The sequence below is a fragment of the Myodes glareolus genome, chromosome 23, assembly GCF_982192425.1.
Source record: "Myodes glareolus chromosome 23, mMyoGla1.1, whole genome shotgun sequence".
NCBI lineage: Eukaryota > Metazoa > Chordata > Mammalia > Rodentia > Cricetidae > Myodes > Myodes glareolus.
The window spans coordinates 27886170-27951024 of record NC_142048.1 but is presented as its reverse complement, the minus strand read 5'-3'; the positions used below and the strand labels follow the sequence as shown (position 1 = coordinate 27951024).

General features: G+C 44.5%; 1 protein-coding gene and 1 long non-coding RNA gene across 3 annotated transcripts; one reads left to right on the top strand and one right to left on the bottom strand.

Moving 5' to 3' along the window:
- Positions 1–4647: 4647 nt before the first annotated feature.
- LOC146890606 (uncharacterized) lies at positions 4648–12706 on the top strand. Of its 2 annotated transcripts, XR_014998505.2 has the most exons (4): positions 4648–5260; positions 11134–11185; positions 11882–12046; positions 12394–12706. It is a non-coding gene; the product is annotated as an uncharacterized LOC146890606 (long non-coding RNA). The 2 variants fall into 2 exon arrangements; XR_015736185.1 differs by lacking the exons at positions 4648–5260; positions 11134–11185 and having other exon boundaries at positions 11541–12046.
- Positions 12707–39596: 26890 nt separating this feature from the next.
- Helt (helt bHLH transcription factor) lies at positions 39597–41019 on the bottom strand. Its single transcript, XM_048455701.3, has 3 exons — positions 40898–41019; positions 40586–40682; positions 39597–40257 (listed from the first exon to the last, which is right to left on the bottom strand). The coding sequence occupies exons 1-3, from the start codon at positions 40913–40915 to the stop codon at positions 39764–39766; spliced, it is 609 nt and encodes a 202-aa protein (XP_048311658.3). The 5' UTR covers positions 40916–41019; the 3' UTR covers positions 39597–39763.
- Positions 41020–64855: the final 23836 nt, after the last annotated feature.

Genomic DNA, 64855 nt, shown 5'->3' with positions numbered 1-64855 from the left:
GCTAGTATGGAAATATAAGGCCCTGTCTCAAAAAAAAGAAAGAATGCTCAATAGTCTTAAAAATGACATAAGCAATAAACCCTTTAAAGGCGGTAATTATGGTTATAAATGTGTGGTTATACATATGTTATATTTTATTAGGTGCAAACCCACAATAACACAATTTATCAGTTGACACAGTAATGGTGATTTCTCTATGAATAACTGGTATTAATCCCTTCACCTCTTCGCTATATATTGTAAGCCACACAAAGAAAGTCTAATTGCTTTTAATTTAAAAATAGTTGTTCCCATGAGAACATCACAACACATTAAGAGGAAAGGGGTTACGGTGGAGAAAAAGCTAAACAGCTAAACGGCACTGGCTGCTCTTCCAGAGGACCAGGGTTTGACTCCCAGAATTCTCTGGTTTACAACTTACGGTATCCCTGCACGTCTGGCCTCCTCCGCTGGCTCCAGAGGGCATGAAGCACACACAGACCCATGCAGACAAAACACCCATACACAGGAAATAAATTAAAAATCCTTAAAAGAGGAAAGAGAACAGGACATTTATACATAGAAAAACATTAACAGAGTGTTTTGAATCATATCTTTAAGAAATAACCTATGGAAGCTAAGGTGACTCCATAGGTAGGTCCTTCTAGATGGAGTAAATTTTTCTGTAGACTGAAACAATGAATGTAGCATAACATCTAGCCCAATTTTAAGTCTATTTTGTTAAAAACAAGATAATAATTTCCCCTAGGAGTTTGGATAATTTTCCACATATGACTTAGGAGAGCATCCCCTGTAAAATAAGGCTGCGAATATGTCTGGGGCGTTATAAAATCTTAGTTACAGCCATATGCAAAAGAAGTTCAATACTCCATTGTGTGCAAAACGACATTGCAACTGTCCGATTAACGTGCTTGTTGCCCTCAGATAAGATTTAATAGGATTTCATAAATAATCCACGCACACAGAGCCAGGCCTTGCCCTAAATTAACGCAAGCCTAAAATGAATTGCCTAAGATGGGAAAATGCACACTGGGGCTTCAACTCTGATCATGAAAACTTCTGAAGGCCCATATTATCCATTTCAGGTTGAACAAAAGTGAATCTTCTGAGATATTTCTCCCCATAGGGTTGTAAAGAAAATTAGAGGCCAAGCAGAGAGCTAAAATACTCAGGAGTAGAAGTCAGTATTTGGGGCGGTAAGATGAGAAACTGGAAATGGTCCCCTCTGAAACAGACCCTGCCTTGATCCTACCAGTAACCGTTAACCTTGTCAATGCCATCGCTCCAGAATCAACTTAGAGAACCGCCTCTGGGAAGGCATTTCCTGGGGGGACTGACTGAGAGAGAAGATCCTCCCTCAAGGCGAGAGGCACTTTCCTGCGCTGGCTTAGCGCTGAAAAGGTCTCAGGGAAAAACAGGGTCGTTTTGAAAGCCCTCCTTTGCTTCTTGCTGACGAATGTGTCTACTCTGCTTTGACTACCACAGCGGCCAGTCTCTCCTCATATCGGTAAACATCTTCACAGGGTTCCAGTGTGGACAATGACCAGCTCTCCAGGAACCTTCCAGGCCTTTGTTGGTTATGACTGCTGAGGCATCAAGGCCTCTATACTGTACTGTTTCTAGAGTCTCAGCCTCTCCAGCATACAGGCAGTCATTGATGAGCGACTATATAAGCCAGTTTATAAATCCCCTTTGTGATATATTTATTCTCTTTGTTCTTCTCCTCTGGAAAACCCCAATACACTGCCATGGTCAACACTGGGCAATATTTATTTTGCACATTTTTTGAAGGTATGTGGCTTTGACTCTCTTCCTCCTTCCTGATTTCTCCCTTTTTCCCTTCATTGTTCCTAAGTTTCTTAAAGGGATGCTTATGGCGTTGTCTGACTTTGCTGATTCAGTTTCTGCTCCTCAACCGACTACACTGCGCCTTTGGACCCCTTCGTTCTGCTATGCTTGTCCCTCTCGCTGGAACTGGCTTGCAGAAATGTAGACACGAATCCTGACAATAGAAGCTTCGGTCCATAGCAGGCTCTCTTCACCCTAGCCTGCCTCTGTTTTTAAGACCCTTCCAGGGACTGTATCAGGGCAGACGTTTCCGTAAAGTCAGTGACTCTGAACTTTAATCACGTGTACAGAATCCATCCAAAGCAACACCTAGATTAGGATTTGGTTGACAAATTGGAATTTGTTAGCCAAACCAAGTAGATGTGTTTTTTTAAAAAATCACATAGTTTCTAAGCTTTTCAAATAAATTCCATGTTTAAAAAAAATAGCTGCAGGTAAAGGCTCTATGGGCCCGTTCCTGTGTGTTCATTCTCCCCACATAGACTGCAGACCTTGGTGAGACAGTGGTCTGGGGAAGGCCGATTCTCTCCTTAAAATATTCTTCCTTGATTCCCCATCTAGTTATCAGCTTCCTCCGGAGCCTTTCTTCACTTTCGCCTGAGTTAGATCCTGGTGTTCAAAGCTCCCACCACCCTGTTTCTTCATTACATTTCATTGATGTTTTTGTCAATTGTCTTCCCTGTTATAAAGCAAGGTATGTTTGTGTGTGTGCATGTGTGTGTGTGTGCGTGCACACACATGTGCACACACATGTGCACACACATGTGTACACGCATGCACACATGTGTACAGAGGTCAGAAGTCAATGCCAGATACCTTACTCTATGTCTCTCTTCTTTATCTTTAGAGACAGCCCCTCACTGAACCTGACCTTACTGATTGGCTGGCTAGACCGGCTGACCAGCAAGCTCAGGGAGTCTTCCCGGAATCCTCCCAGAGCTGGGATTACAGGTAGATGCCAAGTTTTTACATAAGTGCTGGGTATCTGGATTCAAGTCCTCGTGCCTGCACGGCCCGCATTATACCATCTCCCTAGCCCCTCTCTTGTTTGGTTTTTATTGTGGGGGTGTTGTCCACACTGGCCTCCCGCTTGCTATGACGCTGACTTTGAAGCCCCAATCTTCTGTCCTCACTTCCCAAGGGCTACGATTACAGGTGTGAGCACCATAGCAGCAAAGCTGTGTCCCCTGTCATCATAGTTCATACAGTCCTCGAACTCACATTTTCCCATCTCAGCCTCCCTGGTCTCTGTGATCACATGTCTGTCCCACCAGGTCCAGTTCATGCTTTAATTTAACAAATGAAAATCACATGTATGCGTCATGGTTCTTCTTGCTTCGAGTGTTTATTGCCATTTTCCCACTGTCTCGTGGCTATCAAGTAAAACAAAGAGGCCTGAGGCTTTCCAGACCATTTGAGAGTTCAGACAATGGAAATAATGAAGTCTAAGTCACCTCTTCTTAGTTATACATCTATGGTGGAGGAGGGTTATCTGTCTATTGTGTTATTTTCATTGGTCAATAAAGAGACTGCCTTGGCCCCTTGATAGGACAGAAAATTAGGTAGGCGGAGTAAACAGAACAAAATGCTGGGAAGAGGGCTATGAGGCAGATGCCATGGAGCCAGCCACCAGGTCAGACATGCTGAATCTTTTCCGGTAAGCCACTACCTCGTGGTGCTACCACGAGATTATTAGAAATGGGTTAATATCAAGATATGAGAGTTAGTCAGTAACTAACTCTCTAGAGATAATGGGCCAGGCAGTGTTTAAATGAATATAACTTGTGTGTTATTATTTCTGGGGCTAAGCTAGCCGTGCGGGAGCTGGGCAGGATGAAAAGCAGGCCTGCCTGAAGCCCCTCACTACACATCTACTTGCAGTTAGTGGTCGGGAACTACGTAGGGATCTTTTGAAGTTTAATGTACCCTCCTTTTTGGCCACTATCTCTATTAAAACACCAACAATAAAACTGTTTCTTCTTAAATATCTTGCTGTTTCAATCCAAATAAAACCCGAGAACTGATCGTTATTTCTTGGGCGAAATGACAACTATTATCCATTGATAGTGGTGACCTCTCTGCTGAGAAAGGGATTAAGGAAGAGGAATGACAGAGAGTACAGTAAAAACCGCTCTAAGTGTGAGACCGAATACTTGATTTTATTCTTTTTACTAAAGAACATCCAACCGCAGAGTCCCTCAGATGTTCTTCTTAGACACAAATACGTAATAATCAAATTCCTTGCAGCCCATGGAGGAAAAAGCCATTTTTATTCGTTACATTGTTGATGTTGCTATGTATATATACATATATATGTATGTATATATATTGTTTTACAATTCTCAAGGAAGTAATCCTGAAGATAAAAATAAAAAGGTTTTGATCCTACTCTTTCTTTACATCACCAAAGAAAATTCATTCTCCTCTTTCCCCAAAGTCAGCTGTGTTTCTCCAGCTCTGCTAGGCGATGAAAGAACGCCTTGTTCGTTATTATTGCCAGTCATTCTTATTTATGCCTGTGATTCGAGGATTATGTTTTGATTGTTCTTGAGAAATGAAAACACTTTCTTCCCAATGAATAAACACTGCCACTTTTAAAATATTTATATGCAGAATGCCCTTAGAGCCATTATGAAACGCAGGCGCTTTAGGAAGCTGGTTTTCAAACCAGCTCTTTCCCCCCACCTCCACGTTTTCTTTCATGCTAAGCGGTCCAATTGAGAGGCTTTCAGATTTAACTTGTTTAAGCAATACCAGTGTTTTAGTGTAATGAATAACTTTTTATAGAGGACAATCGCACGCAATTCAACATGCTGGTATTTCTATCTCTGTGCTCCACCAGCGCAGGGACTCTGTGATGGGATCTCTTTCTCTGAGAAAGCCGAGCCAACCAAAGCCCTGATTAACCTCTGATATTCACGTGGGGCTCTTGATCGTGAGGACCGCAGCAGCAACAATGCATTAATGGCAGCCATATGCTGAGGGCTTTGTGGGTACGGGTGACCCAAACGTGAACTTGGGGGGTGACTAACTGCCGTTTGTTTCAGGTTTGGTGTGGAGATTACGAAGGAGGAATTGGAGTTGCCACTTGACAGAATCCCCCTTGATGAAGACGGAAATGCCGGAGACACCCAGCTCCTGCTGGTGTTTTCCCGCCCCCACCCCCTTGTAAATTTTTGGTCTTCCTTTCGATACAGAGAATGTGGCCCTAAAAGCCATTTTCAACGTCACTTCCTTGCGTTGTAGCTCACGTTTTAATATCTTATGTGACAAAAGATTTTCAGAACAGCAAGGCTATTTATTTTTCTAGCGTAGAGTCTTTTCAGGTTGAGCCCAGACCCGGAAGAAGATGACAATGCAAAAGAAAGCATAACGTATTTGCCAAGCGGGGAAGGAAACCACACGTGTGGGGGTGAGTTTTTCCCAGGATACACTGTGTTCCCCATGACCTTTCCCCTCATTGTCTTCTCAAGTCTCACCTCCCCAGACAATGCCTTCCCGTGTCCCCTCAGAGGCTATCTACCTGGATGCTAAGATGAAGCAGAAGCACACTTAGAAATGTCCCCATGCAGTATGTCTCTATTTTGGATGCCAATGTTTTTTTTTTTTCTAACACTTTCTAAATCTATGTATGAATGAATTTTATAGTTTGATATAAGGCTTAACTTTTTAAAACTCTGGTCAGTATTGACCATTTTTTTCTCCAAGCCTTCTGAAAGTTTTGATTGAGACTACTCGGCAAGGGAACTAAAGATACTTTTTGTTTTGTTTTTTTTTTTCACCTGTAGCAGTTTTTCCCCCCTGAATTTCCTCCCTGTCTCATTACTGTACTCTTTACCATGAAATTTAGTCAACTCTTGATAGCAAAAGGGACAATGAATAACTTGATTTGATTTGTTACTCCCCATCACACATCCCGTAGAGCCTGGAGACATCACCGAGGGATCCACTTCTTTCATCCCACAAGGCTTTGTTTCCTACTGCAGAAGCTGGTACAATGATATGTTTATTTTCTGAAGGATTTCTAATCTTTAATATCTCTGTTGTATGTGAGGAATCTCCAGGAAGACCCTGAGGCAAGTGATTTATTTCAAATAGAATCCAGAAAGTGATGACTGGTGATTTGGGGTGGTGGGAGGGGGAGACAGGAAGGGGGAGAACTTTAGGGGAGGAAGCATGGGTGAGCAAGTTACCGATGATGGGTGGTTGGAGTTCTCTCTTGCTTGGGTGTCTGGGAACCTGCATACCATCACCCTCGGAGCTAGCCCGCTGCAGACAAGGAGGTGGATACATCCACCAGCTCCCACCTGCCGTTGGTTGGGACTATTGTATATAGGACAGGTACTCCTGTCCCTGTGCAGAGGCTGCCAGGGTGTGCTACAGGTTGAGGAAGAGCATCAGGTTGAGTGACAGGTACTGGAAAAAGAAATGCTAAGTGTGAGAGAGTCTGAGGGTCGGGTTCCAAATTGGCCTTATTGGCCATAGAATTTAGTCTATGTTTCCCAATGTTCTTTGACCTTTCATGGGGGCTCTTATTCTACAGTCACTACTTGGGAATGCCAAGTTGGTTAGATGTGTTTATATTACCTAAGTAGACAGTCTTTACCTTAGAAAGTCAGCGTGAAGTACTTAAGAGAATGGAGAGAGGGGGCAGGACAAAGGGGGAGTTATAAGGAAGGGGAGATAACAAGTTTTAATCCCTTTGAACAAGTAAAGACCGTTATCCAAATTCTTTGGTCAAATTAAGCAAGCTTTATTCTCTGTCAGACAGGACCATCTCTCTAAATAAGACTTTGAGAATATAGTACTGAGCATAGGAAAAAGTGAGGCTTATAAAGCCAAAAACCCTGCACGGCTAGAGGGTTTCCCAGGGCTTTTTGTTAGGTAGGAACTTGGCAGAACATTTCAAAATTGTTTGTCAGAATGTCTTATCAGGACAGCAGTTAGGGAATAGGGTGGGGAACATGTCAAATTCCAGTGAATGGTCAAATCCAAGTTTTATAGGAAACAGTAATGAACTTATTTTGACTGTGCTAACAGGATGGCTTTTAATCTTAAAATGAAGTGTGGTTGGTCCATCACAAGCAAATTTCTGTAAAGGGAGTTTTATCAATCAATACCCAGAAGACAGAGGGTAGGAGCCTCAGGATAGACAATAGATATAATATGGCATACTGAGATAGATTTGAGTGAGCCTACTGGTCTACCTTATCTGGAGGAGTATTAACGCTAGGAGGAAGGTCTTTATGATAGGAAACAACAGACTAGTTGTTGTTCATGTTAACAAGCAACCCAACTCATGTGATAGTTAACACATCATATCTCATTTTGGTTTCCACTTTACCTGTGTGTGTGTGTGGGGGGGGGGACTAGCAATAGAGACGGAATGAGTTACCAGGGTAACAGAAGCCAGCACGGGGAACATCCCATTCCAGGCATTTGCACCTGATTTGAAAACTCACTCTGCTTTGCACTGATCCGCACTGCACCTCTGAATTCAGCAGCAGCAGCAGAAGCAATGCAGTTCATTTGCCAGGTGTTTATTATGCATCCCACGTCATGCTAGGAGCCCTTTGTGTCCTGCACAATTCAACAGTCAAGCCCATTTCTTCAGGCTCTGTTGTCTGTCATCACCAACTGTCTCCTTTCTCTACTGGACAGATGATTATATGGCTGGGCTCCTAGTTGGGTTTCAGGTGACCTGGATGAGAGGAGTTATAACCTAGACCCTCACTTAATTACTGCGGGTCTTGGATCATATCTCTAATATGTCCTTGCTCTGGCTTTCTCATCTGCAAAATCAAAGTGTAGGTCAGAAGATCCCCATTGTCATTCCTAAGTCTAAAGTTCTCCTTGAATAATTCAGACTTCTAGAAACAGTACAGGATACGTGAAGCGGTCATTTCATATGCTTATACAATGTGCTCATAGAAGCAAATATTTCCCTTGGAATAAAAAGAGTAGTCTTCCCATGAAACTAAAATAATAAGTACATTTTAGAATCTTCAGATTACAAGTCAGTATTTTTGCTGAGTATTTTTTCTGTTGGTAAACACATGGTAGGGCTGGAGAGATGGCTCAGAGGAAAAGTGATCGCCATTCAAGCCTTAGGATGTGAGTTCGATTCCCAGAATCCATACAAAAGTAGAAGGAGAGCATTGACTCCATGTTCTCTTCCAGACTCCACACATGCGCTGTGGAACAATGCACATGCCTCCCTAAAATACGATTTTAGAAATATAAGCACATGGTAAGGTTTGTGGCATGCTCACAACTGTCAAACCTCTGAGGAAACAATGTGAACGGTGTCTCGGAGTTCACGACTTAGTTCATTCATTTTTATACGGAATTGCCTCAAAAGAATGTCACAGCCAAGGGCAACTTCTCCTGTCGAAGGCTACCTGTGGAGTCGAGGGAGCCCTTTGGGAGATAGGACTGCCCAACCTTTATCAGAACCTTCTCAAATTCCTCGAGAGGAAATTGGCAGCTTGCCAGGCATCTAGAGGCTTGGCTGCTTTCAAAACAAAGTGTCTCCCTTTGTGTAAGAAGTTGTGTGTCTCCTGATGCTGTAAGGCAGTGGTTCTCAACCCCTTGAGACTTGCGGCCTTGCGGCCCCTTTGAGGGTTGAATGACCCTTTCACAGGGTTCGCATATCCAATAGCCTTCATGTCATGTCAGATATTTATGCTGTGGTTGTAATAGTAGCAGCATTACAGTAATGAGGGAGCAATGAAGTAATTTTGACATTGGGGGTCACCACAGCCGCCTGAGCCATCAGGAGAATGAAAGCTACAACTAGGTTGAGATTCATCTCACCCCAGTCAGAATAGTGATATAATAATAATAATAATAATAATAAAATGGTAACCAGGACTGGTGAGGATGTGAGGAACAAGGAAGCCTTACACCATGCTGGTGGGAACATAAACCTGTGCTATTCTGGCAGTCAGTATACAGATTCCTCAAAAAACTGAACTAGAACTCCCGAATGGCCCAGCTGGGCCACTCCTGAGCACATGCCCCCGCCTTCTAAATGAATACACCGCAGAACACCTGCAAATGCAGGGTTATTGTCGCACCGTTCACAGTAGCTAAGAGACTGAACCAGCCTAGATCTTCATCAATTGATTGATAAAAGATTTGTGTGTGTGTGTGTGTGTGTGTGCATGCGCACGTATATGTGCAAGCATACTCACAATGGGGTTTCATTCAGCGATGAAGAAATAAGGTGGATAAATGTTGTTTTCCCTCGAAGGTAGAATCTTGGTTCATGAATGGAGAGCAGAGTGGAGAACGGAGGGATCTAAAGGGAAGATAATACTGGGGGATTCTCCCCTCATAGATGGAATGTGTGTGTGTGTGTGTGTGTGTGTGTGTACACATATGCATGACATAAATATATACATATGCACATATGCATGACATTATATATAAACACACACATATGCATGACATGAAAACAGAAGGGCAACTGTGGTGTGGAAAGGTTAGATAAGGGTAAGGGTATTGTAAGAATACAGTGAGATACACATAAAGTACATCCCATCCCATCCCACCCCACCCCATCCCATCCCATCCCAACCCACCCCATCCCATCCCACCCCATCCCATCCCATCCCATCCCATCTCAATCCATCCCAACCCACCCATCCCATCCCACCCCATTCCACCACATCCCACCCCATCCCATCCCATCCCACCCCACCCCATCCCACCCCATCCCATCCCATCCCATCCACCTCATCCCACCCCATCCCACCCCATCACATCCCATCCCACCCCATCCCATCCCATCCCATCCCATCCCACCCCATCCCAACCCATTCCATCTCATCTCAATCCATCCCACCCCATCACATCCCATCCCACCCCATCCCACCCCATCCCACCCCATCCCACCCCATCACATCCCATCCCATCCCATCCCATCCCACCCCATCCCACCCCATCCCAACCCATCCCAACCCATCCCAACCCATCCCATCCCATCCCATCCCACCCCATCCCAACCCATCCCATCTCATCTCAATCCATCCCACCCCATCCCACCCCATCCCACCCCATCCCACCCCATCCCATCCCATTCATAGCACTACCAGCTGGGAACAAACACTCTAAACCTGAGGCTGTGGGGTGGGGGTGGGGAATATTTCAAACTCAAGCCATAAGAAGAGTTCATTGTCATTTTATACTAGTGATTCTCAACCTTTCTAGTGCTGTGACCCTTTAATAGAGTTCCTCATGTGGTAATGACCACAACCATAAAGCACTGCTACTTCATAACTTTTAGTTATTTTAGTAGTTATATTTAGTTATTTAGTAATTTTGCTACTGTTATTAATTTTAATGTAAACATCCGTGTTTTCCCGCAGTCTTAGGCCACCCCAGTGAAAGGGTTATTCAGTCCCTGAGAGGTCCCGACCCACAGTTTGAGAACCACTGCCCTTTATTTTTATTTTTAGCAACGGCAGTCTAATACCAATCTCTGAGGTGGCAGGGGCAAGCATTGTTGTCTACACCTTGCAGATTCACAAGCATACCCAGAGAGCTTCCTAATGCTGACAGCTTGGCTCCAGAGCTAGTATTTTATAACACATTGTATCTTTAAGGGTAGTGAGAGCTATGATTTGCAGCGTTGAAGTGTGGTGGTGATCGGGTGTGCTTTCCTGCTAGAAGATGTGCACACATAGATGAAATGGGTACATGCTTTAATTAATATCATTAAACGATCATTTGACGTAAACCAGAACGCTACCATACTTGGCTGTAGTTGACAAGTAACTACAGTGCCACTTTGGTATGAATGTCTTTACAGAACTTAACCCCCGAAAGAGAAGTGGCTCAGATATTCTGAGCATTTTTTTTTCCACCATTTTGCTGTTAAATCAGGGAACTGGTACAGTTACTGTCAGCTCCAAGTATCAGAGATGGGAGATGAAGGGGGAAAGACAATTTGTTTTCACTTCCTTCCCTCAAGTCTGGAATAGAATGCACCCTGAAAATATTGTAGGTATGTAACACGTAGGTCGTTTGTCTGTTAAAGTCATATGTTGACCAATATGTACCTTTCTCATATTCATTATAGATGTTAGTACTGCTTAGTACTGCTTATAGAAATTATACATAATATCAACAATATATTTGATTATATGTATGATCTAATATATATAATGTTAATATAATAATATATATAATGTTCCAAAGAAACAATATTTGCAAAGGCTAATGAGAAGGTGACTTGATATGACTTTTTGGCTCACCATCTCTCAAAATGCCCCTTTTCAGAGACCCTTACTAGGAAAAAAAAGTTTACTTCACGTTGCTGTTTCATTGTGAGGTAAGCATGGCTTATTAAAGGGTTAAAAACTATTATCTATTTGTGCTCTAGAAGAATACTCTTAAAGAGTACTATAAAATTATATTAGCTGCAGTTTTTCATCTAGGTTTGTCTGGTACGAGAAGGAAATGGTGTTTTATTAAAATATCTAAGTGATGGAAAGAGAATAATTAACTCAGAGTGGTAGTTAGGGTGTGTGTGTGTGTTTGGTGTGTGTGGTGTGTGTGTGTGTGGTGTGTGTGGTGTGTGTGTGTGTGTGGTGTGTTTGTGTCTGGTGTGTGTGGTGTGTGTGTGTTTGGTGTGTGTGTGTGTGGTGTGTGTGTGTGGTGTGTGTGGTGTGTGTGTGTGTGTGTGTTTGGTGTGTGTGTGTGTGGTGTGTTTGTGTGGTATGTGTGTGTGTTAAGACTCATTAGTGTACTCATACGAAGTCATCTGAAATGTGAATGTGGATGTGTTGATCCCCCAGACATAATTACATAAATCATAAAGCCGTTTCTTCCTGTGGGAATCACTTGCTTGTAGTATATGGCCGGAGTAAAGTCGATTTGTCTGCTAGAGCAGTTTAGTCACGTAGTGAATCAAACATTCTCCACTAGCGTCTGGATCGTATCAAACGGGAAACCATATTCTCTCGGCTTCGCAAGGAGTTTGGGGGAGATTTATTGACAAATTGTCTAATTCTGAACCTGCTATCAGGGAGCAGAAGGGCAGGATTTGCAAGTACAATGCAGAAGATCTATTGTGAGACAATTAAAACATCTTCACTGGGACCCACCGAGCCAACCTTTGTGTGGTCCCCTTCTCAGATGGAAATGGCGCCTGGAGACAGTTGACAGCGTGGATTCTGAGACGACATCAAATGTGTGTGGGAACTTGCAAAAAAAAAAAAAAATCTAAAAAAAAAAAAAAAGATTTAAGAGTAGGGGTTTCTTTGCCAGGTTTTTTTTTTTTTTTTCAACCATGATGGGTTGGGAGAATGAATTGGGGCCCTTGGGGATTGGGGAGGAGGCTCCCGAGAGAAAGGTGACGGTAGAGGATGCCGGTAAAAAGTTAGTTGTGGTCAAGCCCGAGGTGAACAATGGCACAGTGTTGTTGTGGGCTGCCTCCACGACTTAGATATTCTTCCCATGTCAGTATAATCACTACTGGGAGGCAGGTCGATTAAGGATTATCATATCATTAATAGTATCCATGACTTTTGTTCAAAGGCTACTGGTGCAATGTTGCCTTGTGGATGAAGCCCGGTAATCCTCTGAGCCGCAGCTGTAGAGAGGGAGGCTCCCGAGAGCCGCCCACACTGACTTCCCTGTCCTCGCGGATCAGTTCTGAAAAACAGACAGAAACAACAGTCAACTCAAAGCCAGAAAAGGGGGAAAAAAAGAAACATCCATTCTACATTTCCACATTCATCCCCCAGCTTCAGACCCTGCCAACGTCGCCCATTCATCTCCCCTCTAACATACAGATCACCACTCGGATGGTGGCCAGATTAAAGGCGAACAATGCAGTTTTAAATGTAAAGTTTGCATCTAATTTTTTTTCCTTTGCATGAGAAAAAGCACATTAATTCTATCTATGTGTCTGTCTAAGAGCCAGCCTGTCGATTGTCAGGTCCGTATTATTTTCTCTGGCAACGTGGGGTATGTGTGTATCTTCCAACTGCCCAGAGTTCCTCTATTTGGTGAAGACACTTAACTTTGAAATTTGGATGCTCTCCATATTTAATGACCAGTGGCTTTGTTGATACCCTGGTGCTAACAAACTTCTGATTCCAACGGGTCTGAGCACTAAGAAAAACTTAAAGGTTTAGGCGTACATAGTTTGAAACCGAAGTAAGCTTGCCCAGATTCTGGGGTTTAGCAGAAGAAAATGACCAAGGGAATCTCATTTGGTAAATGACAGGAAAGGACTGGTGTACCCTGAAAACATTTTATTCTGTAAGGATCACCTTTTCAAAAAAAAAAAGGGGGGGGGAACACTAATAAAACCCAAATGATACCAGAAGTTCAATTTCTGACTCTAGACTTCAATAACCACCCTTTCATTCCAAACTGAAGTGAAGTTTTGCCCCGGCTTTACCGACAGGGTTATGGGTGAAATCATCTTAGAGATCTGGTCTTTAAGAAGAATCTATCTCATTGTTTTGTTTAAAATCACAGTAGCTATCTTTATGAAAGGGTTCTGGATTCTGACAGCTCTTGTCTGTCCTGTTGTTTCTTAGAGAAATCTTTTTTTTTTCTTTTTTAATTGCATGGGCTGGGCTTTCAGTTCAGTTAGTAGAGAACTTGCCTAACATGCACCAAGCCGCACGCCCAGTTCTCAGCAACACGTACATGCAGGCATGGTGCTTTGAACCTGTAATCTCCGAACTCAGGAGTTGGAGGCAAGATCAAAGTTCAAGGGCATCAGCTGCTACCATAGTGTGCTTGAGTGTGCTTGTTAAAAAAACAAAAACAAAAACATGACTACCTCTTCTGCGTCCAGTGTCTAATTCCTTCTGGCTTCTGAGAGAATCAGTGCCCTAGGTTTGTGGAGAAGCTCTCTCCTTTGTACCCTCTCAATGATAAAACCTTTTTCTGTTCTCTCCATTTCTTAACGGCACTGACCACAAATTACAAGCCACAGGATACTGTGTCTCTCAAGTCACAAGGTTTTCTCCTTTTTGAGGCATTTGTCGAGACAGACACTAAGAAAGCTTTTGCAATCTGAAACAGTGTAAGGCGGGGGAAACTTTACTTACGAACAGAAAGGAAAACACAGGAATGTTTAGTGGGAATAACTGGAGGCTTTTCTCAATGACGGTGTCATTCAATAAAAATGTTTGTAATTTTCCGCAAATTCATGGCTCAGCTCACAACGCTTTAATTTCAATCTTATATTGTGAACCCATAGACTCAAGGAATGTTGTTCACATATAATGCTGTTTTATTTTTTTAAGCTTATTTTGTGCGTATGAGTGTGTACCATGGGCATGTCTGGTGCCCACAGAGGCCAGAGGGTGGTTTCAAATTCCCTGAAACTGGCCTCACAGACAGTTGTAAGAGCTACCATGAGGGTGCTGGGAACTGAACCCAGGTCCTCTAGAAGAGCAGTAGGTACCCTTACCTTACCTTCTGAGCCATGTCTCCAGCCTCGGTTGTCACTTTCATAATACAGAACCCCATTTTCTGTTGGGGGGTATCCTCCTTCCTGATATATATATATATATATATATATATATATATATATATATATGATATATATCTATATCTATATATATATATATAGAGAGAGAGAGAGAGAGAGAGGGAAGGAGGGAGGAAAGGAGAGAGAAGCTTAATAGCTTAATCACAGGGTTTGGGGAGAAGGCAATGTGTAGTTCCTGTTCATTTGTACAAAATGTTTGCTGGAGACTACATAAAAATTCTAAAATTGGGTAGGAGTGACATTGTATTATATCATAATATACATAATGCATATTTACATTATCAAATTGCCAAAATCATACACTTAAAATGCTTTACAATTGTATGTTATATAAATATGGTACCATAGTTTAGAACATCCCCAAATTATCATGCTATATAAAACAGAAGGACAAGTCTCACATTGTCTTCCTTATATGTTGAACATATATATATATATATATATGTGTGTGTGTGTGTGTGTGTGTGTGTTGATTTCAGGGGCGGGAGAGAAGACTCAGTGGTTAGGAGCACTTACTCTCTTGCAGAGGACCTGGGTTCAATTCCCAACACCCACATGGCAGCTCACAACTACCTATAACTCCAGTTTCAAGGGATATGATATTCTGACAGAGACATATATACAAGCAAAACATCAATGCACATAAAATAAAAATAAGCAAGTCGTTAAAGATTTTTTAAAAAGTTTATTTCACTCAACTTTAGAGAGGAATGATGGCTACTGAAAGCTGGGGAAAGTAAGTGGAGGAGGACTGGGGTAACGTTAGTCAGCAGGCACTGAGTTACGAAAAGGCAGGACTAAGAAGTTCCGACACGCTGTTTTATAGTAGATAACTATATATCACAATCATCTACCACGCATTTTAGCACTAGAAGAAAGTATCTTGAACATTTTTCCCATAAAGAGTTGATAGTGAGAAGAGAGATATGTGTCTGGCTAGTGTTCTGTCAACTTCACACAAGAGAGAGTCATTCGGAAAGAGGGACTTACAGTTGACAAAATGCCCCCACCAGACTGGCCTGTCAGCAATCCTGTGGGTATTTTCTTGATTAATGATTGGTGTGGGAGGGCCCAGGCTACTGTGGGTGAGGCCAGCCCTGGGCTAGTGGTCTTAGATGGTGTAAGAAAGCAGACTGAGGGAACCAGAAGAAGCAAACAAGCTGCACTCTTCCATGGCCTTTGCTTCGGTTTCTGCCTCCATTTCCTGCCTTGAGTTCCTTCCCCGACTTCCCTAGATGGATCACAAGCTCTAAGATAAAGTAAACCCTTTCCTCCCCAAGTTGCTTTTGGTCATAATATTTCATCACGACAAAGGAAATTTTTAACTAAGGCACTATATTTACCTTGATTTAAACATTATTTGAAGTGTTGTATTGAATCATCCCAATGTGCATAAATACATGTTAACGTATATGTTAATTTATGTATCAGTCAAAAACACAAGTTTCATATAAAATTTAAAAAACAGTATATGCCGGGTGTGGTGGCACATGCCTTTAGTCCCAGCACTTGGGAGGCACAGGCAGGTGGATCTTTGAATTCCAAGCAGCCTGGTATACAGAGCAAGTTCTAGGGTAGCCAGGGACACACAGGGCCACCCTATCTGGAAAAACCAAAAATTAAAAACTAAAAAAGACAGTATAGTTGTGAAAATGCAGAGAGAGAACTGAGAAGGGAAGTGCTGTACAGATTTCGGTCCCAGCAACAAAGCTTGCACAAAAAGGGCAGAGTTAACTAAGTGGCCCTAGGGACAAGCCTAGAGAGTTAGATCCCTGTTTCTTCCTAGTTCCTTTACCCTTTGCTTCACACCTACCAAATTTTTTCTTCTTTTCCTTCTTCACTCCTTTCTTTCAGGTGCTAGTTTGGAAGCAAGGGGAGGCGCATGGTGGAAAACAGATAGAATGCGATTACCCAGGGAGGCAGAAGGTGAAGAGGAGATGGCGGTTCCATGTTGAGATATTTACAGGGCAGTCAGGAGCAGGGAAGATCAGAGCAGACTTACTGCGTGTGCTCCCAGTGACTCTGGGAAGAGGATTACTATTTTTGTTAATTTGTGGAATAGTCCTTTACACTGTATGAATATATGAACCTGTGATTGGTTTAATAAAGAACTAGCTGGTCAATAACTGAACGGAATAAAGTTAGGCAGGAGAGCCAAACTGAGAATGACGACAGGAGGAAGGGTGGAGTCTGAGGAGTCGTCAGTCAGATGCAGAAGGGTTTGGACACACAAAATGGAATAGAGGTAAATGCCAAGTGGCAGAATGTAGACGAATAGAAATGGGTTAATTTAAACTGCAAGAGCTAGTTAGTCATGAGCCCGAGCCATCGGCCAAGCATACATAATTAGTATTAAGTCTGTTTGTCAGTTATTTGGGAAGAGGCTCGAAGAACAAAGCTGATCACGGTCTGCTGAAAAACTTCGCCTACATTAATTACTTAATTAACTTTAAATTTTCTGGCGCTGGTGATTAAATCCAGAATTTTAAATGTGCTAGGAAAGTGCTCTAACACTGAACCACACCCTGGCCTGAGTAATAGCATTTCAACACACAGTAGGGCTTTTGCAGTGTTAGAGATGGGCGTGACTCGGGGAGACTGTAGCATCCACAACACAGAACCCATTGCTTCCCTAACATGGGGCAGCCCATTCCAAACCTTTTTAAAAGTTTATGCTCTGTTTTGCTGAGGAAATATCTGTGCTTAAACTGTCTTTGTATCTTTCAAGTGATGTCTTCCCTTCCCTTGAAGATAAGAACAGCCCCTTCTTCTGTTTGCTGTTATTTGGCTGGGTACAATTTACTTAGCTTTGCTGGTGGCTTCTCTGCGTTGAGAAATGGAAATAATCACTCCTATCTCACATATTAAAAGTATCATCTGAGAGATATACACTTGAAGTGAGATGCTCTATAACCGTGGTTCTCAACCTGTAGGTCGCAACCCCTTGGGGTCGATGACCTTTTCACAGGGGTCACATATTAGATATCCTGCATATTATGTGTTTATATTATAATTCATAACTAGCAAAATTACAGTTACAGAGTTACAGTGAAATAGTCTTATAATTGGGGATCGCTACCACGTGAGGAACTGTATTAAAGGGTCACAGCATTAGGAAGTTCAAAACCACAGTCTGTAGCGCCTGCTCAGCACAACACTACAACAATCTAAGGCTTTCCTATTTCTTGCTGATGCTGCTTGCTGCTCTTATTATAGAGGGTTAACGCTGTGCATGTCTGGACCCGCTGAACGCGATGGTGTTGATAGGTTTCCTGCCCTAGGTGCTCTGCTGTGTCAGGGTTCACAAGGGACAACTTTTGGATTTTGTTATTGTCCTCAAGTCATTTGATGAAGCGTCACAAAGTCAGGGTACCTGCCCATGTTCTGCATGAACAGTTTACACAGACATCCTGATACTTGATGCAAACGCAAAATATCTTGATGATATCATTTGGTGCTTGAGTTGTGTGTGTTTTTGAAAGGTTTTATTAACACATTCCAAACAGCACCACCAAAATGGCTTTTTGTTGGTGAAATGGGCACTTGAAATTTTCTAATTTCTTCTTGGCTAACCCTTTCCTGAGAATACTTTATTCTCTGAAGGGTCCTGTGAGGCTGATTAAAAAAGTCTAGTTTAGGGTTTGGAGAGATGGCCCAGCATTCAAAATCATGTAGTACTCTTGTAGAGGAGCTGAGTTCAGTTGCTGGCACCAATTTCAGAAGGCTCACAACTGTCTGTCATTTCAGTTCTGGGGGATCTGACCCCTCTGACATCCGTGGGCACCAGCACAAACCTATACATGGACAGCATACATACATACCTAATTAAAAATTAAAATGTTAAAAGGGGCCAGTGAAAGAGCATGCTTTGTCCCTGAAACCAGATTCAAAGAAACATACTCTACCCTTGATCAGCTGATCACAAAACCCACTAATCCCTGCACTCAAAATCAACCAATCCCAGAGCACAGAATCCAGCCAGTCTCTGCACTTTTTCAAGCTGGTCTCTGATAAAATGTTATAAATCCGCTGGGCTGCCCTGTCACCTGGATACCCTGTCCCTTTAAGAGACAAGCCCTGCCCACTCCCAATCCCCCTGAGGCAAGCTGATCTCTACCTCCTTTCTTCCTCATTCTCTCTGTCTGTCCTTCTTCTGCCTCTCCCTTCCCCCTTCCTCTTTTCTCTTTCTCTGTCCTTTTATCTCTCTCTCTCTCTCCCTTTCTTTCTCCTCCATAGCCCCCTTACCATTACACCTTATACCCTCTCAAAATGCTCACTAAATAAACTCTATTCCCAAGCTCTTTCTGCCTGGTGTATCTGTCTGTCTCCTACCTTCTGTGGTCCTCCACACCAGCAGGGGAGCCTGCAGGGTCGTGCCACAATAAATCATAAATCATAACAATGGGGGTTGGAGAGATGGATGACTCAGCAGTTAAGAGCATTGGTTGCTCTTCCAGAAAACCTGGGTTCAATTCCCAGCACCTACATGGTGGCTCACAACTGTCTGCAACTCCATTTCTAGGACATCCAACACCTCACACAGACATACACGCAGGTAAAACACTTTTGCACATAAAATAAAAATAAATGAATTACTTTTCTTTCTTTTTCTTTTTTTTTCCCCCCAAGACAGGGTTTCTCTGTAGCTTTGGAGCCAGTCCTGCAACTAGCTCTTGTAGACCAGGCTGGCCTCGAACTCACAGAGATCCACCTGCCTCTGCCTCCCGAGTGCTGGGATTAAAGACATGAGCTACCACCGCCTGGCATGCATTACTTTTAAAAAAGCATATGTTGATGATATTTGATAATTTCTAGCCTGGTTATTTCTAACAAACTACACTTTAGTGATGGGAGGCAAGTGAGAAAATGTTGAACAGGTCTTTTTCCTCTTTTCTAGAAAACTATTTGTTCAAAAATTGCTCACAGAACACAAATTAACGTATGAATATTGAAGTTTTGTTTTTGATAAACCAAGTTATCAGGAGTAGTAAATTGCTGTGCCCCTGGGCATAGCATAGATCTTTATATTTACTCCTCTATCTTTCTAATTTAATATTAATCATTCTCTTATTTTAATGATTGCCAATTTGGAATAGTTGGGAGAAGGACTTGTCCCTTCATTATTGGGAAAAGTTACTAGGTGCCTTTATTACATCAAGCACTACCCATACTGCAGCTGGTAAAGCGCTGGCTTTATACCACACAGTGTGTCTGCAACAAAACAGAGTTTTGGGATATGAACAATGATTATAAAATTCAGAAGTCAAACACATTCCTAAAGAATTCAGAGTACTCATATGTTTGGGTTAGTGGCTACTCACTTCAGACTGCCTGCGTCTGTCTTGGGTCAGTCCCAAGAATCATGAGGACAGGAGTTACTTTGGAGATTTCATTCATTCTTTTTTTTAAATCGGCATGGGAACAATGGGTTCCGTTACATTTTCATACATGTATGTCATTATCCTTGGTCCTTGTTTATCCCCCTTTCCCAGTGTCCCGACCTTGTGAGATTTTTTATTCTTTCAGCAGTTGGTACTTAATATCAAAGTACCTACAGCTATCAAACTAGTGGACAATGAGCTAAGAATGAAACATACCTTCTCCTTTGGAATTTGTTGATTTACTTGCGTGCTAATATATACTATTTCAAGGATCACACACCATCAGATACACAAAAGAAAATCCTGCTATTGGGTTTAAAATTCCCTTTTCTTTTTTATTTTATTTTATCTTATTTGTCTTTTTCTGGGTAAGCTCACCTCTTTGTAACTCAAGAGAAGTGTCAATCACCTGGATACTCAGCCCAATGCTGTGAAAGACAGTACGTCCGAAAGTCAAGACACTTACAAGGCATCTTTACCAATTCACACAGGGTCTCCTCCAGGGAATTTGCCGCCACACATCTCTTTTAAAGAGTGCCTGAGTCTTGCCCTTTTAAAGAGCCCTTCACGAGGCTGATGTCCCTTGCGGTTTCTTCTCTGAAGCCCCCATGCTGAGTTCTTGTGTTTTCTCTCCCCAGAGGTCACATCCTGCACAGCGTCCCCACTGTGCTGGGTCAGCCAACACATAGGATGACCATTATTTGCCTAAACCTAGAGAAAATAAGAGCATTATTTGATGTCACCTCTAGGTTTCCCTTACAAGCCACGCTGGTATTAGACGTACGGGGGTCATTATTTGTTTTGACTCCTTGGGCGTGTCTAGGCGGTGAGGATGGAGCCTCTGCTTTTCAATTTGGTCAGGCCACTATTGAATAGTGAACATGACCAGAGAATGGCTGAATCAACCCTCTGATTTCTGCCAGTAGTCCCACTGAGACAGTTTCAATCCATGTACAAGATCAAGGACCCATTAGCCTCCCCACCCCCACCTTTTCTTTCTTTCTTTCTTTCTTTCTTTCTTTCTTTCTTTCTTTCTTTCTTTCTTTTTTCTTTTTTCTTTTTTTTGTATGTGTACAGGTTTTCATGGAAGTTCAGACACACTGGGGCCTCTTTTAAAAATTAAATTAAATTAACCAAAAGGCCAAGAAAAAAGAGCTTGCATTTTTCTCTCGAGTTCTCTGGAGGCTTTTTATCTGTTTAAACTAACCAGGGGTTTCTCACATATTGACATAAGCATTCATTTGCTAATTCGTTGGACATTAAACTGCATGGAGCCTTCCACCCCCACCCCCCCAGAGGCTTGAATGAATCTGAAACGTGTGGGTCCTTAGTGTTGCTCAAGTCCTGCGTCATCCCCGGAACACATATGGCTTCCCTTCTCTCTCGCCTTAAATTAAAGTCAGTTCTGATCGTCTTAAGGGAAGAATGAGTTAAATGGACCAATATTCTAGGCCTGGACATAAAAACCCGGCCTTTTCAGCAGCCCCCCGAGCACCTGCAGCAGCAAAGTCATTTGCACATACATACATAAATAAATTAACAATGAATAAATAATTTAATCCCAGCCGCACAATGCCACCTTGCAGATTGGATCCTCGGCAGGCAGTACCCAGTGAGTTGGTCCCTTTCTAATTCTTTTTGATAAAGTCTTCAGATACTTGCTGACTGTCGGCTCATTTTCTTATTGTTTTCACCTGATTAGTTCTGTGTGCCCTAAGGTCATCCTAAAATCCACATCCCTCATGAAGACTTGGAAAGCCCGGCTCCCTTTTTATTTTAGCACCCCCAAGAATGGATAGAAAGGACTTGCGTTGCTCCATACAATGGCAAGAAGGGTTTTCAGTCACCAGACTCCTGGGGCGGCCTTTGGTTTAACCAAGCGCAAAAATAGCTCATTAAGGGGAGCCCTGTTTTTGTAGCCTCTTGATCCAGTGCGCTTGGGTGTGCCTGCAGCACACGTCTCTTGGGCTATCTTTCCTTTAACCCTGCTCAGCAGCCTTATGGGGAGAGCACCAGGCCCTGGCACCTGGCCACCCACTGGAGTGCGGCTATTCCATGGTCTCCAAGGAAGAAGATACTGGTTTCTGCGGGGAGGAAGGCTGATTTCTATTTTAGTTTAGAAAACTGTCTAGGCAGCTTTGCTTTCTTGCTTTTTTTTTTTTTCCCATCAAGCACGTCCAGCTCAGGCAATGGGCCCATGGGCAGGAATCTTAATTCTCAAGTCTCTGTGATCCCTATATCTAGATTGGGCCCTTATTTTATAGCCAACCTGCCCCCCACCTGTGTAAATATTCTCACTCGTTGAGCACTGTCCATCCCTAACCAAATGTCAGTAGTTTGAGTAAAAAAAAAAAAAAAAAAAAAAAAAAAAAAAAAAAAAAAAAAAAACCAAGTGAGTGAGACCTTGAGTTGGTTGAATAAAATAGTCCAAATTAATGGGAACTAAATCCTTCAGTTCTGTTTTATTACAAACTCATGGTTATTTAAAGCAGTTGTTCAGCATTCTCCGATGGTTCTTTTTTGTTATATTCTTACTCATGTTGGTGGGGAGGCAAGAGTGTGGGAGCATGGTATGCTATAGCATGTACGGAGATCAAAAGTTCTCTCCTTCCACCATGTAGGGTCCAGGGATCTAACTTTGGCAGTGGGGCTTGGTGGAGCCCCTGCACCTGCTGAGCTGTGTCCCCAGCCAAAGCATTCGTGGCTCTGACTGCCAAGTACTTGGTTATGAGGTGACTGCTGCTGCAGGTGTCTGTTACCTGACTTCTCACAGGGATGGACTGTAACCGAGAATCACCAGCTAAATAAGCTCCTGCTCCCTAAGTTACTTTAATTGGAGTCTTTTATCTTGGTAATAGAAAATGGAACTAAAACATGTAAATGATAGGTATATGGTAGATAAATTATACATGATAAATGATATATAAATGATAGATGATAGATGGATGGATAGATAGAGGATGGATGGATAGATAGATAGATAGATAGATAGATAGATAGATAGATAGACAGACAGACAAAGATAGATGATTGCTGGATGAATCACTAGAACATAGGCTATAGGTTATGGGTATGACATCACATTTTTAAAAAATCACATTTTTCCATCTATGTCCTAGGACTAGTGTAACCATGGTCTTGAAATGGTTAAAATTCCCACAGGACCTCAACACGAGGGTAGAAACAACTCAAAGGGCCTTGGTACCATGTCTACAAAAACAAGATGGCCACTCCTGAGGAACAGCACCTGAGAGTGACCTCTACATGCACACATGTGCAACCCCACACATCTGTACACACTTATCCACATGCACATGACTATACGTACTCATCTACACATAAATGCCTGTACACACTCATCCACACATACGCCTGTACACACTCATCTATACACACATATTTGTATATGCTCATCTACATACATGACTTAGACACTCATCGATACACACATCACCCACATATCTACATGCCTGTATTCACTCATTTATATACACACCTGTACACACTCATCTATACACATGCCTGACACATGCCTGGACTCACTCATCTATGAACACACACCTGTACACACTCATCTACACACATGCCCTGCATACTCATCTATACACACATGCCTGTACACATTCATCTATGTACACACACATGTACACACTCACCTCTGTACATACACCTGTACACATTCATCTATGTACACACACCTGTACACACTCATCTACACATACACACACATGGAATAGCTTCCTCATCTGCTCTGATTCTCTTCAATCTCCACAAACTCATCCGGAGACTCGAGGGTCCTACCTAACTTACAGGAGCTCGTCTTTAGCAGTCAGGGTTGGGTTCCGTGCTTCTTTATTTGCTGTGTGTGTCCCTGTCTTCATCCCTCAGAATTTCCTGGAAAAGTGAACTGAAGGTGTAGGGTATTCTCATTTCTCATGCTGTTTCTTAGCTGTACCCTAAACACCTGAAAATCTGTCAGTCAATATCCAGTTAGATTTAATTTACTTTTCATTTTAATTACTCTTTAAAGAATAGTTTTTAGAGGCTGTGGAGAAACTCAGCAACTAGGAGAATGTCCTGCTCTTGCAGAGGAACTGAGTTTGACTCCAGGACCCAAACTGCATGGATCACACAGTCTATAAACCCCGATCCAGGGAAACTGATCAACTCTATGCTCTGTGGGCACCCTGCACTCATGTGCACAATAGTCACATAATTAAAAACAAAACTAAATATTGCAAATAATATTTATTCTTTTACCATCTCATACATGTATACAATCTATCTTGATCATACCCATGTCCCAACCCTAACCTCCCATTCTTCACCCCCTAGAACCTTAACTTATTTTTTATTAATTTTTTCATACAATACCTTTTCATATTTGACCTTTTGATCATATTCTTTCCCCTCCCCTAACTCCTTCCCACCCCCTACCCATCCAACTTCATGTTCTTCCTCTCTCTCCCTCAAAAACAAAATGTAAAATGTAAAAATCAAAACAAATAAAAAACCCACAATAATTAAAAAAAACCAAAGCCACCAACAAAAGAACACACACAAAAATAACATGTATTATGTTTTGTGTTGGCCAGCTACCTCTGGGCATGGGGCCTGTGCTGGAGTGTGGTTGATATACCCAGTATCACAATCTATTGGAGAAAATTGATTTTCCCAGAAGTTATTAACTGCAAATGGCTTTTGGGTTGGGTGTGACACTTTGTGTCTGTTTTCACGCTGGAATTTTGTCTGGGTTTGGACCTATGCAGGCCTTATGCATGCTGTCACGGCTCTGTGAGTTAATATATGCTTCAGCTCTTTTGTGTCTGGAAGATGCTGTTTCCTTGAAGTCATCCATTTCCTCTTTCACATTGATCCCTGAGTCTTGAGGGAAGGGTTTAATAAAAACATCACATTTAGGGCTTAGTTAGCCAAAGTCTTTTACTTTCTTCATACTTTCTTCACAATGTCCAGTTGTGAATATTTGTTTTAATTTCCATCTACTTAAAGGGGAAACTTCTCTGATGAAGGCTGAATGATGTATTGAACTATGTGTATAGCAATATGTCATCAGGGGCCATTTTATTCCTATGTTCATAATAATGGACTTTCCCCTAGGCTTATGACCTTTCTAGTTTCAGGTTCTTGGCCACTTACATTGTATCAGGTAACAGGTTCCATCTTAAGTGGGTCTTATATTCAATGTTTAAAAGTGGTTGGTTATTCCCACAACATTTGTACCACTACTGCACTGGCGTGTCTTGCAGGAAGATTGCTGCTGTATGCATCAGGGTTTGTAGCTGGGTGATGTTGATCACTACCTTTCTCCTCTGGTAGAATGCCTCACAGCACCATGAACACTAGTCAGCATGGGAGAAGCTTCTGGCTGGGCACCAACTCCATTTCTTCATGTTCAATAACACAAGCAAGTGGTGTCTTCAACATAAGGATCTTACTGTCAGGTAATGGAGGATAAGCAACCCCTTTAGCAATGGCTTGTGATGTTTGGGAGTTTCCATGAGGTGCTTTGAGCCAATGACTAGACAAGATATAACTCATTTCTGGCACTGGAGGCTTACTTGGTGACAGAAGATGTTTAGTTGGTTTACTAGGTGACTTTACTTGAATTCTTTGTATGTATATATGTATGTATATATGTATGTTTTAAGAAGCTTCTACAGCAGTAGGTTTCCATATGGATTTTCAAAAGGTCTTTAGTATTTTAACTTTTTAACTCAACAGAAAGAAATATCTCATCTGCTTTGAAAGTAAATGATAAGGGTCCTTGTCCTTGGGAGGTGGAGTGCAAGACAAGGCCCTCATCCATCCCTTCTTGGTTGTCAACTTGACTACATCTAGAATGAACTACAATTCAGGGGGGCACACCTGAGAGAGATCTTTTGCTTGGTTTGAAGCACTTCTAGTCTGAACCTTTGAGGCAGGGAGACACACATCTTTGATCTGGTCTTGAAGACACACCTTAAATCTGGGCCATACCTTCTGCTGGAAGCCTCCATAAGGACATGGAAGAAGGATGCTTTTACTCTTTGCCTTGCTAACATATCCCTCTTTCACTGGCATTAGAGTCTTCTTTGGAATTCTGATATTTACAGAAGACCCACTGAGACACCCAGCTTTGTGGTACTGAACAACCACTGCATTCTTGGGCTTTCTGCTCACAGTCAGTCACTGTTGGATTAGTTGGACTGCCGCATGTATATATAGAGAGATTCATTCTGTAAGTTCAGTTACTCTAGACAACCCTGAGTAATAGATACTTTCCAAAGAGGATGAATGAGAAAATATCTGAGCTTACAGGCAACAGTGTTATCTGTATTTTGGAGCCCGTGGTGACAAGGGAACAGTGTGCATAGTTACACTATGCTGTAGTTTGGAAACTGGATGCCCAAAGGTCTCTATTCTGAGACTGGGCACTATTGGGGTGTGTGTGTGAAACCTTCAGGAGGCAAGATCTAGTGAGAGAAAATTAGGTGATGGAAGGCATGCCCTGGGGGATAACAGAATTCTAGCCCCTCTTCCCATCTCTGTTTACCTCCCAACCCCCAAGACATGAGCACCTTACTCTGCCCTGAGTTCCTACCATGATGGGCTTCTCACCATGGGCTCAAAAAACATGGAGGCTAACCAACCATGGGCTAAAATCCCATAAGTCTAAACTAAGACAAACCTTTTCTCCTTTCTAAACTGATTGATTATCTCAGCTATTTGTCACTGTAATGGGAAGGTGAGAAACACAGACCAGTGTGGAGGCCCAAAAAATGTGAGCCTGTTTCTACCTTGTCTGAAGGTTAGAGAGTTAGAACTTCTCTTCCTTCAAGGTTATTGTCTGCTCCTACCTCAAACAAAGGTCCCACCTAGATTTAGAACAGAGAGTTCTGTTCTCTCAAGGTTATTGTCAGCAGGTGTGGCTAATATCCAGACCTTGTATTTCAAGAATAGAGAGGTAGATGCATTTCTACCCCAAACAAAAGTCTAAGCATCCAGCTAAGTTCCTGCCCCTTTAAGGAGATGACAATGGATTCCACCCAGGGAATGGTTTGCCTACAGAATGTTTTGGTCGAGGGTGTGAGCATTACTTGTCTTGTTCTAGCAATAGAATGATTAACTAAGAATGTAGGCCGCAACTTTCAACTGGAAGGTTCATTTCCCTGTATCAAATTAATGCAGCTTTTTATCTTACTCCTACCTTTTAGGGTCGGGGTATTTTAGGCAACTGGAAATTAAATGTGTGTGATTTCAGTATTCACTGGAACTCCCTCCCGGGACTATCCTGTTTCTATTTTATTATTTTCACTTGTATCTACGTACCCTTTACTCATTTTTTCTAATTCCCATTCCCCTACCCTGGTAAGTGGTATTTTGTCAAAGCAGGTCTCTAACAGGCCAAAATCCTGCCTGACCAGGGAACGGTCACACTGCATAGACTTCTTCCTTGTGCCAGGAGTTGTCAACAATGAAAGCAGTTGTGCCTGTTGCTCCACTGACGGCAGCTTGGTTGGCGGTTGATGCAGCCAATGGTAAAGAGTTTCTTCCATGGCTGGGAAATGGTGGTACTCTCCTTTAATCCCAGCACTCAGGAGACAGTTGGATCTCTGTGAGTTCGAGACCAGCCTGGTCTACAGAGTGAGTTCCAGGACAGGCTTCAAAGCTACACAGAGAAACCCTGTCTCGGAGGAAGAGAAAAGGTTCCTCCCACGAAAGAGCCAAATAGGGGCCACTTTTATCAAAGATAATATTATTTCTTTATGGCAGTAGGAGATTACTCTTGAGTCATAAGTGTCAAATATTTATGGTAAGTGGTGTTTTTTTAAAGCATGTGCACATATGACCTGTTTTTTATTATCTTCTGATTATTCTGCTTGTCTGTCGCCAAGGAATATTCGAATTCTGTCAGCTCTCCCATCAGTACCACAGTTTCTTTAAAAGATCTAGCCCAGTTAGCATAATATATTTAGTTCTAAATTTGGGTAGCAGCAATAAACATGGTGGTGAACGCTCTCAATCCTAATGCTTGGCAGGTAGAGGCCGAGGACCATGTGTCTGGGGCCATTTCCCCTCATAGCGAGATCATGTCTCCAACATAAAGAGATAACACACAAATGTAAAGTAAGCATCAGCTTAGATGTTTTAGACTAATCCATTGTTTGTGTTTCATGTGGTCTAATAGAGCTTCCAGGGTGGACAGCTGTCCTGGCAGAGTCCCAGGGTATTAAATTTAGAAGATACCTAAGAGTCATCCAACTTAAGTCCCTTGTTTTACTGAAGAAGAAAAAAATCAAGTCCTAGAGAGCTGGAACGACACGCAGTCCTAACCTCATTTTAATACTTAGTTGAATAAATAACTTAGAACGGCAGTTCTCAACCTGTGGGTCCTGACCCCTTTGGGGTCCTACAACCCTTTCTTAGGTGTTACATCTAAGATGTCCTGCTTATCAGATATTTACGTTACAATTTATAACTAGCAAAATTACAGTTATGAAGTAGCAAAAAATAGTTTTATGGTTGGGGGTGATCACAACATGAGAAACTGTATTAAAGGGTCTCAGCATTAGGAAGGGCTGAGAGCCACTGCTCTAGAGGAACTCTCTCTCTCTCTCTCTCTCTCTCTCTCTCTCACTCTCTCTCTCTCTCTCTGATTTTCTGCTTAGTACTTTGATAAAAGCTTCACCCTGCAGCAATGCTGTTCTACCATGCTGTTCCACGATCCCTCTAGAACGATCTCATCGGTTCAAACAATTTGGAGTTCCCAGGCAAATCTAGTACCTTATGAAACCTGAACAAACATTCATATCTACTTCGGAGACACCTCATGTTATAACCGAGGTGCTTAGGGAATAAGTAAACGCTCCTTTTGTTCCTTCCTAAAATAACCTAATGGAATTTTTAAAATTCGTCTTTCAAATGCTGGCAGTAGAAGAAGAATTTGAAGGTTTCCAGAAGATGAACTTGATACCTTGCACGGAGAGATAACTGCTTTTAAAGAGGCAAGAGACCTCAATTTGTTTAAAGTCTTCTTATAAGATCATGCTGACTGACTTTTCTTTGAGTTTCATGACCTGTCTAAATGTATTCTTTAATAAAAGAATAAATCATGACCTCGTTTGAGAGATGTAGTGATATTTTGTCTGTAATCTAACAAGTAAAGCTTGCCTCAAGGTCAAAATGCAGAGCTAAGCCACTTATTAGTCATAGAAACCAGGCAGTGGAGGCGCACACCTTTAATCCTAGGACTTGGGAGACAGAGGCAGAGGGTTCTCTGTGAATTCAAGGCCACCCTGGGCTACACAAGGTCGAATCCGTCTGAAAGAGAAACAGAGCTCACACAAAGATGATCCCCGCAGTTGGGATCACAGGCCTTTAAACCCAGCACTAGGGAGGTGGAGACAAGAGTGATAGGGCTGGGCAGAGAGAGGAATATAAGGCAGGAGGAAACAGATCAGATGAGACGGAGGATTCAGTCTGAGGATGCAGTCTGAGGTTTTGTAGAAAGAGCATTCAATCTGAGGATTCATAGAGAAAGGATCGCCCCTTTGGTCTGAGAATTGGCAGAGGTCAGAACTCTCTAATGGCTGATGGCTTTGCTTCTCTGATCTGTCAGCTTTGGCCCCTGATAGCTGACTATGGGTTTTTATTATTCAGAACAAGTAGAATTCATGCTACAGAGAGAACAAATAAAAAATCTTTTTTAAAAATCAAATGCCACAATTGATATTCATACACAATTGATGTATGAGTTCATTTGACAGCATTTTTTTGAAACCCCGACTTTGCTTAGCGACAATTCACTCATCTGTAAAGCGACTGGACATAGAAAACCCAAAGGTGTAAATCGGAGCTATTTCTTTGTGCTCATATGTCTGTTCTCATTCTGTTCAGCATGCCAATTTATGGTGTCGCAGCGCAATGACATCACGCAGTCTAACCAGAGGTGCCATGTCCACTCTGAACTAACAAGTGGAGAAGAGGTCCGTGGCCTAGAGGAAACACTGACCCCCAAACCAAGACAAGACCCTGATCTTCCTGGAATTCATAGACATTTTGTCCACTCTCCCCAATGTGCCCCCTTTCCAGATGCTACATCAGCTCTCTGGGAGAGGTGACAGCTGCTTCAAGAGATGGGCTCTAGGCCTCTCAGCTGGAATTCGGGGATTTTTGTGGGCAGCACAGGCGCACAAGACCCACCAAGCCCGGAGCACTCTGCGACACCCCCCTAGAGTGATCAGGGCTCCGGAGATCAGTCTTTAGGCCTCTGAAGGAAGGTGTTGATGACTAGACCTAGTTCCTGGGTCACTTGTGATCTCTCTTTGTCTCTGTTACAGCACCCATCCCTACAAGGAGGGACTTCTCATGTCTCATTGTACTTCCTAAACTGACTGTCGCGCCTGGCTCCTCTCACTCTCGCCGTGAATGCGGGTTGCATTTTGTGTGTTCTTTCTTCTGTGGCTTGCAGTTTAGCTTTCTTATATACTAACATATGTTTACATGCTCTCCCCGCCCCCAAAGACTTTCGCTTGTTGTTTTCAAACACGTTTACAAAGTGTAGGTGTTTGAATGGGACCTGGGACCAAAGGGTAAATTATGTGTGGGAGGTGAGACAGGCTTAAAAAATAAATAGAGCAACATCTCCTCCTCTTATCAAACTTTTCTTAATTTGCTTTTCCCACTTCCCTTTGGTTTTCCCTGTTAATTTTTTATACTTCATGCAATGTTCTGAAGTGGCGTGGGGGTGGGCGTGGGGGATGGGCATAGAAATGGTGACTGATAGTAACAGCGACTCAAAACCTCCCGAGCGCCCCCTGCTGCTTCTCGGCTGACTACACAGGTCCCTGCGATTGGCCTTCGCAGCAGCATATATTCCAAAGGGTGCCCCAGAACCCCGGTGGGTTTGCTTGTTCCAAAGGGCAGATTCTTTCACTGCTGAAGGTTTTTAGACTCAGACGGGAGCGGAGAAGTCTCAGCATTTTATCCGAGCTATTGCTTAAATAAATTTCTGGTAAAGAATGAAACCACACAATTTCACTGGATCTGAAGTGGAATGACTACCATATCTATCTATTCATCCATCCATCCATCCATCCATCCATCCATCCATCCATCCATCCATCCATCTATCTATCTATCTATCTATCTATCTATCTATCTATCTATCTATCTATCTGTATCTAGGAAAGGGTAATACATATATTCAAACATGCCACGAATACCAAGAATTTATGTTATGTTTGTTTTATTTTTTTCAAACATCTTAAAACTACATGTGGATTAATTTAAATGCATGTTCCTTAATTTAGTGTGAATGTTCAGGGAAGTGACTAAATGTCACATAAAAAAATCATCTTTACCAAGCTGCATTTTTTAAGCCATTAGAAGACATGCATTAATCAGATCATAGATGTGTGTACTGAAGTACTTATCCCTCACCAGCCCCGATGACCATCCTGGGGATACAACGGCGGTCAAAGCAGAGGTTTGGGGCAACAAGATGGTTCAACGGTTGAAAGAAGCTTACCACAAAGCCTGTCTGATAGGCAAGTTCAACCCCTGGGACCCACATGGTGGAAAGAGAAGCACTCTCTCGAGCTGTCCTCTTAACACATAAAACACAAAACCAAACAATAATAAGTAAAATAAACTACATAAAAAACACAGATTTCTCCCTTTGTGTGTCTTACAAGCTATTAAGGAAGACATTTATGGAATAAAGTCTATATATATAGACTATATATATATAATTAGGAAGTATTCTTGAATACGATACCAAAATTTCAAATAATGAAATAAAAAGGCAAAATGAATTTGCATCAAAATTAAAACTTTTATGTATCAAATGGCACTAGCAATAGGGTGAATATGAGTGATAGAAAAGAGAAATATTTGCAAGTCATGTATCTGACTGAGAATTAATATTTGGAGTACTAATAGACCTTTCTCCAATGATACACAAATGATGGCTAAGGACATGCCATTCATTGAACACCGAGTATGAGGGACATGCAAGCCCAAACAGCATGAAGTGTGACTCCACACATTAGAATCAATTTTTTAAAATAACAACAAAAGCATAACTGTTGGTGAGGATAGAAAGAAAATGGAACCCTGTCAGTTGCTGGTGAGAATATATACACTGCAGCGCCTATGGAAAAATGGAATGATGAATCCTCAAAACAGAATTACAGTATGATCCAGCAACTTCACTTGAGAATACACACTCAAAATCCATGAGAGCAGGGACTGGAAGAGAACACAACCATGTTCACAGCAGGATTACTAACATAAACAGAAGGCATTTCACTCATTCTCACACTCAGTAGATGACTAAACACACACAATGTGTACATACGCACAATAGGATACACAGACAATGGAATTGTTGGCGGAGGTTTCTATCCTGCCTGGTGCCGCAGCCGTTCAGTCCCAACAAAACACACAGAGGCCTCCGTTAATTATAGACTGGTTGGCCTATTAGCTCAGGCTTTCTTATTAACTAACTCTTACATCTTACATTAGCCCATTATTCTTGTCTGTTAGTCACATGGCTTGGTACCTTTATCAGTGAGGCATTCTCATCTTGCTTCCTCTGAGTCTGGGTGGCAACTGCAGACTGAGTCTTTCCTCTTCCCAGAATTCTCCTGTTCTGGTTGCCCTGCGTCTACTTCCTGCCTTGTCACCCCATCTATACTTTCTGCCTGGCTCCTGGCCAATCAAAGTTTTATTCAAGCAATACAAGTGACAAATCTTTACAGGGTAGAAGACTATTTTCCCACAGCATGGGATAGTATTCAGGCTTAGGAGGAAGTAAATTCTGACACAGAAGCACATAGCGGAGGCCTGAAGACGCCATGCCAGCCCTCAAACAGTCAGTGTTGACAGGGCCATGTCGATGGAACACCTAGAACTAGAGCAAAGTTCTTAGAACTGGGAAGTGAAATGGTGCTTACTGACATCTAGTGGGAGGAAGAACACATGCTAGGCTTCTAGAAACTGCTTCAGAAGTGCATATCTGTCTATTTAATGCTTAATGTCGAATAGTACACTCTTTCTTAACATTATACAATTGCATCCATTTTTCTCACACCAAAATCCTTCATTCATAAGACTTTAACAAATTTATTCATTTGCTTTAGCTCACAATATACATAAAATTGCTATTGAATTATGATACAAACACTAACAATAAGATGATAGGGTTTTTTTTTTATGCATGCAAGCATTTCATGGCTACGAAGTTTCACTCTGGAAAGTAAGAAGGTAAAGACATAAAATGTTTTTAAATGAGCAAGTCAAAAACTAAACTATATGCTAAAGATTCATTTGGGTATTAAAATAATCTTCCAGCTCAAGGAAATGATTCCTATAAATAAAGATAAGGGGTATTTATTTAAGGGCGGGGTGTGTGGTTCAGACGAGGCTCTACGGAAATGGTAACATTCTGCTTTATTTGCTGTGGGTGATTTCCTAGGTCTTCATTGTGTATGAATAATAAAAGATGACTTCTTTAAGCCTCTATGCCTCTGTGCAACATGGTCTCACATAGCCCAGGATGACCTTGGGCTTCTGAACTTCTTGCCACTGTCCTCTGAGTGCTGGGATTATAGAAGTTTGCCACCATGGTTGGCTTTTATTCACTGATGGAGATTGACTCCCTGACTTTGCACAAGCACTCTGACAACTGAACTACGTCCCCAGCCCTTCAAGTATTGACTTCTTCTTAGGCATTTTGTTATCTTGATTCTCTTGTTGACCACGCACAGTTCAGCTGTGTGATTTCCTTAATGGCTGGTCTTTATTCTCAGGTATGCACAATTTACACTCCGAAAATTGTTGTTACTCATTTCCATGCCCAATGTGAGTTTCATAAAGACTGATTTTAGTGACCACTCAAAGGCTTTTCATCTACGGCCAGACCTCTGGGCTATGCTCACTCCTCTAGATGATACCCGCCATTTCTCTCCAAGTCTAGGAATTGATATTTGTCTAAAAAAGATTCTGCCATTTTAGTTCCATAGTATGTTTAAATGCAAAAATCAAGAGGTTGCATTCTATATTATATATCCAAAGAGACAGTCAGCCGTCCAATGGTGAGCCACAGTTTTACACAAGGTGAAGAAGACTCCTGTACTAAAAGTAATCTAAGGAAGTGTGAGAACTCCACTGGTTGTGGTAGACGCTGTGCAAAAGAAAGGGCGGAGAGCTGACAAGCAACACAGCTCAAATTAAAACTAAAACTCTTCCATGAAATACCCATCGTCTTTGGATCGCCAAAGTTAGCCATCATCAGCAAAGTATAAGGAATAATATCTACAGCAGGGGCTATTGTGGAGATACATAAAATGATCATGTATGATAGCCCAAACACTAGGCCGGACTGGGGGAGGCACCAAGAGAGCTTTGGATCCTGACACTTAGCTCTACCAAGGCCTCTCCAGAAAGCATTTGTGCCGTGCAGATCTCTAAGGTATGGTTGTCACCTAAATGTCTGTTCTTGTGATCTCCTCTATGTCCCTAGAGCCTACCTCAGCACTTGTCTTCAGTGGGTAATTGCTTACTCTGGCTCCAGTGTTTCTGCCTACGTACATGAAATCCTTTCCAAGCGTGCGTGCGCGCACACACACACCTGCAGCCTATACTGCTCAGTGTACACAGGCTTATAGGTGGGATCTCCAGTCATAGCTGCAAAGATACAAACACACCCAGACTCTGGTTCACACTGACCCAATAAATAAAACTCATTTCTGCCTTTGTGCTTTTTAGATCTAGATACAGGTATCAAGTCAAGACAAAAAAAATGTCCATTTCTGTGATTCAATAAGGGATACAATTCAACATGCAGGGACGGTGGGCTTGAAGCAACTCATTTCAGCATCAAATTTACTCATTAAAAGCACAGGAGAGGCCACAGTATTATAACCTCCCTAACAAAGAACACTTGCTCGACCATAGGCAGATGGGTACCTAGTGAGAGCAGGTGGAAGAAGCCAATGAAGTCCTGTGAGAAAGGCTTGCTTGACATGGGCATGGCTTTGTCAAAGATCACAGTTCCTCAAACACAAGAAAGTGGCAAAGCCATCCTCTGGTGAGGTTCAAGGGCTAGCAAGGCCCTCCTGTGGTCCGTATGTGGATGGTGACTGTGTGTAGAAAATGTCCACCATAGCTCCTCCCCTACTCCATCTCCTGTCTTTACTGCCTGACGACAACTCCCCTACACAGACCACGCCTATCGAGAGCCGCTGAACCTGCCTCTTTATTGTGATGAATGCAGTTACCCAGGCTTCCTGGGTCCAAGTGGATATAGTAAACACTCTGAGCCTTCGGGGGCTGTGACTTCTCCCTCTGAGAGCCCAGACCTGTCAATCCCAGCTTTTTTGTGTCTGTGATCTCTTCATCTCCTTGTCACCCCTCGTCAGGGTTATTTATTAAAGACACAGTGTCAGGACTAAAGACTTTCTTCACTATTTGACTGGACAGTTTGTTACTTAGTTTGAGGCCACCCCAAAGTTTTGATTCTTTGGGAGGGAGAGAAAGAAAATAGACTAACATGTGGCTGACATTTATCATAAACCTGCTATAGCCTCTGCTCTGTTGACAGCATTTTGGAAGTATTAACCCTCTCGATCTTCGTAGCAAGGGTGCCAGTCGCTTTTGTGCCTCGGTGACCACAGTACTGGGCAGAAGCAACTTAAGGAGGTAAGATTTATTTCAGCTCACAGTTAAAGAGGGCTCAGTTCATTGTGGCATGGGGGCGGGGCGGGGGCAGGCATGTGGTGCGGTCGAATCACGACCATGGGAATGTGTGGCTGTTCACATGTAGCAAGGAAAGAGATAGCATGATAAATAAGGGCAGAAGTTAACATACCCCAAAGACCTGCCCCAGTAACCTACCTCCTTCAGATAGCCTCATCTCTGAAAGGTTCCACAGCCTCCCAAAATAAACCAGTAACATTAGCTGAGGATTGGGTAGGTATATAAAATATGAGACTTGGAGGACATCTCGGAGTCAAATTAGAACAGCAACCTGACGAGATATGTATGTTCAATATTCCTCTGCTCCAGATCATGTCGTGACAGATATGTGTCCGAAGCATCATTTGGGCCCTGTGCAAATTTAGAGACTGGCTCCAGACGCCATAGTTTGAGAATCTAATGGAGCAGAAATAGGACCAAGTCTGGGTTGATTCAGCCTTGTAGGTATTCCACACAAAAGGACATGATCTCAAGAGGTAAGTTATGAACCTGACTCTTGGATTTGTTGTCCGTGTGGTTACCGGCGAAAAGAGCTAACCACCTTAACCAAGCCAGGCAGGCATTGGCGCCTTCTGTCAGAACGGCAGGTGGGAAAAACAGAGCAAGTAATTGTCCTCTCTAATTATCCTCAGGGTGTGTGTAGAGTATATCGCAGATGCCCAGATGAGTGTCAATTGCTTTCTGGTTGCCCAGGATGGGACTAATGGCAGAGGTGAGAAATTCGAGAGTCTCTGATTCAGAATTCTAAGAGGCTCGGCTCTGCCTGGCAGTTCATTCAGGGAGCCAGTCATTCCACAAATACTGATTAAACTCCCAATGCATAAACAACCCCCCACAATCTTCTTGGAGTGTGAGTCTGTACAGACATCCATTACTGGTTCCTAAGAATTTGCTATTCATTTCTCCAGTTGGTTCCTGCTGCACATTGTGAGTACCTGAGTTGACGGTGTTATGCCAGCTGTCTATCTATCTGTCTGTTATCTATCTGTCTTTCTATCATCTATCTATCTTTCTGTCTATCTATAGGTCTATCTATCATCTATCTATCTATGTGTCTATCATCTATCTATCTATATATCTATCCATCTACCTACCTATCATCTCTATCTGCCTATCTATCTATCTATGTATCTATGTATCTATCTATCTATCTACCTATCTATCTATATATCTATATATCTATGTGTCTATCATCTATCTATTATAGCTTTCTATCATGCATCTATATATCTGTTATCTATCTGTCTATCAACTGACTAATTATTGATTCTTTTATTTTGACTGGCTATGCACTTCACAATCTGACTCCTTCAAAACCAAAACCAGAGAAGTCCCTATCTTTCCGGGCAATTCCTTCACCTTCTTTTCTTGGCATCTAGCAGCCCAGACTAGAGGGGCCCCCACTCTACATGGGGCTGTCTTTGTTCAACAACGCTTGGAAGCACAAGTGAGCTCTGCATTACCACCCTTTCTGCAATGTAACTAGGGCTCCTGGAAGCCACTCCTGCAGCCTTGCACAGTCACAGGACCGCCCAAAGCACCAGCCATGAGCTTTGTTCCTCGAGCGTCTCGAGAAAAACCTTTGATTTCATGGGGATGATTATTTTTATTCTTGCCCACTCAAGGATGAAGCCCAAGGAACAAGAGGTCCCCCTTTCAGAAGCATCACAATGGCTTACCTCCAGCCAAACCCATGGGTTTTTGTTTTTTGTTATTTCTGGGCTTGGTTGGGCCTCTCTTGGAAACCATTACTATACAACTTACTTAAAGAAAGAGTAGAAGGATTGAGCCTAAGAAACTCAGACAGAGGGGGGTGGGGAGGGAGGAGGTGGGTGTACAGCACAGCAGCGGGGCGGGGGAGTGTGTCATCAGAAAAAGTGGAATAAGAGCACATTAATGTCACCGTGCAATCTGAATTGATTCCATTTTGTAGTGATGTTTTCAATTCATTGCAAAGATGAAATATTTCAAGATTGACTTTTGGAGAAGCCTAAAGAATTGGGACTTTGCATGAAATTTTCAGGAAAAAAAAAGACAACACACACACACACACACTCACACTCACACACACAGGGAAAGAAAGGGAAGGGTGACTTTTATTCTAAAGTCATTGTAAATCCAAAGCAGGCTTTTATCCTCCACAGTTAAATAAGAAGGAAAGAAAAAAAATCACGAATACCAACATTTGAGGTACAAAGACTGTCATGGACCAGTGGAAGTTTGCAAAATTATATGTAAATGACTCCCCCCCCCACTTTTTTTTCTGTGGTGGCCCTGTGCTCTCCCAAAGCTAATCCTAAAGAGAAAATCTACTTAGCAAAAGAAAGTTTTGTCTAATTTGGTTAACAGTTGAGAAGTGATAGAAATGTTGAATATATTAATAATTTATATTTCCAGGGTAACACTATATCTTTAATGCTTCGCTGCCGGGGGAATTCAGATCGGCTTACGGCCGGAGGTGGTTGGAGGCATTTGAAAGGCCTTCTTCATATTCTGTATCCAGCACTGTTGAAAATGGGTGTAAGACATGTGTTGCAATAATGGGAACCATCCATTCTCTCATTTGTGCATAATTCATTTTTATCCCATATTGCCCCTGGTGCACTTGTGACCCAGGAAGGCCTGCTGCTTCCTCACAAGTGTCCACACTCAGGCTCACACCAGTTCATAAGGAGGAAAATGATTCCCATTTCATAGATGCATCATTTCAAGAATCTCTTCCATGCAAGATCCTTACTAAAATGTACACATTCCCCCACCCCCATTGTATATATATTGTAATGTAATGAAAGATTTTATTTATTTGTGTGCCTCTGTGTAATAAAGTTTAATGGCTTACAAATTGCAGGTCAACCCATTTTATGACCTTGGTAAATAGAATAAATAGGTCCGGCCTCTGGCAGACCTCTCTTACACCCTGTCTGAGAAAGGGAATAAGTCAATTTACTATTCTCACCAGCTAATCAGGGAGAAAAGTCACCTCACCCTCCTTTGCCACACCATATTAAATTGTTTATTCAAAGGGTACCAATGTTCACAGGACCAATATTCAAAGGGGGAAAAAATCAACGATGGAAAAAAATAATCTCCACTATTTTACCTAGCAGAAGCTTTATTTGGCCTGTTGCTACAAAACAACATGGAAGTCAGTTTTGCTGTTTGGATCTGGGGAAAATGGCAGTGTGATCTGCTCTTTTAAATGTATCACTGTTTTGTGGACAAAGTCCATAGCCTTTGGAAGTGAAAACCGCACGATTCCTTGAAGAATCAAAGTCTTTTGCAAAAACCACAATGCCTGAAAAATTACAGCTCACCACCCTCTGTGCGGAGGGAGGCTAAAAACAAAATTTCAGCCTGGAGAAGAAGGGCTGCACCCTTCTCCCCAGACCAGAGAGAGCGCTCCAGCAAAGGACCCAGCTTTTGGCTCCAGTGCCAGAGTCCGCGGGGAGTCCCTGCTCCCACCCCCCCCGCCCCCCGCCGGAAGCGAGGTTGACTTGTGCTAAAAGGCAATGCCCACTTTCCCAAACCCTAGGCTGAACGGTGATTGTCATGCGAAGAAAGGAAACAAACTATGAACGTTGTTTCTAAGACATAACCGAGAATGCCCTTTGCTCCATCCGCTCATTTTTTTTTAACACAGGGACTTTATGGAGGCAGTGAACTCAACTCCTCTTTAGGCCGGCTTGGGATGTGTGATTTCCTAGACCTGGGGCTTGTGTGAGGTCGCCTAGAGGTAAGAAGGGCCTCCAGGTCCCTGCTAGCAAAAGTTGGCCCAAACCAGTTTATGGGTTGGCTTTTGATTTGCATATTCTGAGAACCTAGTGCCAAGTTTCAGGCTTCTGCACTTGTCAGGTACAAGAGAGGAGGGTGTGGGCTTGAGCATCCCAGAGTCAAGTCTCCTACCCCTAAAGGACAACTCTAATGTCTGCTTAAGCTTCCGTTTAGCCTCCCTGTCTCCGACTCTGTAAACTACTGAATGTCACCACCCGAGCTCCGAGCAGCCGCGTGTTTCCTTATAAGACACTTGGGGTGAATGGTTTGTGGATGAGCAGAAGGTAACACAGAACTCCATTTTGGGGTCTTTCACACAACGTGTTTATTGGTAGGGGAGGTCCTTCAGAAGGCTCATTGGCTCTTGGCGTTCTCCCAGCCAGTTTTTGTTGACACACTATTTACACATGTACAACATATACAGTGCTTGTCTCAACCCGCCACCACACCGCAAAGTAATCTAGGCAGTGGGTGTGTGTCAGAGCACCGGGGGGTGCTGGGGCGTGTGCAGGTTGAGGGCGTTGGGATGGGCATGACCGATCAGATTGAGGTAATGCCTGTCCAAGCCCTGCACCTGAGCCAAGAAGGGGCTGTGCTGCTGCGCTGCACTGGGGAGAGGGACCGGTGCGCTGGACAAGTAAGACAGTGCTGGGCTGCGGGCCGCACCGTGAGGCCAGGGCAGTGACCCCGTCGTAGCCCCCTGCGGGAACACGGTGGCCTCGCCAGGATTGTGGCCGGCAAACTCCGGACCCGCGGGATGCAGCTGATAGGAAAAATCCTGCTCCGGGAGCGAGAGAGTTGGGAAGGCGGGCTCTGCGCCCAGACGGGCCTTAGATTGCAAGAAAGCGAGGATGCGCGCATACTTGGTGTCTTTGGTCTCCATCCGCTCCACGGTGGTGAGATAATGCACCAGGTTCTTCATGCACTCGTGGTAACCATAGTGGAAGTAGTTGGCAAACTCTGCTAAAAGCTCTGCCGAGTTGGCAAGAAAGACGGTTGGAAGGAAAGAAAAAGAGAAGGGGCAGACGTATACAGTTTGGGCTAGATTCCCATTTGAGGTTCTCACTCTCCTCTCCTCGGTCTCCCTAGGAACCTGAATACATCCCTGCCCCCAACAAACCCCATCTGGGAGGAACAATAGACCTGCATCTTTAGATGTTCCTCCTTGGTACCTAGCAGGTGCATTCTCAGAACAGGTTCTGACTGCTTCGCTCTAGCCAATTGCTCCCGGACCCTGCTTCACTTCCAGGCCCCAGGTCCCGCGTGGCGCAAGCTCCCTGCCCAGGTTTCCTTTGCCTACCTTTTTCCCTTCCCCGGGGAAAATCCGCAGAGTGCAGAGCTCTGAGGTACTGGACTGTCATCTCCAAGATCTCCGCCTTCTCCAGTTTCCCGGAACTCTGCAAAAGGAGGAAGGAAGCTCGCTGTGTCCCACCCACTACTGACCCACGTAGCTGTTGGGCCACACTCTGTTTTCTGCTGAGGGCCAGCCAGAAGGATGCTGGCGAAAAGTTCTCCGGAGAGTGGCGGGTTTCCCAAGGCCAGCTGCGCCCGCAGAGTCCTGGGGCCCCCAAGGAGAGTGGCAGTGGAGAATTCCCAACACCGAAAACCTTACCTGTTTCGCGAGGGCCATGGGGACTGTCTTGCCCAGCTCGTTCAAGCAGCGGTTGATTCGGTCCCTCCGCCGCTTTTCTATCACTTTATGAGAAACCGGGGTTCTCTGTAAACAGAAGTTTTTACTTTTAGAATGACTTTGCCCAAGGGGTCATCCAAGGCTGTGTGCTAGAGAGGTTGGCCAATTCGCCAACCCTAAGAGACGCCCCAAACCTGCCCCACCACACTAGACCAAGAGAGCTCTACTCTTTAGAGCCGGTGCTGGCGCGCTGGCCTTTCAGCCTCCCTATGTACACATCCCTGCCACTCCTCCGAGCCAAGTGCCAGGGCTTTGAGGAGGTGGCCACCAGCCGTCTAGGGCAAGCATCTCCTCAATTGTCCTTTCTCTCTGTCCCCTTTTCAAACCACTTGAATTTCTCCACACTTAAAGTCCTGTGTGGCACATCTTTGTCGTCGATCCAGCCAGGTGGCCGGTGGGTGAGACACTCTCTTCCTCCACCAGTGCGCAAGGACTCACTTTGCGTTCCTTGAGCCTGTCTGACATCTTGGTCTCCGTGCGCCCTCGGCAGAGGCGGTGGCGCGAGGCACTCGTCCACGTTCCACCTCGTGTGCCTCTTTGAGTGTCTCAGGTAGACTGCAGCCTCCCAGGTCCGAGGAGGCTGCTTTTATAAAGCAGTCATCTAGGACTGCAAGTGCATTCTCACGAGTTGAATTATTCCATAGGATTAGGGATTCTGCGTTTGGAGCATGTATGCATTCAAGGTCAGTTTTAAAGAAGTTAAGGGAAAAAAATTTAGCAACCGAGGGGGGCGAGCTGGGGGCAGATCAGCTTTGTTAATCCACGTGGCTCTTCAAAGGACACGTGATCCGTCGGGGAATAGCATTTGCATGGTAACAGCCACCTCCGGAATAGGAGGCGAGAAACTGGGGCCGGCGGACCAGCGAGCGCCTGCAGCCTTCGCAGGCGCGGAGCGCAGGGGCGCAGTGGCTGCAGGCACCGGGGGGCGAGGACTCTCACAAAACTGTGTCGCTTCCTTTAGTCCCACCGCTGAGTCTCACACGATCGCCTGTTTACAAATCCCAGCAAGCCTGCGGTCCCAGAGCCGAGTGCGTTTTAAAGCCTGTCCAGAGTCATTAAAGTAATTAAGTAAGCCTTTAATAGGCTGTTCCGCCGGGTTCAAGGGAGAGCTCCTGGAGACGGAGGCTCCCCGTTTGTTCCCAGGCTTTTCTCACACGACTTGGTGACATGTCCATCTCCCCCCTTTTTGTTTACACCGCTTTATTTGTCCGGACGTCCCGGCAGGTGTGGGGCTGCGGCTGGCACACGAGGCTCCCGCCTCGCTTCGCCCCTCCCGCGGGCCTTTGGCACGCGACTCTCCACCCCCCTAGTCCCTGACCAAGTTGTCCGCTTCTTTCTCCTCCCCCACTCCGGCTCTTTTCTCCGGGAGGGGGGAGAGGCTCAATTTGTAGCCTATTATCCTATAGGAAAATGTCCATTGAAAAGTATGAATAGTTTCATTGGGCTATATTTTAATAATGCCAGGGATGGGGTGGAGGAGAGAAGGGCATGTATGAGTGTATGTGTGTGTGCGTGTGTGTGTGTGAGGGGGTGGGAGTATTGGGGGGGCAACACGGAGGAGAGTGAGTCGAGAAGAAAAGGGGGAATGCAGCTGGCCCAGGCGAGCATTATGCGACGTCACCTGCGTGAGGGGGCGCCTACAGACCCCTATTCATTTGCCTAATTTTGGTCAATTTAACAAACTTCAGGAGAAATTATTGTGGCTTTGTCAGGGAGGGTGAAGCCTTCTGATCGAATTAACAGCATGTTTTGATCCGGTAAATGTCATTAGAAAGGGAGAAACAATCGCGCTTACAGGGCTCTGGGTAATGCGCCCAAGTGGAGACGCCAAAGCGCACGGCTCACAAAGGGAGCAAGTAGCTGCCACAGGGAACTTTTGTACCCGCCCATCGCCCAAGTTTTGACACAAAAAGGCATTATTTCATACTTGAATACGTTTAATCCAACGATTGTCTATTTTTTGCAAACATATTTTCACAGCATTGTTAACTTTTTATGTCCCCCTCTCGCTGGCGCCTTTCTTAACGTTTGGGGGCGGGAGAGCGCAGACACTTTGGGCATCAATATTTGTCACTGAAAAGGGCCCCGTGAAGTTAGGGAAGTTGATCTCTTTTTTATGGTTTTAGAAAGCGAAAATATCGGGGGGAGGAGGAGGGAGGGAAGACAGGGACAGAAACCCAGAAGGAAATTTGCTGGGCTGACCCAAAGGGAAGGAGGGGGTGGTAGCTCCTGGGAACTCTCTGCCCGCTGCGCGTCTGCCTGGAGCCTGATCCGCAGCCCCAGGCTTCCACCCACCAACTCTTGTTGCTGTTTCCCCGAATGTGTGGTGGGGGTCTGGGGGGAGTGAACTCGCCTGCACATGAAAACAATAAGATAATCTTGAAAACAATTGTTTTAGGACTTATTCTGGAATCCGAGTTCTCGCCTGTTCCTAATCTTTCTCATCTGGGAACAAGAAAAACCTTCCTTCAAGTCTCTCTCTGGTCTTTTTGCCTCACACCACGCACTAAATTCTCTCTACCTTGCTAGACAACGGCAGGTCCGAGTTTTATTCCTTTGGGTGGTGTCAGTCCTTACCAGAGGTGGGTCCATTGGATCCTTGCTTGCTGGAAGCACCTGGGAAGCTCCAGGGCGCAGAGGCAGACTTGCAGCCTGGGGCCTCTGGGAAACAGCCTCCAACCCTCTGATGTCCGGAGGGTGTGGCAATCGTCTGCACCGAGACACTGGGGTACCCCAGTTTTGCTTGCCATATTCTGTTTGCTTCTTTTCTTTTCCTTTTCGACTTACTTTCTGCCAGATTGGACGGGACCCCGCACCTTCTTGCAAGTTTCTTTGCCAGCCGCGTACTCTCTTTAGGGTTGTTGGTCTTAGTATATTCACTGGCACACAAAGGGATTAAACAGGAACCCTTATCGTCCAAATCAGCTAACTTGAATGGGTAAAAGGGAGCTCGCGTTTCTCGCTCCCCCCACCCCGTCCTTTTTTTCCCCCCAGCAGCCTCGGAGTTGATCCTCTTACTGCCAGTGTTAACTCCAGCTGCTGGCACGTTCCTCAAGCCAAATTTCATTTCATGCAAACTGTTTAATTTTAATTTTCCTGGCTTGATGTCAGCCAGGGACTGCTTGCCCAAAACTAAAAGTTCCTTCTTGGGGTGGTTGAGCTGGGGGTGACGTGGGAAGGATGGGCGCAGAAACAGAGCACAGTCACACTTGTTCTGTCTGCCCGGTCTGTCCTTCGCGGTGGCAACAGTACCTACGCGGTCTGATTGGGGGAAAAGAAGCTTCCAGTTTTGCTCATCCCTGCCACTTGACTGAATCACATTTCCCCCAAACCTCCAAAGGGGGTACATTACTAAGTATTGCTTTTACTCTCTGTCTTTGGGGTGCTGATCAAGGTCTTGAGATGGTTTCCACTCAACACGAGAGCCAAGTGGTGACAGCAGCGTCTTCTGTGGCCACACCCCCTGTTCAAACGCCAGCGGCACAGCTGCCCACAGAGCCGGACACCAGGTGAGGTTGAGTCTCAGCTGTGCCTCAGTTTCCCCCTTTTGTAAAATGGAGATAGCGTGTGTCCATTATGCTGCAAGGTCTTCACCCGGGTGAAATACGGGAACAGAGACAAGGCACTCAAGGAGGCCTAACTCGTCTGTTTATTTTTTTATTTTTGCCAGTTGATTCTTCTGCTTTTCTGTTTCAGCAAAATTGTGGGGTGTCCACTGTTGACAACTTTTACCCACTTCATGGTGGACTTCTCTTCTTCCTCCTCCTTTTCTCCCTCCCCCACCCTCCTCCTCGAAAACATTGTTCTCCCTGGAAAAGTCAGACTTCGGAAATCTGTTCGATTTAACCTGGCAGGTAAATGAATGGGGCGGGGCGGGGGGGGGGAAGGGGCTTTGGGCTCCCCTCTCACAGATGATGTCACCCAGTGCTCTCTGGTCAGCTCTCCAGTGTGAGACTCGTGGAAGGGAGGAGTTCCAAGACTCAAAACCTGTCAGCATAGTTATTCAGAAATGAGGGTGGTGTCCAGCCAAGAGGGGTGGACATCTGCAGAAAGCAAGATGGCAGAGGTGCCGTCAAAGGGTCCATGTTTACAGTTAGAGAGAGGGAATAAAGGATCAAGAAGTGACTGTGGTTCATGGTGATGGGTCACATATTTGAAAACACTAAGACATTGGTTCTCAATCTGTGGGTTGAGATCCCATTATGGTAGAAGGGCCCTTTCATAGGGGTCACCTGAGACCACCAGAAAACACAGATGTTTACATTACAACTTATAACAGCAAAACTACAGTTAAGAAGTAGCAAGAAATATATCTTATGGTTGGGGGTCACCCCAACATGAGGTGTATTACAGGATCATGACATTAGGAAGGTTGAGAACCGCTCGCTAGGGCAATGCATAGAAAATGTTCACATCACAAGATTATAGCCGCATGAGGTGATGCCTTACTAACCACATGGGCTGATTCCCCAGTGTATCCAGTCAGCCCGCTGTATCTCAGGAGTCTACATTCAACCACTGGATGGGATAAAGATGTTAGGGGTGGGGCTTGTCCATACTGAGCGTGTCTGAGACTTACTCAGTTGGGGGGGTACTCGATAAACAATCTAAGGTAATATCCATTCACATGGCCTTATATAGCATTGGCAGTGTAGAGATGATGTATATATAGTAAACAAGAGGAGTCTTAGTTTGGGGTTCTGTCACTGCAAAGAGGCACCTGACCACCGCAACTCTTATAAAGGAAAACCATTTAACTGGGGTGGCTTACGTTCTCAGAGGTTTAGCCTTTATCATCGTGGTGAGACATGGTGGCATGCAGGCAGACAGGGGGCTAGAGAAGTAGTTGAGAGTCTTACAGCTTGACTTGAAGGCAACAGGAAGTGGTCTCAGACACTGGGCGTGGCTTGACCTCAAAGACCCCAGAAGCCCGCCTCCAGAGTGACACACTTCCTCTGATAAGGCCACACCCCCTTCTTTCAAACCTCGCAAGGAGGCCAGGAGAGAGCAGCAAGAAGGAGACAAGAGGGAGTGGAGGGAGAGGGATAAGAATAAACCATGACACTTCTGCATGAAAATGTCATAATGAAAGCCAGTACTCGTGTGCTACCTTTGAGATGTAAACAGACGGAAACAACAAAACCAGGGCGGGGAATGTAAGCTCAGCTGGTAGAGGGCTTGCATAGTATGCAGGGAGCCCTGAGTGTGGTCCCCAGCACCCCACAAATGGTGCATGCTACACGTGCTTGTCATCCCAGCACTCAGAGAGGAAAGCCGAACTGGGAGTTCAAGGTCCTTCTCAGCTACATAGGGAGTTAGGGGCCAACCTAGGATACTTAAGACCCCATCCCCTGAAATAATAAAATATATACCAGATATACAAATACTATGCAATCCTTATGTAAAAGAACCTAAGCATTTGTGAATTTTGTTTCCTAGGGTGTTGTGGAAGCAATTGGTGTTGTGGAAGCAATGCCCCATGGATACTGAGAGAGAAAATATCTTGCTTGCCATGATTTGTTTGTGGTTTGTTTCCAAGAGTCACTAGGATTGGTTACTAGTGTTGCTCCTCAAGGCAATGGTATAGGGAGGGGGTGGGACCTTTAAAAAACGGGGCTCAAACACCTGACCTGAGTTAGTCAGAGCTTCCTGACTCCAGACTGACAGCAGGGAACCTGCATAGGACCAAACTAGGCCCTCTGAATGTGGGTGACAGTTGTGTGACTATGTGACTGGGGCAGTCTGTGGGACCACGGGCAGTGAGGCAGGGACTTATCCCTAGTGCTTGAGCTGTCTTTCTGAAGCCCATTTTCTTTGGAGGAATATCTTGCTCAGCCTAGATATAGGCGGGAGGGCCTTGATCCTGCTTTAAAGTGATATGCCAGAGTTTGTTGATTCCCCATGGGAAGCCTTACCCTCTCTGATGAGTGGATGAGGGAAGGTCGTGGGGGGGGAAGCAGGAGGAGGGGAAGGAGTAGAAATGGGATTTGTACGCAAAATGAGAAAAGATTGCTTTAAAAATTAGATAAATAAACGTTAGTGTTTTTATAGAAAGGAAGAAGTGGAGCTCAGTGGGAGGTCCTTGGTTGTTGGAGGCGTGCCCAGTAACTCTCATGGTGCCCTTGGTGATTCAGTTGCTATGAAAACTGAGCCTAGCTTCACTTAGCTCTGTTTCCTGCATCCAGTTGCAATCTATTGCTCCTGTCCATGTCCCTACTTTGTCATCTGCCATGATGTCACATTTCTGGGAGTCCCCCACTAAGACTGGGGAGATGAAAGCACCATGGCCTTGAATCTCTGAAACAGTCAGTAAATTAAAGGTCTTTTCTTTCTTACGTTAACTCCTTTCATTACAGCAATGAAATGCTGATTAATTTAATGTATATTAAATTAATAATAAATACACAATTTAAGGTCATTTTAAAAATAAATAGTTTTGGAAAGAAGTAAGATTTGAAACAAGCTGTTTAGAAATTAGGCAATGCTAATTAAATATTGTTCTGTGCTTAGCTTCCTAACATCGAAAGACCTCTGTTGGAAAATATACAGCAAATACAAACAATATTCATTATTGTTATTTTATTGTGTATTGCTCCAGTTCCATCGTTTCCAAATGCTGGTGATGGATTCTTTCTTCTTTCTGTCAAATTTAGAAACAGGGTTTGTGGGTTTGGGAAGGGAGAAAGTGGAAATGAATAGAAAAAAAATAGCAGGTGGGGGCTGGAGAGGTGGCTGAGCTGTTAAGAGCATTGACTGTTCTTCCAGAGGACCTGGGTTCACTTCCCAGCACCCACATGGCAACTCACAACTGTCTGTAACTCCTCATTCCAGGGGATTTGACACCTCACACAGGCACACAGACACCATGTGATGGGGAAACTCCTTCAGCCAATGGCCTTTGAGAGGCTGGACCAGGTTGGGTGTGACCTTGGGTACCAAAAAGATGCTGGTCTCCTGCATGACCTGTCTCTTGCTTCCTGCTCTCACACCTGGATGCTGGATTCCATTCCTGTTTCCCGTTGTGATCTGTGAGTACCCCTTTAAATAAAGAACCCCTTATTATACCCTATTGGGAGCTAGTGTTGGATTACTTCATCTTGCATGTCCCCCTTCATCTTGCGTGTTCTCCTTCAGACACATATGCAGGCAAAACACATAAAATAAAAAACAATTGTGAAAATAGAACGTACAGACCATGGTGACCTCTACCATAAAATTATTTTCCATGCTACTTTGTAACTGTAATTTTACTACCGTTGTGAGTTAAAATGTAAATATCTGAGCTTTCTGAGGCTCTAAGGTGACCGCTGGGAAAGGGATCCCGACCCACAGGTTGAGAACTACTGTTCTAGACTCAGGGATGAAGACAGAAAGTGTGAGAGCCCTAGCAGAGATGGGAGGGCATCATGCACTAGCTCTTCTTTGCTACTGAAGGAGCAGGAAGGCCAGGCAGCAGGTGAACGAAAGCCGTGGTTCTATTCTGCAGCAAGATCACCAAACTCCCCTCAGAAAGGGTCCCTGAGATTGCTGGAACTTGGGGCCCCAGTTCATGCCTGAGGGATCTGATGAACAGTGGGGAGACCCAGAATGTTCCACAACCCACAGGAAGCTGCTGTCGCAAAGAGTTTTACCAAGGATCTGCTGATTTGCTAAGTGACCTCCAAGGACAGCTACCTCAATGACTGTAAAGCAAAGTCCAGTCATCCCCCTGGGATTTAGGTGAGGCACACATTCTGTGGGATGTCTTCCTGCCTTCTCTCAGTGTGTGAGCATCGGAAAGAAGCATTGGTCATGTCCTTGAGCCTTCTCCCAGCCCTTGTGAACTTTTTATGGGTTTAGTAATAATGGCAGCTTGTACTGAGCACGGGTCATGAGCCAGGGACGGGGAGTAGCCAGCAGCGCAGGGCTTCCCCTGCCTTCCGCAGGTTCACGTACTAAGAAAGAAGAAAACACTGTGTTGCTGGGATTAATACAATGGTCTCAGCAGGGAAGTCCAGCATCATGGCTTCTGCTATCCCACGGTGTTGGCAAACTCCACAGACTTTTCTTACTCAGTACTCATATTTCTCTGCTCTCCCTGGGCACCAATCAGGCAAGGGAGCAGGGGCAATCATTGAAGTCTTGCCTCTGTTTTAGTTAGGGTTTCTATTGCTATGAGGAAACACCATGACCAAAAGTAACTTGAGGAGGAGAGGGTTTATTCAGCTTACACTTCCACATCACCATTCATCATCCATGGAAGTCAGGACAGGACCTCAAGCAGGGCAGGAACCTGGAGGCAGGAGCTGATGCAGAGGCCATGGAGGGTGCTGCTTACTGACTTGCTCAGATTGCTTTTTAAAATATAGACCCTAGGACCATCAGTGCAGGGGTGACTCCACCTACCAAGGACCGGACCCTTCCCTGTCAATCACTATAAGAAAATGCTATACAACCTTGCCTACAGCCTAACCCCAGGGAGGCATTCTCTCAACTGAGGCTCCCTCCCCTCTGATGGCACTAGCCTGTGCCAAGTTGACATAAACTAGCCAGCACAGCCACCATCAGGACACACAGTGACAATGTCTGTATCTCATGCCAAGCCTGCGAGGAAGCGGGGAGTGTAGAAAACCCAGGCTTTCAAAATAACGCCATCTTTACCCCCCCTGTTCTTGTGTCCCACGCAGTCCCACAGTTTGCCCTACAGTCCCTGGGCTGGGAACTCAGGTTGAGCCCTGGGTGCCCCTTGCACAGCATGGTAGTAACAGTGCAGCCAAGGTGGTAAATCTGCACTACCACTCTGGAGTGCTGCGAACGCTTCCAACTTCTCTACTTTTGAAAATGCACACACGCAGGCACACACGTGCCCTCACGCTATCAGAAGCCATTTTGAGCCGGAGAGATGGGTCAGTGGTTGAGAATGCTGAGTGCTATTCCAGACAGCCTGGTTTGGTTCTCAGCACCGACATGGCAGCCCACACCCATCTCTAATTCCAGTTCCAGGGAATCTGCCATCCTCTTCTGGCTCCTATGAACACTGCATGCACATGGTGCACAGACGTACCTTCAAGCAGAGCACTCGTACATAAAAAATAATATATAATAAATATTTTTAAATGCTCACCTTTTGAGAGATCTCTTCAGAATAATACGATACAGGTAGATTTTGTTCTTCCTCAAGACCAAAGTTAAAGAAGCTCCTGAGACACTAAGCTTTGATTCGAATTCTGATAATCTGGGAAGGCCTAGAGAATGAGTTTCCTGTGACTGCTATAACAAATGATTCTGGATTTGGTGGATGAAAACAATAAAGGTTTTCCTCTCTCAGTCTGGAGGTCAGATGTCTAGAATCAGCATTACTGGGCTGGAGCTATGGCATCCACAGGGTCGTGATCCCCAGGAGGATCTGGAGGACAATTTATTGGTTTTCTCTGTGGTGCCATGGTTGCTTGCTTTCCCTGGCTAGGGGTTGTATCACTCCATTTTCTGCCTCCATGGCGACATGGCTTTTTCCTTGTCTCTGTGCGCCACATTTCCTACTGCCCCCTTAAAGCATTGCTCACGCTGTATCAGTGCCCCCACCAGGTAACCTTTTAATGCCACCAAGATCCAGAGCTGAGATAAGTCATAAAGACCTGTCCTGCAGTGTATGGTAGCGTTCATAGGTTCTAAGACTTAGGACCCAGATTTATTTTAGGATGATTATATATTGTTACACATTGGGTAAAAGGTCATAGTGGAAGCTAAGCTAAAATTTGCCTCTGAAATCTTGAAAACAAGGCTTCCAGAAGGGGACAGAAATGTAAACAAGGACAAGTGAAGAAGATAGAAAAACATGTTCGGCTTCAAAACCTGAACAAAGCTAACCCATCTCCTCTTCCTTCCCCTGCCTTCTCCCTTTGTCCTTTCTTGTCCCTCTGATGCAGTAGGATCCCTTGTTCACTAATCTTGTATATATGTACTTATGCTCTCTCTCTCTCTCTCTCTCTCTCTCACACACACACACACACACACACACACACACAGAGGCTCTGTCTCAATGCTAGCTAATTATGACCCACTGTTTCCCTTCTTCTTCTTCTGACCAGCCTATGCTTATCCTCACTGGGCCTGTGATTCCGAAGGATTTGGATTCATATTCTCTCTGCTCACCGAATGGCCTTTGACAGGCTGCTGGGTCTTGGTTTTCCCATCTATAACGCAGCAATGACTGTGCCTACCTCTCAGGCTTGTTGCCATGGCTCAGTGTCAGGGCCTCTTAACTTTCCTCAGGCTGTGACCCTTTAGCATAGTTCCTCATGTTGTACGGACCCTCAACCATAAAATTACTTTCATTGGGGGTTGGAGAGATGGCTCAGAGGTTAAGAGCACTGACTGCTCTTCCAGAGGTCCTGAGTTCAATTCCCAGCAACCACATGGTGGTTCATAGCCATCTATAATGAGATCTGGTGCCCTCTTCTGGCATGCAAGCATACATGGAAGAAATGTTGTGTACATAACAAATAAATCTTTAAAAAAATTACTTTCATTGCTATTTCATAACTGTAATTTTGCCACTGTTATGAGTCATAACGTTAATATGTGATGCGCAGGGTCTCTGATATGTGATCCCCGTGAAAGGAGCATTCGACCCCCCAAAGGGGTTGTAATGCACAAGTTGAGAACCACTGCTGTATGTGGTCATGTTTGTGAAGCTGTCTAGTGTCTGGACCACAGGGGATGCACTCACTAAATTCTCAGAGTGGTGCTGGCTCGTGGGGTTACGGTGGAGACGGAACCCAGCTCTATTTAGAGTGGCACAGACTCAGGGACTGAATGGCGGTAAGCAGGTGGGAGGTGGATACAGGAAAGATGAAGGAAGCCTTGCAGAAGGGGCGGGGTGTGACCTACGTCCTCAAAGGGACTATTTTCCTTTTCTGGATCTCCATAACAAATGGCCATCAACTTGGGAACTTGAGATAACAGGAATTTATTCTTATACTATGGGAGTTACCAAGTCTAAATTCAAGATGTCGGCAGAGCCGCTCTCCCTCTTGAGGTTCTGAGAGACTCCGCACCTTTCCTCTCCTTTGGACTTGACTCTGGATGTATAAATGTCTTCCTGTTGCTGAATGCACACTCCAGGCTGAAAAAGTTCATCTCTCTGCTCACCTCCCCATCCCTGCTCACCTCCCCATCTCTCTGCTCACCTCCCCATCTCTCTGCTCACCTCCCCATCTCTCTATTCATCTCCCCATCTCTCTGCTCATCTCCCCATCTCTGCTCACCTCCCCATCTCTCTACTCATCTCCCAGCTGGAGTGACAACAAGGGTCTCCCCATGAACGCCTGAAGCCAAGGATGATTCCAAACTGATACAGCATTTTCCCCCATATATATTACAATGGTTCATAGTGTCACCTTGGTAGGATCTAGAACCACACGCATTTGGGCAGTCCATGAGGGAGTTTCTAGACTGAGTTAATTGGGGTGGAGGACCTACCCTAAATCACTTCCTTAGCTGAGCTCCAGGACTAAATAAAAAGAATAAAATGAACAAGCAAAGCACCACCATTTCTCTCTCTCTCTCTCTCTCTCTCTCTCTCTCTCACTGCTGTCTGTGATCAGCCACCTCCACCCCTGGCATTATGTATTCCCTATCTTCCCTGCCAGGAGGGGCTGGATCTCCTCAAACTGTAAGCCACAACCAAGCCTCCCTCCCTTCGATTGTTTCCTCTCAGGTATTTGACATAGCAATAAGAAAGTAACCAGGAGATTTGTGAGGGTCCCTGTGACCACCACAGGCAACAGAGTAACCATCTGTGGGAGAAAAGGGTATTTGGTTCAACAAGACTCCGTAGCTGGTGTTGGTTCAAATTTTGGAAGTCTGACCCTGAGTAGTGTACTTTTTCCTACACTACTCAGTGTAGAAAAAAGTAGGCATATTTTTTTTAAATATTTATTTATTATGTATACAATAGTCTGTCTGTGTGTATACCCACAGGCCAGAAGAGGGCACCAGACCCCATTATGAGATGGTTGTGAGCCACCATGTGGTTGCTGGGAATTGAACTCAGGACCTTTGGAAGAACAGGCAATGCTCTTAACCGCTGAGCCATCTCTCCAGCCCCCATACTTTAGGCATATTTAAGCACAGAAAAATTTGGTGAAAATTTCCCTGGTGATAATTAATTCAATCCTGTGTGCACAAGAGAGCTTAAGATATGATGTCTTTAAGACTCATTGTGAAGGACTTGTGACACCTTCCATAAAGGTGGGCTCTATAGATTGACAAGTGCAGGATAAAGGTCTGTGTGGTCTCCCTCTGCTACATAGATAATTAACCACGTTATTAATACACAGGGTATTAACCATGTCCACTCCCGGCCTTCTGGGTAGAAAATAGGTTATACATCCCTCCCTCTCTCTAAAGGAACAACCCTGTGTGTTTAACCTTCCTGGTTCCCCCTAGGGTTTATCTGTGAGCACAGACCCTTCACACCCATGGCAGAGATTGGCCAGATAGATGGCTCCTATAGTAAAACCACCTCCCCTCAAGGCTGAGGACCTGAGTTCAATTCCCGATAACCACATGGTGGAATGAGAGAACCAATTCCTAAACATTATCCTCTGACCTCCCCACATGAGCTGTGTGTGGCTTACACACACACACACACAATTTTTAAACATTAGAGTAAGAGAGTAACAATCACCAGTAACATAGGATGTTATAACAAAATACTACAGCAAAGCTATCAGCATCTCTAGCCTTGGGTTTATTACAAAGAAAGCCCACTGCCGCCTGCATGGCCTCTAGTCACTGGTAAAAAGCCCTTTATTCAATAGCACCATGGAGACTTATATACCCAACAGTCAGGTGGGCCAACAGGTGAAAAACCTTATCCTCTGATCCTCAAGGCAAGGCAACACGTGCTCGTGAGGCAGAGCCGGTAAACAACTTTGACACAGCTTTCAGTAACTCAAATCAGAAGGGAAATAAAAGATCTCTAGCAGGGAAGAGCAGCTGGAGGCCAGGACTCCAAATGGTCCCAACAGACCACCGTTGCGGGACTGAGCCGGTTAATCTGATTACGGAACATGGCTCTCCAGCCATCCACAGGTGGGCTGTGTCAGCTCTGTAAATGTGCCGGGGGGAAAAAGAAGGACCCAGTTCATCTTGGGTGGAATGCAACAGGGTGGAAGAGAATGAAGCAAGAATCCACCACTACACGGGATGGCATATGGTTTAAAACTCATGACTAGTTTCCTTATGGGACTTTCCAAAGAACGTTTTCGGGTTGCAATTGATGGTGGGTTAGTGAAATCACAGGAAGTGCATCTGTAGGATGGAAAGGGCTGGTATGATACAGATGTGAGCTAGCCTGGGCCACTGTTGCTGCAAGCAGAGCAGGGGCGGGAGAGGGCTGGGGCCATCCTCTTCCTCTTCACAGTCTAATACAAACTGTGACTTTGGTCCATTTAAAAGCAACGTGTCCTATTTCTCAGGTCCAGCACCGTCCGCACCTTGGTTCCTCAGTGGGCTACTGATCTCCTTCATTCAGTCTGCACAAAAGTTGATAGGAGCTGTGTTTACAGACAATGAAGCAGGCTTCGGGAAACTCAAAGTCGTCTGGCTCAAGGGACTATTATAGCTAGCAGGCCACGAGGCTCTAGATTCACCCAGAGACTGATCTAAAACCACTGTTCCCTAAACCGTACCCTTGAGATTAGGAGTCAAGGGGTTTCTTGGCCGAGAGATTCATTTGCGCCTTGCAGCTCCACGGCGCAACTGTTGCTTGGCGCAGTAGAAGAGCCATTCCCAGTATATCCCTCCGCCCTGAAGTTCCGTTCCCCCTTAAAGCTGCACGGAACAGGAGAGTGGACGGGCGTTTGAATTCAAATCTGTCTTTTGCGTTCTACATTTCTGAGCTCCAGGATTGAGCGTGTAGCTCAGTGACAGTGCTTACTTTGTATGCGAGAGGCCCTGAGTGTGACCCCATCTACACACACACACACACACACACACGCACGCACGCACATGTGCATGTACACAGGTGCGAGATCACGCACACACATGCACACACACATGCACATGTGCATGTACATAGGCGTCCTGCATGAGTGTCACACACGCATGCGCACACACACGCACATGTGCATGCACACAGGTGCAAGAGCACACACACACAGGAAAAATAAAGTGCATTTCTTATGCTTCAATTATCTGGTCATGGCTTCTGAACTCTTTGTATGGTAAGGCTTCTGGAAATAGTCATTCCTGGTTCTATCCCAAACTCAAGATCACAAAGGGACCTTCACAGGGTGTGGTGGCACGTACCTATAATTCCAGCAATCAAGGTGCTGGACGGGTCGTAAGTCAAGTTCAAGGCCACTCTGGGAGACGGAGTGGGTCCTTGTCTCAAAATAAAACAAAAGTCTTCGATACCCTAGGGTCTACATCTTTAAAGAAAAACTCTCTGGCAGTTCTGGTGTTCAGGTCTTCACTGCGTACTTAGTTAATACCTTTGCCACACAATGACCTGCGACTAAGTAAAGTGTTTTATGCCACAGTGGTGAATTTACAGGATAATGAGTAAAGTGGGTTTTTTTTAAGTCTTTTATGTCATTTGAGTCTAATGTCTATTAACACTGTCTTTGGTATCTTTACTTTACTTTAGCCTGACCCTCCCCCACTCCATTACCACCTTACTTTCTAAATTCTTACTGGATCAAGAGCAGAATCTGTGTGGCCAATTTAAAGTTTTCCTGAACTTCAAGGCTCATTCCGAGGTAAGACCAAAGTTATTAATACTGTCATCCAGCTCCTAGCCTAGTGACACCCTGAGGCCACTTGAAGATGTGGCAGGTTTGAACCCATTGAGAGTTGGCTGGTGCCCTCTAGTGACTGAAGATAAAACAAACAATTGAAAAACCAAACCAAACCAAATATTTCTAAGAAATCGGTCCAGAAACTGAATCCAGCCTGGGACTCACGTTTTGATTTGCTGGGACACTTCATTTCCCCTGAGGGGTTTTGTTTGCTTTTCATAATTGGAAGCGTTAGGTGAAGGTGTCAGTGAATGGGAAGTCAGTACACTCAAGGACGTCCTAGGAGACAGTCATGGTGAAATCCCCTGCATCACAACCTATCAAGTCCATAACCTTGCTATGCCATGGGCCATACAGGCTGTGCATTTTACCAGTTGGAATAGAAGTGCTTAGAGCCTGGGACTTTGATTATCCATCTTCGTATTGCTTGTATCTGGTGCAGTGCCTGGCTGGGGGAAAATGTTCTTAAATGTTTGTTGATAGAAGAAAGCCAAAGGAGGGAAGCAGACAGATTTGATTCTGGTGCCTCGGGAGGGTGTAGGACAAGATAAAGTCTCCTGAATCAGAGTGTAGCCTTACAAGCCTTTGGATAGAACTGAGCACCATGTCACACTGGGCTCCCCTGGTGGAGCAAACACCTCGATTCTGACATTAGATCCCTGTTTTGGGGTTTATGAGGGGAGCAAAACCAGTAGCTTGAATACATAGTCCATGGGGGATTTATTAAATTGGCCCACATATCACAGACTGGGCGGTCCAATGATGGAGAGAATGAGAACCCAGTAACTCTCCAGTCTGTGAGGAAGGAGGCAGCCTCAGCCTGGTCCCTAAGGCCTGGGGATTTCCTGGAAGAGTGTGCTGCTCTCCAATTGGAAGGATGAAGAAGGTGGGATCGGATGTCAGCAGCGGGTGACGGAGGCAGCGAAAGATAGCTAGACTCAGCAGCAAGGAGCAAAGGCAGGCAGGGGAAGGCATTGTCAGGGGTCCCCTGGAGAGTGTTGCTGACTGTGCAGAAGAATCTTCCCTCCTGAGTTATTCCTTCTGGGAATTGGTCTTCCGAGCTAGCCAGCCCAAACACACCTCTTAGTTGACTCTAGAACCAATCAAGTTGTATTAATCAGGGTTCTATAGAGCCACGGAACTTACGGAATGAAGCCCACCCCCATTACTTTCTGAGTGTGCTCTATCCCCAGGCTTGGTGTTTTGAGAAAAAAAACAAACAAACAAACAAAAAAAACCTTGCTGAATAGTTAATGTGGCCTTGAAGTTAAAAACTCCTTGCCTCTTCCTCCTAAGTATTAGGGTCAGAGGTGTCTGCCACCACCCCTATCTGTTTTGCCTCCATGTCTTCACCCCCTCCCAGCAGTGATATTCTCTTGCCTTGTTCATTGCTCAAGCTCCAATCAGATGCAATGAGGCCGGAGGCTTGTCTCAAGCTTCAGGCATCCATTTTCTCTCACTCCATGGCAACTTCCTAAAAGGATCCCGGTAGATCTGCGTGTCCCATAACTCAGATGGTATCTCTTTCCTCCCTGTCGCTGGTTCCCCACTGCCATTTAAACAAAGCCAAATGTGCCCAGGGTCCTTCATGGCCACCCTGGCTGGGCAGTATGGAGTCTTGTTGAGACTCCTTCTTCTTCTTCTTCTTCTTCTTCTTCTTCTTCTTCTTCTTCTTCTTCTTCTTCTTCTTCTTCTTCTTCTCCTCCTCCTCCTCCTCCTCCCTTCTCCTTCTCCTTCTCCTTCTCCTTCTCCTTCTTCTTCTTCTTCTCTTCCTCCTTCTCCTCCCCCTTCCCCCTTTTCCTCCTCTCCCCTCCCTCTCCCCCTTTCATTACCCTTCCTTTCCCAAGAAGACTCTGCTAGATGCCCTTCCCAGAGACGTGTGGACAGGTCTTGTCCCCAACTCTGCACTCATAACTCCGATAACGCACCCCTGATGTATACAGTCACTTTGTAGCAAAGCTGCGAGTCGGCAACACGTCGCATGCATGGCCTCAGCTTCCAACGGTGCCGGTCACATTGCTCATTCGTAATTATGTTTCCTGAGATTCTCTGACTGCCCCCACACTCTTTGGTGACTGTTTCCTTGTCTGCTGTTGCAAACACAGCTTCACGGTCAGGTTCCCGGCCGGGCTGTCCCACATCTCTCATCCATCAATTCCTCACCTTCCTCCTTTTTTTTTTCCCCTCATCTCAGACATGTCTTCCTCTGAGAAAATTCTCCTTTCGCTCATGTCTCGAATATTCCTCAATTCTACATCCTCTTGGCAATTGCCTTGTTCTGCAAGGGTCAACTCTGAACCCTGGGCCTGGGTCCCTGTTCTTGGGGAAAGGCAGGAGAAGCCGAGTACCAGGAATCGGGATATTTCCTGGCCTGGCTCCTTCTCTTTAGCTCTGGGCACCAGCTAGTCAGTGCCAGCTCTGGAATGGTTCCTTCTCTGGCCTTGGTTTCCAATTTCGTCTTGTGACACCAAGCTACAAGGAAGAAAACAAGGAAGGCCTGCTTTCTGTGGAAATGGTCAGTTTTCTGTGGAAGTGCTTTTACAGGAAATCGTCATGTCCTTCCTAACCCTGACGAGGCGGCACCAGGAAGACGGGTTGGGCGATCTATCTGTTTCCTTACCCCCAACCCCAGCTTTCCACGAGAGATCAGAGCCTTCTACAGACCTTTCCACCCAAGTCTACGCCAACCTTTTCCTTCTTGGCTCTACCAGTTTGTGAAAAAATTTTCATACCTAAATTGATACACTCAAGAAAAGAAGGTTTTCTTACTCATGTGTTTATGTATGCAATGAGCCTTGAAGAACATTAAAACTACATGCATTCCCAGGATGCCACAGAATTTCGCTGAGAAGCAATAAAATTGAATTAGCTTGAGTCCCACTCTCCCCTGAGAAAATATCGACTGCAGGATTAGCTCACACGAGGGTTCGAAAAAGAGATGAGGCTGTTTACACCTGATTTAGCCAGGTTGTCAGAAACAGATTTTTCCAAAGCTTAATGTCAGATAAAACTGCTTTTGTATTAGTCAGGTGTATGTATAATTTATCATTCAAAAATAGCTTTGTTAATATTATGTAACAGACGGTGTACGCGCATGCGTGCTCCCGCCGTAGTGCACAGAGTTTAGGAGCATGCGTGTGGAGGTCAGAGGACCTCCGCAGCTGTCCGTTCTTTTATCCTCACCTTGTTTGAAATCGGATCTTTCTAGGTCAGGCCTAGGGGCCCATGGACTTCCAGTCTCATGTCTTTGCCTCCCATCCCCCGGTAGGGGGCGCTAAGATCACAGGCGTGTGCGGCTGCCTCCCGCTTCATGTATTTCTGAGGATCAGAACTCTGGTCCACATTTGTGCTTCAAGAACTTTGTCCACGGAACCATTTCCCTGGCCCCTAAAAATAGTTTGAAAGGACATTAGAAGAGAAAAGATGACAAGGCACAAGAGAACTGACTGAAATAACTTTCATTAATCAAACGTGTCTGGGAAGTGGCCGCCACGGCTGCTCTGGATTGAACTGTGTCCTCAAACACGTCCCATCTCAAGTTTACTTTCAAATAGAGCTACCGCAGATGTGACTAGTTAAAATGAGGTCCTATCGGGGTCTGGGAGGCTCTTAGTCCACATGACCGGCCTTACAGGCAAGAGAGGGACACAGACAATAAATAGACCGTGGGACAAGAGTAAGTGAGCGTCTGCAAGGATCGTCAGCCACGCAAACACTAGGGAAGGCAGGGTACAGACACCAAGGTTCTGCTCGCAGTTCCAGCCTCCAGAACGAGAAAGGGACGGGTCTCTGTTGTTTCCATGGTAGCATGCAGCGACACTGAGAAACAACATAGATGAGTGGTTCCCAACTGTGGTGATGCTGCGACCCCAAAGAAGTCACGACCCACAGGTTGAGGGCCAGTAACATAGCCCACAGGCTCATTTGGGCTTTGCTCGAGGATCTTAGTCTGTTAACTCCATTTTGGCTGTCTCCATATAAAGGAAGTGTTAGGAATAGTTAGGACAGTGATTGTTGTGAAATCATGGCAAGTTCATACAAAAATTATTGTTCTTTTGCAGGTACTACCTCCATATAGTCAGGTCTCTCCCTTTCCAAGGATATGGTAGATTTGGGGTCAATTTAATGAAAATCATTCTGTGGAAATTTCATTTGTAGGAGTACAACTTGCCTAATCATCGAGTTATTGAACTTAGCGTGTTTTATGATTTGTCAGATTTCCTACTCATGTTGAACAGGATGCCTTTGACAGGAAGTCGAATTTTCTGGCAAGATTTCACTAACTGAGACTCAGTTTTGTCTCATAATATTTAAGTTAGTTTCAATTTCTTAAAAGCTATCAGGCTAGGAGTAAATAGTTAGCTCCCCTATGAGTGGCTATATTTAGGAAGCAATAAAGTCACATTTATCATCAGGAACGCTAACGTGGGATTGTAAAGGAAAACTCTTTCTTCTTGGATACCACTTTAGTTTACATAACTTTTTATGGACTTCTTTTTTTTATCGGTCCCCTTTGGTATTTTATTTTTTGTTTTGTTTTGTTTTCAAGACAGGGTTTCTTAGTGTATCTCTGGAGCCTGTCCTGGAACTCACTTTATAGACCAGGCTGGCCTCGAACTCACAGATTCACCTGCCTCTGCCTCCCAAGGGCTGGGATTAAAGGCGTGTACCACCACAGCACAGCATAGTAATTTCTAGCCATCAACGAAAATCTAAATTTGTGTATAATATAAAGTCTATTTATATTTAATTTATTTCTTACTTTATCTACTTTATCTCCCTTTAGCCTTTTAAAATATTCTTTTATTTTAAATTATGCTCGCGCGCGCATGTGTGTGTGTGTGTGTGTGTGTGTGTGTGTGTGTGTGTGTGTGTGCGCGCGCATATATGAACATAGGTGCCTGCAGTGTCCAGAAAAGGAGTCAGATGCCCTCCAGCCGGAGTTACAGGTGGTTGTGAGTCCCCAAATCTGGATGCTGGGAACTGAACTAGAGTCCTACAAAGGCAGTATGTGAGCTGACTTTTAAAAATATTTTAAAAATGTCGTGGCCCTGTATTTTAATTTCTTAAAGATGATTTTACTGTTCCTTCTGACTCTACATTCACAATTCTTTTGTTATTATGATATGGTACACTGAGTTTTAGAAACTGGTCATATTGTCTTCTGTGACAAAATTGTGAGCTGTTGTCACCTTGACAGCATTCGCCGACTCCCACTGAACTTGTCTGCAAACCACCAACATGCATACACATTCCTGCGGTTGCTTACCTGACTCCAGATGCACTTCTACAGAGCGTGCGCAGACTGTGATGGTTTATCACGTTACCCATGTGTCGATCACTTCAACCGTCCTGTAGTTAGAGTTTACTAACAGACTCATCATTTGAAAATGGTTGGGTTTTGCGTCAGCCATTTTGTAGCCTGCTCATTGAACGCCAATTTCTTCTGTCCACGTTTGAAATCCTGAGAGTCCTTTTTTTTAATTGGGTAAAACATAAGCAAAATATTCATTGGGTAGACTGCTTAACAAATTGGTAAAGTGAGGAAATCAAAAGACAATGGGTTACGCTGAAGGTAAACGGAAGAAAGAAGCCCTGCCTGTGATGTCGCCGTCAAACTCACATAGCCTGTCTTGCTATATTGTCATCTAACCCAAAGCACTTCACTGTCAAACGTACTGTAGTGCGTCACTATGGAGTCTGAGGACCAGGAAGTTATTTTACTCTGAAATCTCAAAAATCCATCTTGCATCCACATGAATTTCTTAAAGCCCAGGGCATCTGATACTTCCCCTGGCTCAGATGCTCACTTATTTGAAGTTAGAATATTAGGTATCATTTAAATAATATACTTGGACAAAATTCAAAGCTCGGTGAGACCATTGTTATCTGTAACTCTGTTCTGTGACGAGCCGGAGGTTCTCGCACCTCTAATAACCTTGGTGGTCCGACCCGAGGCACAGGTCAAGTTGCCCGAGTACTAGATAGGTCAACTATATTAATTAAATTGGAGCAGAGGGTTCCAGAACATCTGAGAAACCACACCTTTGGAGACGTTTCAATGCTTTAGAAAAACAAGTGTGTCCGGTTTCCAGGCAGCCCTCCGCCGCTTGAGTTGAACTCCATCCATTGGCTAAACCGTGATGTTGCCCAAGAAAGGAGTCGCTGAGAGCCGTACATGTGGGTGTGGTCTCGCAGGCGGAGACAAATTTGCTGCGGACTCTGCAGGAGCTGCAGGTGTCCTTATCTCTGAGTACAGGACGTAGCTCTTCCCCCTTCCCCCCTCCTTCTAGATGAAATGGTGTCAGAGGACAATGCCCTACAGAAGCCTCTGGGTGGTTCCCGGCAGTGTGGGGTGACTAGGCTGCCCAGGAGCCTGTCACGCCACCCATGCGCTCACCTATCTGGATGGTCCAGTTTTTCCCAAATGAATGGGGACGGTCTCCTCATACTACACATATTCATTGTCCACGGTTTCTGTAAAAAACTCCATAGACATGAACAGTGGCTTCAGGTAACACAGATTGAAAATTTTAAATCAGTTTCACGAATGTCAGGGTGTCAGAGTTACCGTTTGTGAAGGCTGTGGGGGAGATTCTGTGACTCCAACTTTTTAACCTTTAACAGACATTTATATTCTTGGGGGGTAACCCTGGTACCATTTCCTCCACATCTCTGTCACTACCACCACCTCCACCGCCACCTCCACCGCCACCACCACCAGCACACTTTTTCTTTGTCAGAGGTGAAGCATCCTGCTGCCTTTGTCTTAGAATGAACTAGTGACCACACTGGACCCACGTGGATAATTGAGAACACCCTCCTACCCATTGCAAACCCCTTAACCTCAGCTCCAAAGTCCATTTGACCATAAAAACAGAAAGCCTAAAGTTCTGGAGACAGTGGTGTTTATACCTTGGGGGCTAAAAAGTTTGTCAAATCGGATGCAGATGAAGGCTCAAGCGTGTCACTGTTCCAAGGAGCACAGGCAGCCAAAAGAGGCCTAGTGGGGAGGGCTACTGTTTTTCCTGGGGCTTTTGGGTACCATTTACCTGTGTTAGGTAAGAATTTATCTTGCAGAGATATTGCTACCAGGACATGCACACACACACACACACACACATTTTTGATACTAAAGTCTAATCAATATATTTCATCCTAGTTTCTTTCTAGTTTGTAGTAAGATTTCCCTGGTCTGACTTGAAAGTCCTGATTGACCTCAATGCCATGTGCAGGGGGACACACCAGAATGTTGGATCCTATTTCTGCTTTGGCCATTCTCTATTTCTGGCTCAGCCACTTAATCCTTCCAGGCTCAGTCATGGTTCTCCTATCAGTGTGCGTGTCTGAGCTTTACATCTCCCGCAAAATATCAGAGCAACTTCAGGGAAAGGCATAGTTTCCAACCATAACCACGCCATACTTGGTACTCATTTCCATCCTTCCTGGAAACCCAACTCGGGTGAGCATCCCCCAGGCTCGCTCTGGACAGGCCTGAACACACACAGTCTATGATAATGCTTTAATCTAGCACTTGGTGAGCTGTTTCAAAATCACAGAAGGGCTGGAGAGAGGGCTCGGGGGTTAAGAGCATGAATTGTTCTCTAGAAGACCTGAGTTTGGTTCTCAGAACCCACAGCAGCTGGCTTTCAACAGCCTGTAACTCCAGTTCCAGGAAATAGGAGTCTCTGGCTTTTGAGGGCACCAGCACTCACACTCACACACACACACACACACACACACACAATTAAAAATAAAATAAATATGTTTTTTAAAGTCACAGAACAGGCCGGGTGGTGATGGTGCAAACCTTTAATCCCAGGGAGGCAGAGGCAGGTGTAGGGCCCTGTCTTCCCTGTTCCTCGAAGCCAAAGCACAGGATGCAAGTATTGTTTATGCTAACCAGCTTAATTTCCCCTGCTCATTCTGCCAGCCAGAGGGAATTAGTTCTAAGCCTTGTTTCTGTCATTGCTATGATAATTTCACCTGCTAAGGAGGGTCCTCACAGGCGCCCTGAATCTCCTCCCATCTGTCGGTCAGGGTTCCCAGCTCCATACCCCCTCCATGGAGGCGAGACAGGCTGATTCTAGCAGGAAAGAATCCAAAACAAAGTAGCATCCTGGATAGATACAGGTAGGACAGTGTCCTTTATGATTGGAGAAGAACAAGTGGTCTAAGAACGTGGTGGGTAGGGAGGAGTTAGAGAATGAGGTTGTGGGTATGTAGAATCTTGTAAAGAAGATTCAATGGTGTACTCGTTCTATTTATTAAACTAAAAGTATTGGAATATTTTCAGTGAAAGAAAATTGGTCCAAAATGTTGGAAGATGGTTGCCTTCATTCTTAATTTGGCTCTGTATTCACAAAACAAATAGTGTATTGAGAAAAGAGTCTCTGCCTCTGTCTGAGGATCTAGGTCCCAACTCTCTTCTGTTCTCTAAGGATTGCTGAAGGTCTGTTTATACCTAGTGCATATTATACCAGTTGTAACCCTTTTATGTTGCCTTATATGGTTTGTAAACATTAATGTAAAAACCAGTCTCACCGTTTAATGTGCTGGGCTATAAGGCCATGAGGATTTTATTCTTCAACATAACTTCTCTCGGCAGACTGTTCTGACTTTGCAAATCTAACCTTGCTCTCCTGAGCCAGTGAATGTTGGTTTGTTGTCCTGAAAGCTGGGTGAGTATGGAATTGGTAACCTATGAAGTCCCATCTTCCCTCTAAAGAATAATGTTCCGTTTCCTAACGTTATCTCCTTCTAGAGGTCAAAGGAACAATTATCCATGCTTTCTGCCTTTGCTGGAGGCATTAATAATTCATGGGTGGTCTTGCAAAAAACGGGAACAGCGTGTCCTTTGGCTTAGTCCCATGAGTTTTAGATGCCTAGTGCTCAGGTACCAGAAAGGTTTCCAAGGACAGTTTCCTACCCTCTCGTTTCTAGCAGCCTCCGGGAACGCTGATGCAACCCAGACCCAGAGCGACAAATACCACATGTCCTTTCTCATCTGAGCTTCCTAGCTCTGTCTTCAGCTATGAGTACACAACCTCCAGTGACTGCAGAAACCAGAATTAAAAAGACAATGGTGGCGGGC

What these genes read in the sequence shown, in the direction of transcription:
- Helt (XM_048455701.3), bottom strand. An exon ending in TCCCCGGGGAAGGGAAAAAG is followed by an intron (nt 40,258 to 40,585) that starts GTAGGCAAAGGA and finishes CCAACTCGGCAG; the next exon opens with AGCTTTTAGCAGAGTTTGCC.